The sequence below is a fragment of the Mustela putorius genome, unplaced genomic scaffold, assembly GCF_011764305.1.
Source record: "Mustela putorius furo isolate JIRA1106 unplaced genomic scaffold, ASM1176430v1.1 tig00000640_pilon_pilon_pilon, whole genome shotgun sequence".
Classification (NCBI taxonomy): Eukaryota; Metazoa; Chordata; class Mammalia; order Carnivora; family Mustelidae; genus Mustela; species Mustela putorius.
Window position 1 is genome coordinate 4,012,203 of NW_025421432.1, and position 72,089 is coordinate 4,084,291.

Consider the following 72,089-nt stretch of genomic DNA (forward strand, 5'->3'; position numbering starts at 1 on the left):
TTAGGGCTACACTCTAATGTGACAGCTCCTAGTTTTCCTTTGTGTGAAACCAGCTGGACAGATCTGAAACCTGGACAGCACAAGGCTCCAAGTCAGCCTTGAGAGTTAATCAATAAGAGCAGACAAGGCTGCCATGCCTGGCTGATCAGCGAAGGGCATCACAGCATGGGAAAGGGAAGCAAAGTCCCACAGTCTGCTCATCCATCTAGTGCACACCAGGAAGCTCTTCTGCCAGAAACATTTCCCTCTTTTCTCTGAAAAGATCAGAGCTGACTGACTCATCTTTCTTTAATGATATCACATAGGAAATACTTTTTTTTCTATTAAAAGACAAAGACTCATTCGCAGATAAATTACTTTTCACTCTGATGACCGGAACAGTGTTATAAAGACAGATTCAGAATTTTCAGACTATTGTCAGATAATGATCAGCATTATTTTTATTCAGAAATAGGACCGTTTAATGCCAAAAAATATTTCCTCCCCATTACAAGAACTTCCTTTGTGTCCTTGACGTCAAGTCCCTGAAATTACGTAATTATAATAACGAAATATTTGTGTCTTAATCATTTACAGCTATTGAGTTCCCGTGAGACAAACTACTTGTGAAATTCCAAGTACTTTTTCATCTAAATAGTGGCAAAATCTCTCCACTAGAGCTTGTCAGCACTATATGCATTACAAAGTTTACTTCTGTGATAAGAATAAAAAAAAAAAAAAGTGATGCTTCTATCACTCCCATTCTGGAGGTGTTTTGCTTACTCTGCCTAAAAATAGAGAAACAGTCTTAAAAGTCTTATCTGGAAAAGTTAGAAATGCAAAAACTTCAAAAACTTCAAAAAATTCAAGTTTAGGATGTGGACTACTATATTTTCTAAAACCATACAGAAGATAAATTAACCACAGAGTGATGGCAAAAAGTATGTGCTGTTTTGCTATTGTAATTCATCTGTAAAACTCAAGAGGGAGGCAGCTTCATCTACTTGTTTTGGTTGGGGTTTGTTTGAATATAAATATTTTATGAAGAGGTGGGAAACAATGAAAAGTGGAAGGGTTTTGGATGAGAAAGTGCTATTTTTAATGGATGTGAGTTACAAGCTAAAAAGTGAAAATAAAATAGATAATACATTCCATATCATGATAAAGTGTGCATTATGTAAGTAATTAGATTTATTTTATTAAACCTAAGTCTCAGATTCCGTTTATCAGTGACCTCACGTGGCTAAAGTAATGGGGAGTAGACCGTCTTTTCTGGAATGGCTGATTGGTTAGCTGTTTGGTTGTCCTCATTGATACAGTGCTACTTCAGACAGTAACCCGGAAAAAAGGATTGAGGCAATTCAATCTCATAGGATTATAAAAGGCTGAACTGAATGGCTGATTCTACCTAACACTGTATTTTAAAACTATATAATGAATAAACTTTGATTTGATTAGTTAAGCCGAGAGACTGGGCCATCCAGGTTCCCTCTTTTGCTCAGAGAGGGCATCTGTTTTGTTCAGTTCTGTCAGACATTGACTTAACTGACCCTAAGTGATCTCAGATTGATCCTTTTAATATTTATTCAAATTAAAGCAGAGTTTTAAAATGAAGGGGGGGAAGACGACATAATCCTGACAAGAGAGAGATACCACCGCTCTAGGGAAAATGAATCTAGACTAGGCATCTGCCCGCATGAATTCTGTTGACCTGGTCTGTGAGGTGGGTAGAAGCCAGTAATGAGCAGATCAGGTGAACACATGGCCGCCATGCTTAAAAATGCTTTACTCAATCTTTACAAATTGGTGTACACTAGAGTATTGTGTTCTGCCTTTTTGCTTTTCATAAGCGTCCCCTTAAAGAACAGTAAAATGACATATTTTTGCAACTCTTTGAAAGGCTTTTTCTAAAGAAAATTGTATTCTCAGAAATATAAATGCCACTCTCTTCTAAAATCTTTATCTTCCTTACTATGTGACGTAAGAATATATTCTGAAAAGGCCACGGGGCGGGGTAGGGGCGGGGAGGGAGAGTAGCTGGGCTACCACCACTAATCTCCAGGGCCTGGTTCCTTGTACTTACATGGCACCACAGTTCTCATTGCATGGGTCCTACAGGGCATGGTTTTTGCTGTTCATGGTGTTTTTATTTTTGTTGCTATTGGTGGTTGTGGTGGTGGTCTGGGTGTGTATCTGAAGATGGCTCTGGGAATGAAAGGGGTGTTAAAGCAAGAGCAGAACCGAGAGGTCATTGACTTTAGGACAAGATAACATCCCAGTCTTATTACCTCCACATGATAGGCATTCCACAGGCAATGTTTTAGGTGGGAACATATGTCTGAATAAGCAGACAATCAGCCAATTTTGAAGTCAGTCATTTGATGAAAAACAACATATGAAATAATTTGCTTCAGTGCTAGTTATGAAAGTAATATGTTATACTCGGTAATGACTAGCTTATGGAAAGTGTTATCATAAATATTTCCAGTAGTTTTTTAGAGTTTTATGGGGGTTTTTTGGTCAAAATTTTATAGCTTAAAAAATTTGCAACTAAAATTTATGGGAAAACCCATATAATTGGTATTATTTTATTCATATTTAATCGACACAGATATGGGTCTTTTGGGGGGAGTGTTCAGGAAGCAGTGACCTGAATAGTCTCAAAAGGAGAAAGACATTTCACTCTTCAAAGCATTTTTTAAATTATGATGTCCAACTTCTATCCACCTAAATTATTTTTCTCCCCGGTTATCACAATTGCAGCATCTTCATTTTCATTCTGCTTGATTGAAGACAATTAGAGTTCATATTTACTTGTCCTTCTTTTCATCTCCTTCATACCCACGGTTCCTAACCAATAATGCACATTAGAATAAGTTAAAAAAAAAAAAAAAAGTCACGTCCTGCATCCAATCCCAAAAGAATTCACATTTACTAGGTTGGAAATACGTCTCTAAAAAGGTCACAAGAAACTCTAAAGCATAATTACAGTTAAGAAACACTGCATTTTGATCTAAAACGTTCTGGATCACTTGTCCATCTGAAGATGCATAATGAAAGTAACTCTTTCCTTTCGAAAATGCACATACACATAAACACATGGAAATGAAAAAAACGCTTTCATAAAATCATATCCTAAGACTTGCCCGAAACTAAGTTGCCCGAAACTACTAGACTCCCACCTTATGATTCGAATACCTAACAGTAAGTACTTCTCCCCTTACTTTTTTACCCACTGTGAACACTCTGTTAGCCCTATTGTCACACTCCCCAGCCGCCTTTCCATTTGAAGGTAGACAACATCTGACTACGTTACATCCAGGTACAATTTAGGCCAGAGTTTACAAAAGTAGTGGAAAGTAACACAAAAACAGGGATAGCTCATGTGCACTACTGTTTACTGATTAAATACTACACTGCCTGGGAAAGGGAAGAGGGGTCTCCCTAACAAAGAGGAGAATAAGGTAAAAATGAATGGTTCACACTAATTACAATAGCACCTTGGCTTAGTACTAAGAATAGGGTAAATTCTTGGTGGAGAGATACTCAAAGAAAAGGGAGCAAACGAGTAAATGAATGAAGAGCTGAAGAACTAAGTAAGCAGAAAGGAGAGAGGACCTTATTCTTTTCACTGTCTCATCTCATTGGCCATGTAAGGGCATTAGAAACAATTTGGCTTCTCTTCCATCACACAGGATTCCTGCATGCTTCACATTACTGTGTGCACAGAAGGAAGGAGGTCCGTTTACCAGTGGAAGGCAGGTATCCCATCTGTAGATTAAGAGCCCATGGTGAGAAGGAGCCAAGAGAGATAGTGCTATTTGACAGTCTTTAGACATGATTAGCTAAAGGCCAGCAGGTAAAGTAAGTATTGGCTACAGACTTTTTCATATTGGGGAAACTTATAAAAAATAGTGCTTCAACACAAAAATATTATTCTTTCAACTTCTGAAATAATGAGGCAGACCTATGTGCCTTCACATGAAACAATGTCCAGGATACAGAGATAAGTTAGATCCAGAAGACAGAACACAGAATGCCGTTATTTGTGTGATGCGTATACACAGAACATTGCCAAAAGGATACATAAGATACTGGTAATGGTGGTTGCCTTTAAGGATGGAATTGGGTGGCTAGGAGAAATATTGGGAGGGAAATTCACTCTACGCCAAATTGTTATAATTTCTGAGCTTTGTGAAATGTACACACATTGCCTATCAATGAATATTTTTTAATCTTAAATGATACAAAATATAATATTAATATGTAAAAACAAAACCAAAAGTTTTAGTCACCAGTGTAATTATATTTTAAATGCTGTGATGTAGTCTGATAACATATGTCTCTAGCAGACCAAACATATTTGGCCAAAAATACATTAATGGATATGGTGTGTGTACTACCTTCCCTATTTTGCTGTTGTATTCATTGTGATTTTTTAAATGTGATGAATATAGCAGTAGGACAGTTATAAATCAAAGTCCTTTACTGAGATGGGAGTCAGTTGGAGTTCTGCTTCATCCACTTTCATGGATGCCAACAGTTTCATAAAAAAGAAATCATCATAATTTCTTACACTTACTGACTCCACAAGCAGTCAACTGTACACATGGTCTCCTAGGAGACTACTTTTTCAAGAACTATGAGACTACGTTAGAACACCATTCAATCATAGTACTTTACTTCCCTTTTATCTCTGAAGTGGTGGTAACTCTATTAATCAATCTATTAATCCCTCTTGGAATGCAATGATTAATTATTACACAATGCCTAAGTGCTGGCTGAAATGCAAGATAATCCAACTCAGGTGATACAAGAAAAATCAGTGTGGAAAACAAACATCATTTTTAACTTCATTTATTTGTAGCTTAAAATGTAATGCCATACAATCTTAACAATCACTTAAAAAAGGATTTATATTTGCATAAAACAGAAGCAAAACAGAAAGATATGAAATAAAATGCCATCTTGCTTCAAGTTTTCAAATCAGTACTTAGAGTACTAATATACATCTATATACATTGCAAGTATATATAAATATACTATGAGTAATCTTGAAACCACAATAAATATCAAGTAGGTTTTTAGGCACATGGCATAGGAAAATGCAGAATCTGCATAATTCTTGAGAGTGCTGAGTGACTCATTCTTAGATCATTTTCACACATATATTTTACACAAAATATACAACCATCGCACACATGATCCCCAGTCACCTTCAAATCTAAACTGTCATCCAGCATTAGTGCCTTCTTATTCTTTGATACTATTGCTCTATACAGCTATTACATAAGAAAATATTTTGCAGTTTTCTTCAGTTAATTGCCTAAGAAGGTCTCAATGCTACCAAAATAAGTACAGCCTATCTACACAATATATTCACGGAAGTGTGCTTAGAGGCACCAACTTACAGAACTGTTCATTGTAATACTGGGAGTTACCCTCAAGGCAAACGTAAATTTTAAATTATGCCACTTTTGAATTGCCAATATTATTAAACCAGAAATTATTAGAAACTGAGGTAACGCCTGTTTTTTTTTTCTTTTGAGATAGAAATGCTTGAAAAAACACCAGAAGTATTTTTAAAAATTCTGACAAGTCTGGACCTCAGTCACTATAAGCTCTGTCTGCAACTCTCTGCGCAAATGTAAACCGAAGAATCCGAAGGAATGCTCTAGTTGAATGTACATGTACTTAGGATTAAAGATCACAGCCAAGGAACACCTGAGATCGCCCTCTGATAAGTGAAGCCTAATGCTTCTCTTAGTAGAGCCAATGTTCATTGATAAAAATGAACCAAATAGAGCCCACTGATAGTTTCCTCCCAGCTACAAGTCAGATTCTGGCATATCCGGCATATCTGCCATCAAGTACCCTATTCCATAGCGTCCATTGGGAGCGGTATCCAGAGTAGGTGATCCACTCTGTTTTCGGTAAATATTTTTACCAAAATTTGGAGATGACATCTCGCTGGGTATCTTCCCATGAATGAGGCTTGCATCATCTCCCTCTAAGTTTACAGGCTCTTTCAGGACCCTTCCTCTCTTATAGGTCACAGATGCTAAATTACCAGAACTATTGTCTATTAGGTTGCAGTGACGAATGACAAAGACGGCTGGGACGGGGAGAATTGCCAGGACCATCAGCAAGATACAGACAACTAGTCCCCATGTTGGATAGCTCAGAAATTCTTCAGATGCCTGTGAAAGCCAAAAAAAAAAAAAAAAAAATCATTATTGACGATCTTGCTCTGTAAGTACATGAAAAAAAATTATATTTGTCTCAGGTCTATAAGCAAAGAGTCTTGTGATATGCTCTGACCAACAGAACGCTGCAGATCAACTTTAAAGGTGAGGAAGGCCTTGTGAGTTCTGCCTCTATTCTGTGGGATGTTGCCCTGAGTCCATTATGCTACGAAGAAGCCAAAAATGAAAGATTACATAGAGAGTGACTGGCCCTCTAAGTTCAGTCAACTGTAGGAGTTAGCTCAGGTAAAGCCTAGAGAAGAATGACCCAGTTCACCTGCAGAACGCTGAGAAAAATAAGTGAGCACTGCTCTCAGTCATTAAATTACATGGGCCGCACTGTCTTTCTAAAATCTGAAAATCTAACTCTCGAAGCACACCTCGTCCCAAGGGCTATAGTAAGGGTTAACAGGCTTGTTAATGCCCCAGTCGTGAATTTAGTTGTTATATAGAGTTATTGACCATAGAACAGTTAAAGGTCAGAGATATCTCTGAAAAATAAGCATTCTGGAAGAATGGGGCGGCTGGATGATGGGACATTGGGGAGGGTATGTGCAATGGTGAATGCTGTGAATTGTGTGAGACTGGTGAATCATAGAGCTGTACCCCGGAACAAATAATACATGGTATGTTAATAAAAATAAGCAATTTTTTAAAAATATAAGCATTCTGATTTTATAACAATATGTATCTTTATTATGAGGTAGCATAATTTAATTTTTGCATCTTGAAAACAAATTGAAATGGTCATTGCTAATATATTTCCTTCAATATTTATTTCAGTTATGCCTTCATGGCTAATGCACATGTTCTTGTTACATAGTATCTAGGATATGATTTCATAAGTTTTTTTTTTTATATGACATGGCTTTTTTTAATTAATTTATTTATTTTCAGCATAACAGTATTCATTATTTTTTCACCACATCCAGTGCTCCATGCAATCCGTGTCCTCTATAATACCCACCACCTGGCTCCCCCAACCTCCCACCCCCCCGCCACTTCAAACCCCTCAGATTGTTTTTCAGAGTCCATAGTCTCTCATGATTCACCCTTCCAATTTACCCCAACTCCCTTCTCCTCTGTAATACCCCTTGTCCTCCATGATATTTGTTATGCTCCACAAATAAGCGAAACCATATGATAATTGACTCTCTCTGCTTGAATGATTTCATAAATTTATATAGGAAAAATATTGCTGGTGTTTTGTGCAATATATTTTCTAGGGTCAAAGGCCCCATAATTATTGGTTCATCTATGGTGACATAAACACAGCTACTTTGGTGAGAACCAAGTCCATGTTTCTCACGTATTAAAAAAAATCTTCAATCTGTAACAAATCATGCATGTCTGGGGCCAAACAAAATATAAATCTCAAAATCCTTGCATTAAAAACAACACCATTCATTAAGCAGCAAAATAAAGTGTGAAGAAAGCAAAAGACAAAAACCCCTAAAATAATATTTACATATATTTTTTCATCTAACTTCCTTATTTTCTATTTTACCTTATCTTCAATCCATGCATTATAGCCAGGAGGACTTAATCCCATATTCACAATGCTGGCTATTAGCAATGATAATAGCATTAGAGGAGAAATATATTTCCACATATAGTAGTAATATCTATTGGGAGCAAAGCCCAGCATATCTTTCAGGTCTTCCACAAATCTAAATAAAAAGAAAGCACTTAATTATGCCTCGAGTCAATTTTTCTATACCTTAAAAATGTGCATTATATCAACAGTTTGACAAGGGTTTAGCTAAGATACCCTATGACATTGTATACAGAATCAAAAAATCATATTGGGAGACGACTTAAAAACTAAGAACACTTAATAAGTAAAATGTAAACAGTTAAGTACTGTGAATTTTGTTTGGTGAAAGCCCTCTTAAACCAACTGCTGAAGGGTGTCTTGGGTGGCTCAGTGGTTGAAGCTCCTGCTTTCAGCTCAGGTCATGATCCCAGAGTCCCAGGATTGAGTCCTGCATTGGGCTCCCTGATCAGCAGGGGGTCTTGCTTCTCCCTCTGCCCCTTTCCCACCTCTCTGCACCTATGCTCTCTCTCACACAAAAAATAAAATCTTTAAACCAATTTCTGAAAAGCCTCCCACTGATGACTTTCTACTCTATAAACACAATATTCACAATACATTAAAAATTCCTTATGTCGGGGCGCCTGGGTGGCTCAATCATTGGGCGTTTGATCATGATCCCAGGGTCCCAGGATCAAGCCCTGCGTCGGGCTCCCTGCTTGGTGGGAAGCCTGCTTCTCCGTCTCCCACTCCCCTTGCTTGTGTTGCCCCTCTTGCTATGTCTCTCTCTGTCAAATAAATAAATAAAATCTTTTTTAAAAATTCCTTGTCTTTTTTTTTTTTACTTAGCAATAATTACTTCAAGTCATCCAGTATCCAATCAGTGGTTACATAATGTAAACTTTCACTCCTTGTCATCTTCTGTTTGAACTGAAAGAAGGTCCACACACTGCTGCTGACTGATGTATTTCTCAAACTCCTTGTTCATCTCTACGTTCCTCTCACATGTCTTTTTTGTTTCTTCCAATTTTTTTGCTCAGTCAGCTGGAAACTTTATACTATAGGAATCCCACAGTCTGGATTTTGCTATTACATCCACACAGTGCTGCTTCACAAGCGCATCTGATCCTCCTACTTCCTGTAGATTAGTACTTAGACTAGTAACCATTAGGCTTATGTTGCTGTTTTAAGTAAGGTTATTACGGTGTTATTTACATGAAATAAAGTTCACCCTTTCAGGTATATTACGTTAACACTGACAAGGCGTAGTCATTACATAGTGGTCTATATCCCTCATTGTTTGTCTAGAGATAATCACCGCCCACCCACCAGTGCTTGCCCCAATGTTCCAGTAGAACATTGTAAAGACAGTTCTCTAGCAGAGACTTCAAAGAGAGCTCATAGTAACTATATTTCCTAATTTCTTGTATGTTCATAATTGTCTGTCTCTGGCCACTATACTTGAACGTGAGAGTTGCTGGTTGAAAAGTTGAGAGTTGTAAATATTTCTAACTACCCTAATATTGTTAACACAAAGTTTGTTGACTATCAGAGTGTTCTCTCATAAATAATTTTGTTTTGTTAGTTAGCTTGAATGGCCTTTTTTCTTTTTTCTTTTTTCTTTTTTGTCTTGAAGTAAGAGCCTAGACTACATCCTGGTGCTGGCTTTTGTCTATTTTTCAAAGTGTATCATGTGCCCTTTCATCATTCAGGTTGTCACTTATTTCAGGCAAGTTTTTCAATTACAGCACTTAGTATTGCTCTGGCCACCGTTTTTAGAGAACTTCATTGTTGTACACACGTGGAGTCATCTTTAACTCCTGTTCCTATTCCTTTTCTTAGCTCCTTTGTTATTTCTCCTCCTTTTTTAACATACTATTCCAGAGAGAGAGAGAGAGAGAGAGAGTGAGAGAGTGTGAGCAAGGGGGAGTGGGAGAAGCAGACTCCCTGCTGAGCAGGAAGCCTGAGGTGGGACTTGATCCCAGGACTCTGGGCTCACAACCTGAGTCTAAGGCAGACGCCCAACAACTGAGCCACCCACATGGCCCTAGTATTTCTTCTCGATTAGAAAAAGTATTTTTTGATTAAAAAAATTATTCCTCCTTTCTAGCTTCTAATTCTTGTGGAACTAGCCATTGTGCTTATTGTTGTTGTGTTTTTAATCTGATCATCATTTCTGAATATTATTATTCACATTCTTATTCACATTTCCTGAGTTCTGTCACCTGTTTTCAAATCTTCCTTTTCTCCAATTCTCATATTTCTTGATTTTTAAACAACTGATATATGCTATTCTTTTTCTTCTTGAAAAATATATTTCAACTCATTTTTTGAAATATGGTTAGTTTTCCATCTATTTTGCTTGTGTGCTTTTGTTGTCTGCAGGGATCTATTCTGCTCCTTTCCTTTTTTCAAGAAAATTTTTTCTTAAGATTTGACCACATTCAAGGAAAATAAATTTTCTTGTATTTTTAGACACTAAGATATACACTAAAAAATGGCAGAGCACTTTTTTGGCATTTTCAAAAAAAAGATTTCTATCATGGAAGGTTATTGTTAGGCTCGTAGGCAATGTATGCAGAGTACATTACCTCACATACAGTAGGAATTTAATAGGTGCACAGATAGTAGGAATTTAATAGATATCAGTTTAATAACTACCATTAGTAGTAGTATCACTTCTGCTGTTGTTAACTGTTATTATTTAGGGACATTAACTATTAAAAAGAGATAATTTGTACTATGACTATTGTAAATTACAAACTGTATAAATGGAAATCTAAATTACGACCTTATTGATCCACAGATCAGTCCAGTAACAATATCAAATTCCAACACAGTGAAAGTTAGGGGCAGGGATATCTTGGTAGAGTATAGAGATACCTTATTTTGAAATTAAGGTCTAAATTACAATCCTGGCTCTATAACTAATACACTTGTTCTCCTGTACAACCAAGGCCAATTTTCCACCTATAATATGGATGATATTAGTTACCACAGGGTATTTTTATGAGGATTCAGATTTAATGTACGTCAAACAGCTATTACTTCTATTGCCATATAGTACATGATTATTAAAAGTAAGTCTCCTTCCCCTTCCTTGCCTGGAGCTTTTGACACTAATAAAAACATTCATCAATCTTGTCACGAAGCTCATTCAATACCAGTAATATTCTCTATGTTGTTTAAGAGAACTCTGGTCTCCATGCAACACATTCCTCCTTCACACAGACCTCTAATAAGCTTGCCAATCTTATTGCCTTAGTCCATATGTTAACTAAAGACAACAATTTTTTCAAATATTGTACAAAATCTCCAGTAAAATTTTTCTTCTGAGATGACTCTAATGCCTCATTTTAATATATATATACTCATTTTAAAGTATATATACTTTCCAACATTAGAGGTTTAGGCATCTAGTTGTTCAAGTAATGACTCCACGTGAACATGAAGTTTGTGCATACTAAATGCCATACATGCCTCAGAGCAGAATAGATCATTTCCCAAAACTGACCTGCTATATAGGACGTTATATAGCATAATAAAATAAGGCATTATGTATCATAATAAAATAAAATTCCTCCCATAAAAGAGATTAGCAAAGTAATTAAGAAGGCAGGCTTTAAAGTTAAGCAGAGACAGCTATGAATCCCAGGTGTGCCTCTGCCCAGGGGATGAGCAAGTGACATGGGGTGTCTCATAAACCTGAGAAATGTGAAATATGGACAATAATAATAACACAATTTAACAAGGTTCTTGGAGCATAGCTATTACTCACTAGATCTTGGAAATTACTATTTGATAACTAGAATTAAATAAAACTTCAGAATCCTAGATTATATTGCCATCTGCACAATTCTATCTAATCCACCTAATAGGGGAATATACTTTATTAGAAAGGATTGAACAAAGAAGAGCATACAAAAGATTTGATTTTGTTGCAAAGATTGTTTCCCTCCAGTCATTTACCCCTCCTCTTCTAAATGAAAAAGATATTGACAATTGGTCTTCCCAATATAGAGATGAAAAATGAATGCCTAAAAGCAAATATACTTACTTATCTATGCCATAAACAAAGGATACAGCAATATTCTCCAAAATAACTACAATTAGCAGAGGCAGTGTAGCAGAATAATCATCAAACATGGTAACGAAGTAATTTCCAGAGCGTTGCACAAATATCAGGCCGATACAAAATGCCAGAAGACAACAAATAACTGTACAAAAGAAATAGATGAAAAATTAAGTTTTTATTCAGTCCAGTCTTTTAAATTTAATTATGAGTTATTACATGCAATCATTGTGGTCTTCACTTTTATAACTTGTCAATGTTAAAAGCAGGCAACACCTTTCTTGATACTATGCAATATAATACATTGGGAGTTTCCCGGATTTAGCCCCGTATTTAATATGAATCCATTGTAAGAGAGTGACCTTTGACCAGCTACTATTACTGTAAGAGCTTAAAGAGATTTCTGGGATACATATAATATTCCCATATTTATGTCCGACTCTGTTCTCTCACATACTTTAGTAGAGAAGCTTTTAAAAATAAAAGATGAGGGGTGTCTGGGTGGCTTAGTTGTTGGGCGTCTGCCTTCAGCTCAGGTCATGATCCCAGGGTTCTGGGATTGAGCCCCATTATTGGGGTCCTTGTTTAGAGGGAAGCCTGCTTTGTCCTCCCCCACTCCCCCTGCTTGTGTTCCCTCTCTCATCGTGTCTCTCTCTGTCAAATAAATAAGTAAATTTTTAAAAATAAATAAATAAATAATACAAAATGACTATGTTCTATTTCTCGGCCACCTTTAAGCAGAGATGTAAAAGAAGCAGAGCAGGTACTGGCTGTTTGGGAGGGGAGAAAACAGACATCCTGGGGTTCAATCACATGGCGGTTCCCTAATAGTCTCCATAAGCATGGGTTAAGTGAAGTTATCACCTCCATCTCTTAAGCACAATGCTAGTAGTATGAGTCGCATCATACATAAATGGATGTTATACATAAACATACAAGGTAGAGAAGGAAAAGTAACAGTTACTTGGAGTCTGTCACATGTGGAAATATTTAAATGCTTGTCCCAGTATATTGCACGCGAAGTCTCAGAGCTTGAACCATAGGCCTGTGTCACATTCACTCTCGCCTACTTACACTGTGGTTCATGGCGAACATGAAGAAAGCATACTCTAGGTAGTATAGATAGTAAGAAATTGGCTGGAGAGTAAAGGTTGTTAAGTAACGTATCTAAGTCGTACTGTACTATCAGAGAAGACGAAAGCGCATCTGGCCAGGGTGATGGAGGAACGTTTCATCACAGCGAAGTATGACTTTTTAAGTATAGGTGTGATCCCAGAAGATAGGTAATGGGAAAAGAGAGGACATTCCCCTTTGCTCTGACCAAACAGGATCTCCAGGGTTCACCAAATACTACCTTGTGTGTTTATTCCCACTATGCTGTCGCTCTTCCCTTACTTTTGCAAGCCCTCTTATTATAGGAGGGTTTAGATACGGGGCACAGACGAGGAAAGCAGCGAAGATGTTGTGTAGTACGCACATCAGGTGGGATACTGGTAGCTTTGAATTCAATAGGAACTTCAGAAGTGGAGACTGCCTTTTTGGGGAGAAGATGAGGAAGTTTCTCACTTATGTCCAGCTGAGTAGAGGATATTAAGACATAAGTATTCAACAAACTGCTGAAATTGTTTTACACATACATGCACAAACTTAGCAGAGTGGTAATTTAAAAAGATACGTAATTTGAAGGTTATTTACACAGAAGTAATTTATTACTAAATCTTTCAGAGCTAAAAACAGAGCATTGAGGAACTATATACTACTGCCCGGCATTCAATATCATAAAGATATAGATACAGTATAGAAATATTTCCCAATTTTTTTTTTTTTTTTTTTTGCATCATTACCAACACTATGCCTGCACTCTGGTCTGGCTGGCTTTCTTAACAGTTCCCTTTATCTCTGCTTATATATGTTAAACTAAAGCTATTACTAAAGCTCTCCTCTGACCTCTGCAAGACTCTTCCCCTTTCCAATTCAACTGCCATCCCGTTCACTGAGAGTTTCATCACATATTCAGATGACCCTCAAAGCGCCTTAATTCCTGTAACATGTTAAATCGCTACTATGTCATCTATCAGTATAGTACATGGTGTAAGTCTTATATACCACATTTGGTTTTGTTATCAGTACTATTATTTTTGGAGACAAGGCTCTCCTATATCTCTCTCTCTTTTATAATTTCTCTTATATCCTTCAAATGCAAGGGTGGTGCAGTACAAAATGGGAACTTCATTTTTTTTTTTTAAAGGTTTTATTTATTTGACAGTAAGACAGAAAGAGAGAGAGAGCACAAGCAGGAGGAGCGGCAGACTATGGGAGAGGAAGATGTAGGCTCCCCTGCAGAGCAGGGAGCCCAAAGTGGGGCTTGATCCCAGAACGGTGGGATCATGGCCCAAGCTAAAGGCAGTCACCCAACCAACTGAGCCACACAGAAGCCCCCAAAACTGGTACTTTAATAATTGCTTCCAGATTGGACTTACAGTAACTGTAAATATGGATTATTTTATTTTATTTCCTACTTACAGATACTAACTACTAGTAGGCTACAAGAGCTATTTTATATGAGAACTGAACTTGGGTTTATCAATTTCAATGATGCACTTTTTGGAAAAGGAATATTGGATCTGAACTTTTAAAAATAATTACTTGTTTCATTTACAAAATTAGATATGAACATTCTGTGACTTCATTCTATTCATAATAGATTCACGATAGTGACATTACTATTAATAAAAAGTAATATAAGTAATCACCAAAAAATAATATAGTATATAGTATACATTGAGTCTATCACTTGCATTGTATGTAACATACAAATAAAATAAATAATAGTAATACATATTAATAACTGGGGATTAACAAAACACTTTCCACTTCCATCTGTGACCTCTCACCAAGAGAAAATGGCCCGTATCAGTTCAATGAGAAGTCAAATACCTAGAAACTCACCAGTAAGAATTTCTTTCCTCACTTTGAAAGTGTCCACAACAGGCGTGATGATGCCTTCAATGGTTCCAAACATGCTGCCAAGCCCTAGATTTACCAGCATGAGGAAGAACATCACTGACCAGAAGGGGGAGGCAGGGAAATGCGTCATGGCTTCCGTAAAGGCAATGAAAGCTAAACCAGTCCCTTGAACAGCCTGTAAATTATACAAAACAGCAACATTAGTACTGAGCAATATTAAGGGATGGCTATATATATCAGTCACAGAGGGGAGGGAATACTCAGAACAATGCTTGGCAGTTACTGGAAATAGATAGGCTGATATCATGCTGTCTCCTGAGAAACTACCTCTAAAGAAAGGTTGATTGTGTTATTTCATAAACACAACAGATAGACCAGAACTTAAAAAGGAAGAAAAACAAAAACTTTAAAGGTTAAGTTACTAAGTAATTTTTTCTTTGCTGAACTCAAAATTTTTATGATAGCTCCATCCATAACTTCCTGCATGTGAGTCTTTATGTTTTGTCTTATGTATGGTGTACGCTATCTTACTGCAAGGGATCAATGGACAATTTCTCCATTATATTTCCCTTTTTGGCAATAGAGCAAAAGGGTAACAACCAATACAGTAACAATTATTAATGTTCACCTGTTTCATGGTTATTAAAATAAATTAAATTAAAATACAATTTTTTTGGCTAAACAAAAGGAGTTAATCGTGACTCATCAAACATAAATATTAAAATGGCTAAATATCAGTTATGTGTCCAAATAGTTGTGCAATATATAAATGATAGTCATAATCTAAATTTTGTATTAAAGATCAGACTAGGGACACCTGGGTGGCTTAGTCAGTTAAGCAGCTACCTTTGGCTCAGGTCATGATCCCAGCATCCTGGGATCGAGTACCATACCAGGCTCTTTGCTCGGCAAGGAGCCTGCTTCTCCCTCTGCCTCTGCTTGCCATTCTGCCTGCCTGTCCACTAGCTCACTCGCTCTCTCTCTCTCTGACAAATAAATAAATAGATAAATCTTTAAAAAAAAAAAAAATCAGACCAGAAAAAGTATCAGACTAACTTCATTTTCTATGACAAAAATCAATTTATATTCATATTTTACATTTTTGCAGCTGAATCAGGAAGAAGGCTTTTTAAAGTAAAGCAAATATTTATAATTTAAGTACATTCTTTTGATTTCTCTCATGTTTTCCTCTTTACTTGTTTGTTTTGTTCCTTAAATTCACCACGTTAACTAACTGGAATTAAAATAAAAACTTTAAAAGTATGTTCTCTGAAATGAAAAATGTGAATTTTGAAACAGCATAATCTTCTGCCGGCATTTGAAAGGTCATTTTCCTAAAAGAAGTCTTCTGGATTATGCATATTTTACCCGAGTGATAATTACTGTATTGCTTAAACAGAGGCTACTCACTTTATTTAACTCATCCTCGATTTGACAGGAATTGAGATGAAGAGCAGGAAATTCTTCTTCTTTCACTTTTTGAATAATGTCATAAACTAAATGATAATCTTCTGCAGTAACGGATGAAAGGTTGATATGATGAGGAATAATATCCTTACTAATATTGCCCATTTTCAAAAATTTTACGATCATTTTGGAATTTCTAAAAAAACAGAACAACATAATGAATGAACATCAACGGGTCCGGGGAAGGGGGTCATACTTTTTATATAATTATACCATCAAAAGCTAGAGGAAATTAATATCCATACTCTGCTATGCATTTCTCATTTATGACATTTGCTTTAAAGCCCAGAACTGCAAACACCACCAATGTTGCCAGGACGGATGTAAAAAAATTAATGAAGGACACCAGAACAGCATCAAAGTGGCAGTTGTTGTCTCTTTTGTTGTAGCTTGAAAAGGCGATGACGCCACCAAATCCCAGACCTAAGGCAAAGAACACCTGAGTAGCAGCTTCTCTCCAGACCTTGGGTTCCAGCATCATTTCAAGCTGTTTAAAATTAAACATAATAGAAGTCAGCTGCAAAATAGTACTTCAGAAAAATCTACACGGAATTAGTTCTACTATCTAAATATATCATAATGATATTTACGCATCCAAAGTTTATTTAAACTGGGGGAATAATCTGTTCTTAGTAAAAATAACAAAGTTTTCACTTAGTAGTGAGACAAGAAATATGAGTAAGAAAAACTAAAGACAATCAGGTAGATGGAGATTTTATTCAAATGGAGACTTTCTACTTCTATAGGAATTTTTAAGTTATCTTTAAAATAAATCAAAAGGACTATTTTGAAATTAACTATCTTCAAATCATTTCCTATTTAAGTCTTTGTTTTCTTTCCAAAGCAAAATAAGTTAATTACCAATAAAATCTCATTATTTACCTAACACCCTAAGTTTTGTGTTTTCTGGGGGTAGTCTAATAGTCAAGGCAGCTAATAAGCAGATTATAAGCTTGGGAGAGTTAACTATGTCCTTCTCATATTCATGTATGTATTAGGCATCCCTTTCAATAGTTTTCTGAAAGCTTTTTCTTTGAAAACTGAAGCACTTCCACTACATCATCTCTAAGACCCTTTTGGAGTCAAACGTCTACAGTTCTGAACCTGTGCTGAACATATATTTCAAGGAACTCTGCTTTACTTCTTGGACAATTATCACTGTACATAATCCAATTTTTTAAATGGAACAATTAATATTAGCCATATCTGACACAGATGTCAATAAACAGGTTTGATTTGAGTAACTAAAGTGTTTAAATTGGTATTTTATCTCTTTTTACTATTGCAACGAGATTGCCCTCATGGGGGGCAATGTCAAATGTGGCTAAGAAGATGAGTTCCACAGTTTCAGATCCTGAGTCTGCCATTTAATACCTGTAAATGGTATAATCTCGAATAAGGGGCAGCTCTCCCGGAGTTTCAGCTTCTTCAAATGAAGATGGGCACTCCCAAGCCATATGGCACTCTATCGCATTCTCTACCACACTCTAAGTGTTCAATAATTGTTGATGTATATGGACTGTACTGGTAGGAACACTGATAACCACTTTGCACGGATTATTTCATTTAATCTTCAAAACAATCAATGAAATTTGTTGCTACCATTATCTGAATCTTGAAAAGGTTAAGTAACCTGCTTAAAGTTACATAGTAGTTCTGGGGTAGAGAGTTCAAAACAATCAATGAAATTTGTTGCTACCATTATCTGAATCTTGAAAAGGTTAAGTAACCTGCTTAAAGTTACATAATAGTTTGGTGGACTCCAAAATGCACATTTTCTCAAATGTTAGGATTTTTTTTTGTTCAAATATAGTTACTAGGATTTAATTATTTCTGTTACTAGTTACTAGGATATATTGCCCAATTTCAGTTCAATTTATCAATTTTAGTGACTATTACTGAAATTGAATATAATACAATATTATATAATATTGTAATAGTGTTATTATAGGCAGACATCAAACATAATCACACCTTTATTTATAATTTCTTAAAATTTAACTGAAATATGCATACTGTTTGTTGCTCTTTGCTACATTACCATTCTATCATTAAAACTGATTTCAAATACTCAACTATCTATCTCTACTTTAACCACTAGATGGCAGACAACACCCATTTACTAAAGACATTATTCCACTTCCAATTTGGGAACTAAATCTCCATTCGCTGTTTTTGGGGATAGTTTGTGTGTTTTACTTCCCCCTTGGACAAACAATGTAAATTAAAAAGTAATTGATAACTTATCGTTATTATGACCTAACACAGAATTTTATCTATAGTCCATGAAAAGTGAGCTGAGAAACGAATTAACTTTAATAATGATTCCTAGTCCCAGGTTAAAATGTCAATAATGCCATTGTTTTAAATATGGGGCCATGTAAAAGTGTCATATTAAAGTAGCTGAATCCTAAGATAGCTATTTAAATCAAATATTTAGAATTATGTCACAAGCAATTGCCAAATTTTTTTTTTTTTTTTTTAATTTGATAGGGAGAGAGTGATCACAAGTAGGCAGAGAGGCAGGCAGAGAAAGAGAGGGAGAAACAGGCTCTTTGCTGAGCAGAGAGCCCGATGCAGGGCTAGATCCCAGGACCCTGGTATCATGACCTGAGCCGAAGGCAGAGGCTTTAACCCACTGAGCCACCCAGGCACCCCAGCAATTGCCAACTTATATAAGGTGATATTCCAGAAGTTCATATCAAAGCTGGTTGTTTTAAAATCAGCAATCTTTTAGATATTACAATATAAATATTTTTCAACCATAAATATGGCCCATTTGAAGCCAATTTAAATTCTAATGCAGCTATATAGTCTATATATCTTAACTAGCTATTCACAGAGGAGTTGCAACAACTCTAAATGCTAACCAGGACTTTCGAATTAGTCAAGAAAATCAGATACCAGTGGCAGCATTTTTGCTACTAGAGAATGAACACTCAGCTGAAACCTGATACCCAAAGAACACAGCCTCTTTTACATAGTATCCAGGCAGCTGCCAGGAGTGACAGAGAATTCCAGGAAAACTAATTTCTGCCCAAATCCCACAGCATGATGCTGGCTGCACATTCACCCTTCAGGTAACTTCCAGTTTCTGAACTAATTTTTGAAACCTGATCTTTATAACTCCATGTCTGCCTATAATAGTGTTAGTGGACTAATGAGGTGTTAACTTCATGTCAGGGAGTAACTAAATGTATCTATACCTCAAAACTTGTTGTTGTTTCCTGCCAAATCACTATACCAAGACCAGAAGGACGGATTAATAATCAGGTTCAAGGTGCCCAGCATTGAGTTCAGCTCTAAGAAGGATGAGAGAACATAAACTCTGAACCTTTTGTGGAGCCTAATGAGAACTTTCCTGAAATGTATATGCATTTACAAAGATTACAAAACTTCCCAAACTCGCCACTGTAATTATTATTCTAGGAGGCACAAAACCTCAAAACAAGAACATGGATATTCTCTGAGACAGGATTTAGAGTACAGAAGCCTGGGTTCATGGCTCTTAGGCCTTCTGTCAACCTTCTAAGACATTAAACAAATTAATATGTTCATTATATTTCTCTGGTAAGATCTTATTATCGTTTTTTCCAAAGGGGTCAATTACTAAAAGTTAAGAGCCACTGACATTGAGAAGGAAGTGGAGGAAAGATGGAAAAGTCCTGGGGCGCCTGGGTGGCTCAGTCAGTTAAGTGTCCAACTCTTGATTTGGGCTCAAGTCATGATCTCAGGGTTGTGGGACGAAGCATCACCACAGACTCCCTGCTCAGCACTGAGTAGGCTTGTCCCTCACCCTCTGTTACCCCCACCCCTGGCTCATGTTCTCTCACTCCCTCTCAAATAAATTAAATAAATAAATATATATAAAAATCTTTTTTAAAAAGATGGAAAAGTCCTAAAATTTATCAATGTAAAAAAATCAGAAATTAATTTACTATATAAGGAATTTTTAAAGTTCACATAGTGACTGTCACTCTAGAACTAAAACGGTGACATTTAAAATTGGAAATGGATGGATATAATTATGGATATTTAAAAGCCCTGGTTTTTCTAGGCTGGTTAACATAACAGCTATAATTTAAGAGGCCAGTATACATATGTTAGAACGATTATGCTTTAAATCTAACTGTGGGAACATGTGAACAGTAAACAATGCTTTTATGATCATAAGCCTTAAACAGAAATGCAGTACATACCTTAGGGGTAAACATGTGGCGGATGCCATCAACTGAACCATTTAAAAGGAGTGCTCTGATTAGGAAGCATATAAGTACCACATATGGGAACAGAGAACTAAAGTACATGATCTACAAAGAAAAAAAAAAAAGTAAATATCAGTGAGACACACTAACGACTGTATTCCTTTCGGTAGTTAAGATTATATTTTATTCTATATTTTGACAGTCTCTGTTTTCATAGCATGACTAATAGTACTATTAATACGTTGTATGTCCAGCATATTAGAGTGGCTTATTTGTCTCAATGGAATGTGATTTATTTAAGATCCTATTTAAGATATAATGAGAAATAGGGAACCTCTATTACTAACACTGCTTTAAAATAGTCCACAGGTATGATGTAACTTGAACAGTGTCCTTTTCTTATAGTTCACAAGACAAGCAAAATTTAAGAGAAATAATGGCTACTTTCTCCCTAATTCGTACTTTGATTTTAGGTAACAGCAACAGCAAAAAAAAAAGAGTCCTTTTTTTTTTTCATTAATCAAAATTCCATTGTAATTCTGTAAAGCTTCTGGAGTAGAGAGCGGGCCCCTGTTAAGACTCCTAAGACTCTGAATAATTAACAATGTCAAGGTTTAACTTCCTGCTTCACAAGTGTTCACACTCAAAGTTACGCGAATGTTTATCGTAGAAAAGCAGTTGTCCTGACCAGATATTTACTGCTTCCTTGACATCTCAGCATGGAAGGCTAACAGGTCTCTACAACTTTTCAGGTCCAGAAAAAGAACTTCTGACTTTCCCCCAAAGATGTCCCCACCCGTCTCCGTGTCAGCAAATGGGGTGACCATCCATCTAGGTGTTAAAGTCAAACATCCAGACGTAGTCCTGCCCTACTGGTAATACTCTCTGAGTTTCCAGGCTACCACTCAGGTTATCTTACTCCTGAGTCATGCACTCCAGGGATCTTTAACACAATTGCAATAAAATGTGAATTGCTCTCTCTTAAGCTGCAAAGCCTCTCTAAAATTAGAGTGCCTCCCCTTCCGCCCCACCACCCCTTCCCCCAACTGAGCTCTGCCCCTAGGGCCTTGCCAGTGGCCTCAGACTCAGCTCTGCTGCTTCAGGACCCAGCAGGGCTGCACCCTAGGTCTGAGGCTCTCATCTCCTGGTCTGTAGGACTTGCTCTCCTGCTATTTGTGTCTCACCTTCATCACCAGTGAACTGAAACACGGGGGTCAATGGAATTAACAGCAAAAATACAAATCTTCTAGGTATTAACATAAAATTTCAAAAAATTTCTTTGATGAAATAAGGAAAGATTATGAGTGACTTTAGCTTTCACTATAAAACAGTCTTTATGTTCTTTCTTTTCATTTAAACAATTATTATTTAACTCCCTAAAATGACATGGTCCTTGTAGCTTGTCCACAGACATTTCTAGGGGAGCCTGAGGCAGGCACCATACACAGGAGTGGTGATTAGCAGAAGCAGGAGGGGCTCTATCTAGCATACTAACTTTGCCAGAAGACTGAATGCCTCTGATCATAGCCAAGCAAACCACAACCCAGGCAGCCAGCAAGCAGACGGTCATCTTCCAGTTTAAGCCTCCACTTTCAGAAATGGAACTGGAAATATTCAGGGCTTCCCTGTACCAGTAATAGGTGGTGGCAGAACTTTTTTCACATTCCGGCTCGACAACTGTAGAAAGAAAGATATTACAATCATTTCAGAGGAAGAGTAATGGCATTTTTCTTCTCCCCAGTAAGCCTGTAAATCAGTCCTTAGCATTTCCTAGGAAAGTACTATTAGTCTAGAGATGCATTTAAATTCACAGTAAAAACTCAATTGAGCAAAGTTGTGAAAAATCCACAGACATGTATTCTTGCTGGTGGTTTTTATTACACATTTCTGAAATAGGAAATGTGTAAGCTTTTTTTTTTTTAATCAGAGTAAGTGAAGCACATCAGGTTTATAGCCCCGTCCATGCCCAGAATTATTTGACTGACTTCCTGTGACAGAGTTGTCAAGTATGTAGCTGCTGGTCATTACGTGACTCATGAAATGAAGCTAGTCTAAAGTGGTATGTGCTGTAAATACAAACTGCGAAGAAAATTTCAGAGACTTAGTCCAAGAAAAATAATGTAAATGAGTACATCGATAATTTTTATATTAACTATTTATTGAAATGTTAATATTTTAAGAAAAACATTTCCCCTACTTCTTACTTGTTTCAATGTGGCTACTAGTAAATTTTAGACTATATATGTGAGTTGCATTCCAAATTTACCGGACATCACTACTATAGGGAATTGTCATTTATTTAAAATGATTTTTAAGGATTTAAAAATAAATGATGGGAAAACTATGAAACAATGGAACTAAAGGCATAAAAACAATTACTTCAATCCAAATTCTTTTTGTCCTATTTTCTACATTATTTTTATTTATTTATCTCCTCTATGATTACTTGCAGGTCTTTAAAAAAAAAAGAAAAAGAAAAGAAAAAACTTGTGTTACTGAAATATAGTTGACATAGAATGTTATATTCATTTTAGGTGTACAATATAGTGATTCCACAGCTCTGTACGTGACGTTATACTCACCACAATAAGTATAGTTACAACCTGTCACCATACACTTATTGCAGTATTACCATCTTCCTTATGCTGTGCTTTGCATCTCCATGACTTACTTATTTTATAACTGAAAGTTATATTTATTTTAACCAAAATTTAAGGCATCAAGAAAGATGTACAAAATAAAAACTGTCAAAATTAGCAACTGAAGGGTTATGATATTTGACCCTAATGTCACACGGCATGATAAAATAACTTAGGAAGAGCTAGTAAAAATTAGATGGTGGCATCAGTCTTCACTCTAAGTATGCCAATCCTAAAAGTGAGAGAAGCTTGTTATGACAATTTTGGAACGATTTTTCGACCTTGTTTTTTTTTCCCACCTTATTTTTAAAAAAGAGAAAAAAAAAAAACCTCAAAATCTCATCAGCAACTTTATGATCGTTCTATACCGAAACACTACAAGATACAGGTCTTACAAGTGTGTGAAGCATTTTTCACCAAAGGACATTGATCCCAAGGAAGAGGTTGCTGAAAAGACTGAGAAAAATAAAACAGACTCCAGCCAATGATGACATTGTAGTAGAGAGCCACAAAAAAGCACACCTGCAAAACAAAATAGTGAGATGACATTACACCTCCCATGCCCCTTCCTTTGGAACAAAAATGAAATGCATAAAACCCCATTTAACCTATTAAAAATCCTCCTCATTTCACTTTTATTTGGGACACCTTATTTTTTCTAAATAGATGTCCATGTTAGATCTTAAGAACATGCATTATCAAGATGAACTGTGTTAGTATTTACAGCTTGGTTAGTGTATTAGCACAAATTCCAATGGTGTTTTTTAAAAACCTGATTAAAGAGTTGAATGGAAATATACACTCAAAAGGTTTCATTTAAATGCAAACTACACAATTATAAACCCTGTAAAAGTTATATGGCATGTACCATACTAGGAAACTTACTACACAACTTGCAAATCCGATGCCACCCAGTTTAGGGCTTATATAATTCCACACACCAATGCTTCCTCGCCGAATTCTTTGACCCACAGAGAGTTCCAGGAAAAAAAGGGGAATACCTATTACCAGTAGCAGTATTAAATATGGCAAAAGATATGCACCTACAGAGACAAGAACAAATAAAATAGATGACATTTTCAACAGTCACAGTAGAGAATACACTAATTTTGAATATTTCATAAAATATTTGAACTTCTATATAGTATAATTACAAAAGACTCTAAAGAAAATGCAACTTCACCATTTTAACCTTTCTAGTATTTGAAACCTGAATGTGACTGCTACATAGAGTTTCTTTTAATAAATAACTATAATAAAAATGAAAATATAGGGGAGCCTGGGTGGTTCAGTGGGTTAAAGCCTCTGCCTTCAGCTCAGGTCATGATCCCAAGGTCCTAGGATCGAGCCCCACATGAGACCCTCTGCTCAGTGGAGAGCCTCATTCTCTTCCTCTCTCTCTGCCTGCCTCTCTGCCTACTTGTGATCTCTGTCAAATTAATAAATAAATTTTTTTTTAAAAAAGTGAAAATATAAAGTTTTAATTTCATTTTATTGAAAGGGTAAAACAACTTCATATTCCATTTTAAAAAAACTGATTCCTTAAAATTAATTATTTTCTCAGGTAGGTTCCACAAATTCCTGGAATTCTTACTCACACAATGCTCATGAAGTCATTTATTAAATATTATTCAAACTCAACTAAACATGCATTCCAAACTAGATAAATTAGAATGAATGAGATTTTATAGTATTAAAGTTTACTTTTTCCCGTAAATAACAATAGGGGAGGAAAAAATGGCTGCCTAGATTGAAAAAGAAAAAAAAAAAAAAGGAAAAGAAAAAGAATTTCTACCTCAGACAAATGTAATTTTTTTCCTATATATACTTCATTTAAAAAGTAAGTTTCAGGGGCGTCTGGGTAGCTCAGTGGGTTAAAGCCTCTGCCTTCAGCTCAGGTCATGATCTCAGGGTCCTGGGATCGAGCCCCACATTGGGCTCTCTGCTCTGCAGGGAGCCTGCTTCTCCCTCTCTCTCTGCCCGCCTCTCTGCCTACTTGTCTGTCAAATAAATAAATAAAATCTAAAAAAATAAATAATAAGTTTCAGAATTTTTTTTTTTTTTTTAAAGAGAGAGATAGAGAGCATGTTTGCATTCTGAGGGTGCTGAGGGGTTGGGAGAGCAGAGGGAGAAGAGAGTCTTAAGCAGAATCCATGCCCAGTGTGGAGCCTGTCACATGGCTGGATCTCACAACCCTGAGATCATGACCTGAGCCACAATCAAGAGTCAGAAGCTTAACAGACCAAGCTACCCAGGCACCCCAAAAGGAATTTTTTTTAATTTTTGAAAATTCTGTGAAGGCGCAGTGAGGCTGAATGAGACACTAAATATTTAATAACTATTGTAAAATACATGTGCAAATATATATATATATCCATGTAGTAAGGTTTCCATACTTAAGAAAATTATCTTATAGCCAAATCTCAAATTAAGACATATGACTAATGATTTTAAAGTGGTTTGACAATGTTAATATTAGGCTCTCTTAACTGATAAAGTTAAATGTGAAATGTATCAATTCCTACATAAGAATACATATGCAAATTGTTCATTAAGTAACCACTAAAATGGACTTCCTACATTCAGATTTCTTATCTGGAGCTTTGTCCAACCAGGGATTGTCAAGTCAGTCATGCAACTGATGGGTGTCAATGCCCTTTTCAAATAAGAGGCCATTATTGTATTTTCCTATTTTATTTTATTTTTTAAAGATTTTATTTACTTATTTGATGAAGAAAACCATATCAAGAGAGGGAACACAGGCAGGGGGAGTGCTCCCGCTGAGCAGAGAGCCTGAAGTGGGGCTCCATCCCAGGATCTCAGGATTATGACCTGAGCTAAAGGCAGATGTCCAGTGACTGAGCCACCCGGGTGCCCCTATTTTTCCATTTTAAAAAAGTGTTTAATGGTATTGAATAGATTTTGGAAGCTATTCAAATTTTTCTGGTAGCTATTATGTTAAAGAAGTAAACTTTTCTTTTTTCAAGGTATTTATCTCCGTTTCTCTATATAGCTCTGAAATAATGACCACATAACAATAATTTCCCTAATATAGTGGTCCACAGAAAATCTCTACTTTCTTATGACTGATTTGTAGTCCTTTGGACTTGAATTGATTCTACAGATGGGTATGTAATGTAAAGCATGGATGCATGAACTCATAAAACAGAATGATAAAATACCTAACTCTAAAAAGATTAGGAACGTTGGTGCTAATGATCTGAAAATGTTTCCCAAAGGACTGAAAGTGCATACATGCACCTAATCCTAGAACGTGAATGAATTTACGTATGTGTGAATAACTAGAGACAGAATGAATTAAAACGGGATTCACTGGGAATCTTTCCTCAGTTATATGTGCATGGCATGCTGTTAGATGCTTAGCTTTCTCTTCTAACTCAAATTACTGTTAGCCCCCATATTAAAAATAGTCATAATTAAATAATTAAACTAACTAAATAAAAACATCATAACTGAGATATAACTGAGCATTTACTATCTGCCACTCATATTTCTAAGGATGTTACATGTATTTACAAGAATCCAGTGGGGTAAGTACCATTATTATCACTTTACAGGTGTGGGAACTAAACCGGAAGAAGTAAGTTAACTTGTAAAAGGTCACATGGTCAGTGTTGGGAAGAGCCAGGCTTTAAGGCCAAATTGAATTCAAAACTTGGGCTGGTGGCTTCTATATTACACTACTTATTATTAAGTTTAACCATTGTACTTTTAAGTTTAATATCTTCAGACAAATCAACTCATGCTTGGTCTATCACTTCTTTTTTGTTTTGTTTTGTTTTGTTTTTTTACTTTATTTAAGAAAGAGAGAGAGAGAGTGTGAGAGCCGGGGGGAGGGGTAGAGGGAGACGCAGACCATGCTGAGGAGGGATCCCGAGGTGGGACTCGATCCTAGGACCCTGGGATCATGACCTGAGCTGAAGGCAGACACCCAACTGACTGAACCACCCAGGCACCTGGGTCTACCACTTTTTAGTTGTATTACTCATGAAGTGCCTCAAGTGACAAATGAGATTCAAGTTAGTCTGAGGCTATTTGACTAAACAGCCAGAAAACACTACTCAAATACCTGGAAGGCTCAATGCTAAACTGCATGTTGGGTACAGACTTTTGTTCCCTGACACTATTTTGAAACAATAAATTCCACTGGCATCTTATAACATCACTGTCTAGTATTTGTGATTAAAAGGGAGGAAACAATAGTAGGAAGAACATTTTGACTCTACATATGAAAATGAGGAAGAGCAATTTTTGTTAAAGACTAATTCCTAAATATGAAATCCTTTGAGTTATCCCTAGACAAAAATGGTATTAAATGGAAGGCGAGGTGACTTCAGCCAAGACAGTCTTCTTCCTTAACAGTCTGGCCAGTAAGGCTCATGAGGTAAAAGGCTTAAAAATCAGAATTCATCTTCTGCTAGTCTTGGCAAATGGGCTGGCCCCTGAGAAACAAAAAGCAGGGTAGTATGTAGCTGCTTATAGCTGATTTGATAAATAATTCATATGTAGTGTTAATGACTAGCAAGGAGCTTCCAGCGTAGGTGGAGGGATGCGTAGTGTATCACAGACTTCCTGCATTGATTTTTACCTCTCAAATGATTCATCAAACAGGCAACTTTTTCCAAACCTGCTGTTTTGTGCCTAACTAAATAAACTAAACAAGATCTTTAACATATTTTGTCATCAGAAGACCTCAATTTTTTATCTCATACTCTAAAAAGAATTTTCACGTATGATTATACTTATTTCATTTGATTTGTACATCAGATATAAAACCATATCTTTGGCCAGTCAACAAAACTATCACAAACTAGAATCAAATACCAAAATATTCTTTCTACCCTTTGTGTGCTGAAATGCAGTTAATATAATACTTAATTTTTGACCACATTTATTTTAATAGTTTCCAATAAAACTATTATTTTAAGAGTTTCCATTTAATAGTTTCCTATATATAGGCAACAAAGTTCAACCCAAATGTTAGTTAACATTACTTGACTTTGGTGTACTATAGAGCCTGTGTCCTACCTGAACAATCCATTCCTTTGTAGATGCTTTTTTTCTGATATTTAAGATAATTTTTGCTAAATAACCGTTACTGGTTATATGCAAAAATCCAAAAAACTAGAATGCTATGTTAATGGGAGATATTTTTGTTAAAAAATTAAGGGTGGGGGGTGCCTGGGTGGCTCAGTGGGTTAAGCATCTGTCTTTGGCACAGGTCGTAATCCCAGTTCTGGGATGGAGCCTCCGCGTGGATTTGGGCTCCCTGCTCTGTGGGGAGTCTGTTTCTCCCTCTCTCTCAGCCCCACCCCCCTCGTTCTCTCCTGCTTTTTCTCTCACCCTCAAATAAATAAAATCTTTAAAACAAATGAAATTAAGGATGCTAACTTCTTTGAAGTTTTCTTTGAAACTAAGCATTGTCCCCAAATACTGCAGCATTAGAAATAAAATATATATTATATATAAGGATGAAGAATGTCTGCCATTACATTAATTATCTGGTTAAATCCCTTCTCCTGGGATCTACAAAGTTCTGGTCAGCACTTCAACACCACAATTATTCTAAATTATATGCAATTTTGTTTTTGAAAAGTGAAATAATTTAAAATTCAGAGTTAATAAATTATGGAGAGAACACTCTTTCTGACTTATTTCACCAGTACTGTCTTATACCGGAAACGTTGGGGTTTTTGCCAAAGAGAATAACTGACAGGCACAAGGGATGCCTCTAACATTTTTGTTAGAAAGGTCAGTAATTTAGCAATGTTTAATAGCATCCACAGAAAAAAATCTGAGAATGTATTCCCCTCAAGCAATCTTTGAGTATTCATAACAAGCCATCTGCTCCTACGGAAACCGAATCTGAAAACAGAATTGAGCCCACTTCCAACAAAGGAATCTCCCTGGCTTTACAGTGGAATCCGTGGCTTCTGAAATAATGAGGCTGCAGAAACAACACGAGCGATTCAAGACAGTCAATTGCAATTTATTCAGCAATGTATCACTCTTAACAACAGAAACCAAAAACAAAAACAAAAACAACCCCAAAACTTACCGCCTCCATTCTTCTGACATAGGTATGGGAATCGCCACACATTTCCTAAACCTACAGAAAATCCAACTTGGGCCAAGATGTACTGTAGCTTACTGTTCCAAGCTGGCCTTTCATCCTCGACTTCGGACTCTTCTTCAGCATCTATATCTTTCTCTTCTTGAACATCAACAATTAGTTCACTCTTCTTAAAAGCATCATCAGCTGAGTCTTCATTGGAAAGAAGGTCTTTAACAGACTCAATAACTTCATCGTCTAATTCTCTTTTTACCACCTTGCTATTCTTCGGCATTGGAAAGTCTGGGTAGAACAATTTTTGTTTTAAATTTCCTGATGGTAAATGTGTTAATTCTTTTTTGAAATATGTTAATTGATATGAATAAAAGATGGAGAGGAGTATCAAATAAATCCTTGGCTCAAGGTGACAGAGTCTTAATGGTTCCTGGATCCCTGTATGTCCAATATCTTATGGGTACCTGTAAAATTTTAAGTTGAAAAACAATAATATTTAATAAGGAAAAACACTTAAAATACTGAAAACTCTTTATTATAAATTTTTATGACAAAAACTCTTTCTACAGAGTATAACAACATCTGATCGTCCTTTGCCCTTCAGAAGTGTAAACAGTATGAAGTACACATGTGCTTCAGACACACTTTCTTTTAACTATGTCTTCCTTCTTGCACAAGTCTAATTTGATCTCAGGTATATTCTAATGCCTAACAGATGCTATTTGTTAGTAATTAAAATTTTCTGACTTTTTTTTTTTCTTAATTCTTCCTTTTTACTTCTGACTGCAACATATCCCGCATTTTATTCCTTCTAGAATTTTATATACAATTGCATGCCATCCTGTAAATCTGTCTTATGCAGAATCTCTTCTGTCCACATATTCATCATTCACTCACTTGATATTATTTGTAAGATGGATAAAATTCAGAGATATAAACAGTAATGCATCATATGTGATCAGCTTTAAAAGAGCTTATCTCTACTGGAGAGAAAGGCACTCCCCAAATAACTACACCACATTACATAATTTATATGACCCAACATCATTAGAATGCGAGAGATCAGGAAGGGTGGATAAAAGCAGCATTACTGTTGGGCAGGGATGGAGTGGGCCCCACCAAACATAAATACCAAAACCAGAAGCAGGACTGTTATTATTTGTGTTATTCTCTCACATGACCCTGAAAAACCCACTGCCACCACTTTGGCATTTTTCCCTTTCTTTATATCTTTGTATGTTATATCTCATATCCTTTTCTCTGTTCAAATACAGACCAAGTAAGGTATGTATAGGGTATGTCTACAAACCAGTGACATTGTCTATTTTAAAAAGTGTTAAAACATATGAATTTTTCTCTTCAAAGCTGGCTTGGGTGCTTTAGAAATAATATCCTAAGAATTCTGTCACTTATTGCTAGAAAAAAATAGAATTCTTTGATAGAACTGTGTTAGATTTATTTTCAAAGTCAGAGAAATAGCCCATCATACTTTAATTCACAATCTTAATGAACAAGACAGGGTGCTGATTAACTCAATGCAAAAGAAAAAAGGAATTCATTAACTTGACCATGTAGCTTATTTGCTGCTGTTAGGCTTGGAGGTGTTTAGTTGTTTCCGAACTAAAATACATACCCTAAGAGCAAACCTTCATTTTGGATTTGGTGAAGATTAAGAGGTAGGCTGTAAAGGAAATTCTGAAAAAACAGCACTGCAAAATTTTTAAATAATAGACCCATCTCTAGAATAATGTAACAACTTCTCACAGTGACTACTGTGAATAGATCACCAAGTTTTTGATGTGGAAATAGTTTCAAGAGGTTAGGGATTATGTCTGTTTAGTTTGCTTTCTTTTCCCTGAGAGCTCGGTAAATATTAGTTGAGTAAATGAGTAAATACAACCATTGAAAGACTGAAATAAGCTAACTTACCAAATAATTTTTACTGTAAGAAAACAATCTGGCATATAGGAAACTGTAATTTGTGAGACATGAATTATGTAAAGATCCACACTTATTCAATTATCTAAAGATAAACTGTTGGCACAGTAATTTAACTGATACATAGATAAGAGCATTGGCTTTAATCTGACAAACTTGGAGCTGAGTCCTAGTTCTTCTATTTATCAGTTGCATAACTTCTGGTAGTTAAGTTATATCATTCTAAACCTTAGTTTCCTCAATAAGCTAAGGTTATTAGGTATTCTTTTTGCTTTTTCCATACAAATAGAAAGGTAAGGAATGTATCAAAGTTTAGAAATGCTTTTACAGTAAAAATACCCACCATTTCATAAAGAAAAAAATTAAAAGACGGTTACTCATGAGCCTCCCACAAATCATCTCATAAACTACAGTATTTCTTCTATAAATGTCTAGTCTTTGCAGAAAAAAAAACAAAAAAACACCCAAACAAAAAAAAAAAAATTGAAATGAAAAATAACAACTGTGGACACTGCAGAATGTTTTATTACATTTTTAATGAATAATCATACAATTGTACGTATAATATCTTTTGGCAAATTTTACATTTAAAAGTTCCTTTCTTAAAAAAAAAAAAAAAGTTCCTTTCTATCAGACTGGGGTGCCTGGATAGCACAGCTGATTAAGTGTCCAACTCTTGGTTTCAGCTCAGGTCGTGATCTCAGGGTCATAAGATCAAGCCCCATGTGGGGCTCTGAGCTCTAGGCACAGAGTCTGCTTAAAACTCCCTCTAGCCCTCCCCGCCCCACCCTGCACTCATGCTCTCTCTCTCTCAAATCAATAAATAAATCCTAAAAAAAAAAAAAAAAAAAACACACACACAACTTTCTACCAAATTATCCAGATTTTGTATTTTCCACAAAAAAGTCCCAAATGTAAACAAAATTTAAATACAATGGTACAAATGCCTGAAATATACCTAGTATATAAAACATATCTATATATACATATTATATAATGTAATAATCCTAGGTAACATTTATAAAATGAAACATATTTAAAAAGATGGCTAAATATCTTGTTGCATTTATTTAGAGCTGTCTTCTTAACTAGGCCATAAACTCTGTCTGGAAAAGGACTTTATTTCACTCATTTCACATTTTCAAGGTTTAAAGTTGTTGTCATATGAATGAACCCCAAAAGTAGGACAGAATAATATTGTATGATATCTACAAGTATTCTGCACTATTACCTGTTTGGTTGTTTGGGGATTTTTTTTTTATCCTAGGTCCCTATAACTTACTGAGTCAGAGACCTTCTTTTCAGAGGCCGCATAAAGCCAAAAGTAAAGTAACTTGTAAAAAGTTAGTATACAAGACAACAGTTTGGAAACCCAATTAATTTCACATCTTCAAGACCCAACTTTTCTAAAATATAACATTTTTTTTTATGATGCCAAAAGCTTTCTTGAAGGACTTAGTTCATAAAAGTAGACTATACGATAAATAGCAAGGTTGACCACTGCCAAAAACATATTAATCATTGCTACATTTGAGAAAAGAAGAAATGAAGCAGAAATGTCCAGAAAACAAGCGGGGTGGAAGGTCATACAACATCAGTACTCTACAGGTCACAGGCAGTAGGATAATCAGTTTCAAGTTAACTGCACGGCCAAGTTAGCACACACCATCCCTGCAACAGAAGTTAAGCTATCATCCACTGCACTTCATCTGCACCTAGGAGTTGCATCAGCAGTCGACATCATGACCTGGAAAGGGCCTCCTGTCTACCCCTGAGCAACAGACAGTCAAGATCAAGGGTCAAAAAATTATTACTCATGGGTTAAATACAACCTATTATGTGATTTTATAAATAGAATTCCATTGGAACATAGCCATGCCCACACATTTGCATATTTCTATAGCTAATTTTGTGCTGCAACAGCAGAGTCACTTTGTACAAACTGCAAAGCCTAAAATATTTACTGACTGTATTGAAAAAAATTTGACAACCAATGTTCCAGAGAATATATCTGAACAGAAGATGTGGAGTTCCTCAGATCACTTCATCGAGGCTCCATTTTCATGGCACTAATTTCTTTATCAAACAGTATGACAAGATAAAACTCTCCTCATTTAATGATAATTACTAAGAATGACAAGGTTCTATAGAACCAGGGAGATGGGAGTGGTTATAGCTGAAAAGGGAAGAAACAGAAGCAAAAGACAAATGTAGAAAATAGCTTTAGAGTTTCAAACAGGTTACTTATTTAAGAAAACTCAGATACAGGTGCCTGAGTGGCTCAGTGGGTTAAAGCCTCTGCCTTCGGTTCAGGTCATGATCCCAGAGTCTTGGGAGCCCCATATCAGGCTATCTGCTCAGCAGGGAGTCTGCGTCCCTTCCTCTCTCTCTGCCTGCCTCTCTGTCTACTTGTGATCTCTGTCAAATAAATAAATAAAATCTTAAAAAAAAAAGAAAGAAAAAACTCAGATACAATAAAATCAAGATTTTTTTTAAAAAGTGTCCCTTTAAAATAAAACTCAAAGAAAAGATGTAAAAGATGATTGGGAAGAAAAAAGTTAGGTGGATATATACAGAATACAGATAATAAATGGGAAAATTCAGTATAGGAATAAAAGGCACATTAGAAACAAAGTCTGCTACAAGTACATCCATAGACATAGAGAACAGACTTCAGGAAACTTCTCAAAAAGAATGAAAAGAGTCAAATATCTTAAAGGAATTCAGAGAAAAAGCTAATGGAAATAGAAGTCAGATAAAGGTGATCCAACAAACTTAGAATTGGATTTTATAAATCCATTGAGAAACTAAATTTATATCTATACTTTTGGCTTTATGCAGCCTCTGAAAGGAAAGGAAGATAATAGAATTAATATGACACAAAATTCTGAAAGATAAATTAACAGAAGTTTTGCCTAGATTCATATTTTCAAATAATAATAATACAGAAGGGTGAATACTGAAAAATACTGGGCTAAATATTCTTAGGGATTTCAAGCAGAAGTAGAAAGGGGAAATAAAAGGACTTCTCAGGATGTTTAATAACCTCCAAAAAAAACTAGAAGGAAAAAATACTCGATCTCCATTTTTTTTTTTTTTAATTTTACTTACATATTTGACAGAGAGAGACACAGCAAGAGCAAGAACAGAAGCAGGGGGAGTGGAAGAGGAAGAATAAGGTTTCACGCTGAGCTGGGATCCTGATGTGAGGCTCTATCCCAGGGTCCTGGGATCATGATCTGAGCTGAAGGCAGATGCTTAATGACTGAGCCACCCAGGTGCCCCCTCACTCTCCAATTTTTATACTCACTTATTTTGTATTCCAATTATAAATGCCACAGGCAAATAATCTTGTCTGTGAGAAATCCGACAATCCCTTTGAGGAGGGAGAGGAACAGGTTACATGATCGGGAAATGTGGCTAACCAAGAGAGAGAACAAAGTACAGACGTCAGTAAGAGAGAAGTCATGTTAAAGGATAAAAGTGAACATTAATTTAAACAGGAAATAAGCTTTAAAATCTAAATGAATTATGTTTAAGGGGAAAAATATAAGTCAAAAAAGGAAATAACTAACAATCAGGAATTGAAATGGGAGAAGATAGAAATAAAAGTATGAGAATATCCTCATCTTTCATATGAGGAAGCAATTTAGGATACTGTCTAAATATAAAACTCATAGTCAAAAAGGGGATAATGACCCCAACCTCTTCACGTTTTCATATAATCTTTCTTACTTACTTTTTATGAGATCTTATAGAAATTTATATTTATTGCTGGGAAGAGACATGTATTAATGCCACACACTCTATCTAGTTTCTAGAAACAGACTGAGTTCGAATCCTAGCTTGCTCTATCACTTATGGTTTTATGACCTTGGCTAAGTTACTTTGTTATCTAATAATAAAGTGCTTAGATAAATGCCAAAACATTGACAGAACTCAATATATGCCTTCTTTTGTTATTTATAATTATTATCACTCTTATAGTTGTACACTTACAACTGGTTTATTGCAAATTATTAAGGATAATGTAGGTCTAGAGCCAATGTTATATGTTTAAATTGTTTTAACATCACTTTTTTCCTAATGCTAATTTTCTTTTGCTGCATAACAATTTACCTCAAAACTTAGTGGCTTAACAAACAAATGTTTTATTTGCTTATGATTCTGTGGGTTTGCAATTTGAACTAGGCTTAGGCGATCAGTTGTTTTGCTGGTCTTGACTCAAGTCCCTTCTTCCCTACAGTCATCTGTCAACTCAGCTGGGTAAGGATGGGCTAGGATGGTCTTACATTCTGGCAGGAGGCAGCCTACCAGCCAGAGCACTTTTATTCTCCCATATGTAGTCTCTGCAAATGCTAGCTTCAACTTGTTGACATTATAAGCTCAAGAGTTCCAACCCTACCCAAAGGAAGTAAGCCCAAGATGCAAATGCTAGTAAAGCCTCAGTGTAACATTTGCTAATGTTTCAGTGGCCAAAGCAAGTCACAGCTAAGTCCAGACTGATTTGAGTGGGTAAACTCTACCTTTTGATGGTAGAAGCAACAAAGTCAAATTGCAAAAGGTGTACATAGAGAGAAAAGAAAAATACAGCCAATATTTTGAAATTTTGAAAATATTTTTTGAAAATAATCTTCTACACTTGTCCAGTTAGAATTCCCCTCTCTGGATTCTGAATCTTGGGGACAGGAACAAAGAGATCGAAAGGTTGGCATCTCACTCAATTCCAAAGGCATTATGCCCAGGCTGTAACTACTACTGTAGTCATGGATTCTGGTTCTTAGTTTTAAGAACTGTTTTCATTCTTGCCCTTTCCATCTCATTGCCAAGCACCCCATTGTTCTTTTGAGCCTCTGAGCCTTGCCAATATTTCTTCTTTTTTTTTAATTTTATCTTATTTTTTATTTTATTTTATTTTTCCTCTCAGCCAGCATCAGTTTCTACAGCTTTCAAACAAAGCACCCTAAATTATACAGCTATTATAAATTTACAACAATTGGTGTCCTTACACTCATTTACTGTGTAAGGACTTATATAAAAAATGTTGGGAACATTACCTTACTTAATTTAGACTTATATTTACATTTTTCTCATTCTCCCATTTTTGTATTGCTTTAATTATCTTCATATGCAACTTTTCAGAAAAAAATCTATTTTAAAGCACTTGAAACTAGATTCAAAACATTTTTAAATCAACATAATAAATTTCTAACTCAGTGTTTCTCAATCCTAACCATTTTTAATGGTCTTTTTCTTTTTTGAGACATTTTCCTTGCCTTTCCACATAAATTTTGTTGTCAGCTTAATTTCTTTTTTTAATTCTTAATTTTTTAAATTTTATTTATTTGCAAGAGAAAAAGAGAGAGAGAGTGTGTAAGCATGAGCAGGGGGAGGGGCAGAGGGAGAAGCAGACTGCCCACTGAATGGGTAGCCCCATGTGGGGCTTGATCCCAGGATCCCAGGATCATGACTTAAGCTGAAGGCAGATGCTTAACCAACAGTGTCCCTAATTTGTTCATTTCTACCCCCAAAAAACCCAGGCCTGTTAGAATTTTAACTGGGATTACATTGGTTCTATAATCCCATTTGGGGAACACTGACATCTTCAAATTTTGAGCTTTCCGTTCTGTGAACTTGGTATCTTCTTTAAACTATCTGTGGGCAAAGTTGATTTTTAATACAAGCTTCCCATCCTGCAATAGTGCTAATTCAAGTTGATGTTGTTTTAGGACACACAGTATGTCAAAGGTAAATAAAGATAGTTTAAGATTTCTCTAATTGTTTATCTTTAATTTCTTTTTCTTGACTTACCACACTGGCTTGGACATCTACTAAAATTTTGAACAGAAGTGTTAATTAAGAACAGACATCTTAATCTATGCTGCAGTGCTAATGGGAAAGTATTCAATATTTTACTGAGGACAATGTTAATTATGGGGTTTTTTTCATAGATGCATTTTGTCAGTTTAGGAAAGTTTCTTTTTATTCCTAGTTCAGTGAGGGTCTTTTTTTTTTTTTAATCCTGATTAACTGTTGAATTTTAACACATGATTTCCTACTGCCTACCTTTATTAAGATAATCATGTAGCTTCTTTTTTTTTTTAAGATTTTATTTATTTATTTGACAGATTAAGAGAGAGAGCACAAGCAAGGGGAGCAGCAGAGGGAGAGGGAAAAGCCGGTTCCCCGCTGAGCAAGGAGCCCAATGCAGGACTCGATCCCAGGACCCTGGGATCAGAACCAGAGCTGAAAGCAGTGGCTTAACCATCTGAGCCACCCAGGTACCCCATTAATCATGTAACTTCTTAATCTACACTGGTTTTGTATCTTAGACCAATCTTTCATTATGAGATAAACATCACTGGTCAAGATGTATTACCTTTTTAATATATTACTAAAATCAATTTGCTAGTGTTTTGGTAAGGATTTTTTCAACTATATTCATAGGAATATGGGCATATAATTTTTTTCTTGTATTTCACTTCTCTGGTTGTGGTAGACTCATAAATATAATTTTTAAATGGTCTCTCGTTTATTTTCTGAGAAAATACATGTAGAATTAGTTTTATTTCTTCCTTAAATGTTTGGCAGCATTCACCAATAAAGCCATCTGGACCTGGAGTTTTCTTTCAGAGAATACGTTTAATTAAAAATTCAATTTATTACAAACATTCAATTTGTTTCATTGATATATAGCTACTGAGACTTTCTCTTACTTATGTTAGTTTTGGTAAGCTGTTTTTTTCAAGGAATTTATCCATTTCATTTAAATTGTCAAATTTGTAGAAAGTGATTAGTAATATTCTGTAGGGCTTTTTTTTTAATCATGTTAGGATTTGTAGTCATACCACATTTTTTATTCCTGATACTGACAATAGGTGTTTTCTCTGCCTTTGTCTTTGTCTTGCTAATATTTTCACTATGTAACTAACTCAAAATATTATGCAATTCTTACTCTTTCAAGACATTTTAGCTCTTAAACTATTGTTACAACCTCTTCTGAAACTGTATTAAATTCTAATTAACATTTCCAGTGAAAATATGCAAAGACCTAAAATAACAGGTAGGCACTTGCATCTCAGAGACATGTCTGCACTGGGTAATTACTGGCACTTGCCAAAAGTTTAATATTTTATAATAAAGAACTAGAACAGGAAATTACCTCCTTAACCCGGACAATTACAAATTTTACTGATAAAATTTTCTTTAAATATTAACTAATTATGAACAGTGAATCTGAACTTCATTGTGGATTCAAATGAAATACATTTTTCTAATTCTTATATATAAGGTAAAAAGTAAAGGCTATCTGAATAACAACAAAATGTTAAACCATATTGCAACACCCAAGAAAAAAATGACATATCTTGAGAAGTTTTTAGTTATGGAATAATTCCAAGAGGAAAAAGATAAGGGATTCTATAACACCCTGCAATAATGATCTTGACAAATAGCACAAAAAACCCACAATATAGAGTTCAGCCTAAACATTTCTTCTGCAAATTATATCCCCTTTACATAAAAATGTTTTCACTGTGATAAAAAAATAACAAAAATCACAGAGCCAATCAAAGGAGAGAAACATTTTTGGGGATGCCTGGGTGGCTCAGTGGGTTAAATCCTCTGCCTTTGACTCAGGTCATGATCCCAGGGTCCTGGGATCAAGCCCCGCATTGGGCTCTCTGCTCAGCGGGGAGCCTGCTTCCTCCTCTCCCTCTCTGCCTGCCTGTCTGCCTACTTATGATCTCTGTCTGTCAAATAAATAAATAAATAATCTTTAAAAAATTTTTTTTAAAAAGGAGAGAAACATTTTTTTTTACAAATGACAACAAAGTCACAACTTATACTTTTATGTATTTTGCCCAAAAAGGTGGACTACAACATACTTATGAGGATGGCTAAAACTAAAAACAAACTTTAAAAAGTAAAGACACCAAAAGTTGGTGAGGATGCAAAGACACTAGATCAATCATATATTGCTGATAGAAATATCCAGGACAGCCAGTCTAAAAAAACAGCTGGCAGTTCATTTTAGCACTAATAATCGAGTTAGCACATAGACCACCAATTTGCACTCTTAGACATATACCCCAGAAAAATAAAGACTTATTTTCAAGCTGGAACTTGCACATAAATGTTCACATCAATTTTACTTACAATAGCCCTCCAACTAAATGTCCTTCAGTGGGTGAATGATGAAACAACTAGTGGTAGTTTATATCCATACTGTGATTTATCAGCACTAGAAAAGAATTACTGACACATGCAATAACTTGGATGAACCTCAAGGAAATGATGCTGCGTGGGGAAAAAAGCCAATTTCAAAAGGATACACATTGCATAATTCCATTTATATAACATTCGTGAAATAAAAAAATGATGGAGATGAACCACAGAACAATGGTTGCTAGGAGCGAGGATAGGGAAAGGCAGGTGGGTGTGCTAAAAAGGACAAGGGAATCTTGTGAGATGGTACAGGTCAGTATCTTCATTATGGTGAAGGGTTACAGGAAGCTACACATTTGATAAAACTACAAAGAACTACACACATACACACACACACGGAGAGAAAACGACTGCATAATCTGAAAAAAACTATGGATTACACCAATAGCAATATGCTGGTATTGATATTGTATTGATACTCTACGCAAAATTGTAAAATGAGAGAAGCTAGGTGAAGGCTGAACAGGACCTCCCTTTGTACATTCCTAAGACCTGTAATTATCTGAACATCATAAAGTAATTTCCATAAAGTGAAATGTATCTTTTGCTGACTTCTATGAACCACGGACAGATTTTAAGTCTTAATAAAGCATTTCAATAAGTCTTTTAAACATTTTAAAAACAGACAAAAATTATTTTAAATACTTAAAATTCTGCTAATACATTGAGAACACTTCAGATTTAGATGCTGTATTCATTTCCTAAGAATTCTGTAACAAATTGCCTCAAATTTAGTAGCTTCAAGTGGCATAAATGAATTCTTTCAAGGCTCTGGAAACCAGAGATATAAAAGATACAAAATAACTTTTAATAAACCAAAATCAAGGTGTGGGCAGGTCCCACCCTCAGGAGGACCAAGGGGACAGTTTGTTCCTTGCTTTTTCTAGCTTCTGGAGGCCGCCAGCATTCCCTTACTAATAGCCACATCCTTCCCATCTCCACCTCCACACTCACATTGCTGCCTCCTCCTCTCTGGGTGTCTGATCTCCCTTTGACTCTTTCATATAAGGACACTGTGATGGCATATAGGTACCATCTGAATATACCAGGATAATCTCTTCATTAGAGGATTATGTCTACCAAGACTCTTTTTCCAAACAAGATAACATTTACAAGTACCAAGAACTAGTAGGTAGAAACATTTTAGGAGCTACTTTAGCAGACTAGAGGCACATAATATTATATTGCATTTGTTTATTTTTTTTTAAAGATTTTACTTATTTATTTGACAGAGAGAGATCACAAGTAGGCAGAGAGGCAGGCAGAGAGAGAGAGGGGAGGAAGCAGGCTCCCTGCCGAGCAGAGAGCCCGATGCGGGACTCGATCCCAGGACCCTGAGATCATGACCCGAGCCGAAGGCAGCGGCCTAACCCACTGAGCCACCCAGGCGCCCCATATTGCATTTGTTTATATATTTGTATTATCACGTCAGGAAAAATGAAATTCGAAACAATTAACATGTTTAACAATTCCACCCAATGAGGTACATGTCTGCTACTCCTCCCATTAGGAAGTGGAATCTATTTCCTCTTCTCTTAATTCTGGGCTGTACTTGAGCTTGAATTTGAATTATGGGAGTATGGGACACTGCCTTGACCAGTAGATGGCAGAAGTGACACTGCAAGTTCCAAGGTTAGGCCTCAAGAAGCCTGGCAAGTTCCTGCTTTCACTCTTCTGGAATCCAGACACTATACATAAAAGTCCATCTGCCCTGCTGGAAAAAGAGAGAGCGCCTTATTGACTGAAGCCCTAGGCACAAGAACAAAGGCACTGACATTCTAGTGCCAGTCCAGCTGCTAACACATACTAACTGGAACAGATGAGGTATCTAGCTGAGCCCAGCCAACATGAAGAATAATAAGAAATAATAATTTATTATTGTTTTAAATCATTACAATATCAGAAAGGCAACAGAGGGTAAAGGGGCTCAATAAACCATTGTTTTGAACCTACTGAAAAAAACACAGTGGCAGGGAGGATTTGGTACACAGTAATAGATAACTGAAACATTTGCCAAAAGGGATACAAATTGAATATTCATTGAATTTAACTGTAAGTCTTTACTGAAATTTAAAGTATCATCCAAGGAATTGTGCATAATAAGGCTAGACCTGTGTAAAAATTGTGTAGTTTAGATTTTTAAATCCATGCAGTGATTCTTCTTCTAGCCATAAGGTAAATACTAACTTTGAGAGACACATTTAGTTATTCTTTTTTAAAGCTCCATGTGGTCAGTCTTATATTTAAGGCATTTGTATATCAGAAATGCAACAGGGACTATCACAACAAAACCTACAGACATCAAAATGATCATACAGACAAACAGCAAAACATTCTACACACATAAATTACCAACTTAGATAAAATGGACAAGTTCCTCGAAAACACAAACTACCTCAACTTACCCCAAATCAGATCATGTAATAGCTCTATATCTGTCAAGTAAGTTAAATGAATATTATTTAAAATTCTCACAAAAGAAATCTCTAGGCTTAGCCAGTTCCACTAGGGAATCCTATTAAACATTTAAAGAAGAATTAACACCAGCTCTGCATAACCTCTTCTAGGCAATAGAAGATAATGTGGCTCTGCACATTCATTTTCTTAAGCTAATATTACTCTGATACTCTGAAGCAGTACTAGGAAGAAAAACAATACAAAAATTATAAACCTATATTCCTCATAAATACAGACACAAAATTCCTCAAAACAGTATCAGAAAAGAGAACTCAGCAAAATATAATAAGAATTATATACCATGACCAAATGGGCTTTATTCTAGGTATACAAAGCTGGTTCAGTATTCAAAATCAATAATGTAATATACCATAACAGGCTAAGGGGAAAAAAATCATGACTATATTGATTGTTATAGAAAAGACATTTTGACAAAATTCAATATCCATTTGTAATTTAAATATGTTCCCAAAAAACCCAACCAGGAATAAAAGGAAACCTTCTCAATTTTACAAAAATCATCTGCAAAAAACATACAGTTGGTATACTTACCAATGAAAGACTGAAGACTGTGTTATCTTTGCAGAAGGATAGATACACAGATCAATAGACAGAAGAGAGTACTCATAAATAGACCCACAAAAATACACCCAACTGATTTTTGACAAAGATACAAATGTAATTTCAATGGAGAAAGAAGAACAGACCTTTTGACAAATGGTTCTGGAATAACTGGATATTTCTAGGCAAAAATACAACCTCAACCTAAATCTCACATCTTATACAACAGTTAACTCAAACTGGATCATGGACTTACATGTAAGGCATAAAACTATAAAACTTCCAAAAATAAACCATTGGAGACAATCTTTGAGATCCAGAGCAAGTTCTTAGCTACAACATCAAAAGCAAAATTTAGTAAACTGAACTTCAAAATTAAAAACTTTTGCTTTGTGAAAGAACCTATTAAGAGGATAAAAGAATAAGCTAAAGACTGGAAGAAAAACATTTGTAGACCACGAATCTGGGGAAAGGCAGGTATTTAGGATCTATAAAAACTCATAAAACTCAACAATTAAAAATAATTTTAAGATGAATAAAAAATAAACTGGGACATTTCACTGAATATGATGTCTGGATGGCCAATGAGCACATGAAATAAAGTTCAACATTATTAGCCATTAAGGAAATGCTAATTAAAACTACAAAGAGACGTCACTGCATACCTCTCAAAGTGGTTAAAACATAGTGACAACAAAACTCTGGCAAGGACAGAGAGAAACCTGATTGATTATTCACACATTGCTGGTGATAATGCAAAAAGGTACAGTAGTCTGGAAAACTAAACATCCATCTACCATATAACCTAGCAATTATACTCCTGGGCATTTATCCTGGAGAAATGAGAATTTATGTTCCATAAAACCTGAAAATGAGTATCCATAGCAGCGTTATTCATAATAACCCTAAACTGGAAATGACCCAGGTGTCATTCAGTGGGTGAATAGTTAAACCAACTTTGGTAAATCCATACCATGGAGTAGTACTCAAAAATAAAAATAAACATACTACTGATATACCAACTAACTTGGATGAATTTGTAGACAATTATGCTGAGTGGAAAAAGCCAATTACAAAACGTTGCATACTATAAGATTCCATTTTGGTAACATTCTTGAAATGCAAAATAATAAGTATGAAGAGCAGAGTGACATGGTTATAGTTCTAAAGAGCAAGACAGGGATCCTTACAGTGACACAGGAACTCTTCTGTAACTTGACTTTATCAATGTCAATACTCTGATTATGAAGCTGTCATACAGTTTTGCAAGATGTTACATTATCAGGAAACCGTATGATGAGCACACAGAAGCTCCCTGTGTTATTTCTTAACGACTACATGTGAATCTATAGCCATCCCAAAATAGATTTTTTTTTTTAAAACCCCAGTCAACTCACTAAAAAATTTATTGTAGTTTTATGCTGGTGAAACTGGCTAAATTTAGTGAATCCAGTAAATCTCATCTGCTGCACTAATATAATTTTATTACTAAGATTGTTGAAAGCAGAAGCTTTCTTGTAAATTCAGGAACAATGGAAATCTTGGAGCCAAAATACCCATTGACTTTTATAACTTATTCACTGTACAGCATCTGATGCCTGGATACTCCCAAGGATATTTGCTTCCCAAGGATATTGTCTTCACTTTAGAATATATTTTAATGTATACTTTGAATAAATAGTACAGTAATAGAGTATTAAAAGGCATAGAGTGAAAAGTATCTTTCCACTCTGTCCCTCAGCATATCAATCAGTCCCACCCCTACTTCCCTGTAAGTCACCAAAGTCCTCCACTGGAATCGGTGTATGTAAATTCAAGCTATTATGTGTTTTCTCCCCACCGTGCTGTGTGTTTTTGCCCCACCCACCCAACCTGTTTTTTTTTCCACAACTGTCACTACATGCATAATTCCGCTTCTTGGTTTTTCACTTCAAAAGCCTTCAAAAGCTTTCGTTCTCAATATAATTGTTTGGTTTTTGTTTTGCTTTTTGTTTGTTCTGTTTTGTCTTAATTGTATGACAGACCATAGTATGAGTATATATTTAGATCATTTCTGATAATCTGCCTCAATTAGTCCAAGCAACTTGACTCTGTATATCTGGCATTTGCAGATCTGTAGAATAAATTCCTAGAAGTGGAACTACCTGATCAAAGGTTATATGCTTCTAGAATTTTGGTAAATACTGCCAAGTGACACTTTATAAACGTTGTCCCAACTTGTACTACAACAAGCCATATATGAGAGTGCCTGTTTCCCTCTGTCCTCTTCAATATAGTGAGTAATGTTTTGATCTTTGCCAATCTGATAGGTGAAAAGGGTCCCAGTATAAGCATTTGATTTAAAGATAACAATCAATGAATCCTTTGTGAAAGGATACCTTAGTGCATTAATCACAAGGAAATAAAGTGACCTTCAAGACTGAAAACAGTCTTCTATATCAAGCGACATTGTGTATTTAAAACTGTCTTGTAGGGCGCCTGGGTGGTTCAGTGGGTTAAGCCGCTGCCCTCTGCTCAGGTCATGATCTCAGGGTCCTGGGATTGAGTCCCACATCAGGCTCTCCGATCAGCAGGGAGTCTGCTTCCCTTCCTCTCTCTCTGCCTGCCTCTCTGCCTACTTGTGATCTCTCTCTGTCAAATAAATAAATAAAATCTTTAAAAAAAAATAAAAATAAAAATAAAACTGTCTTGTAGCCCAGTGTCTAGGGCTTATTGACAGAGAAATATGAGAAAATCATAATTGGTCAAAGTAAATATTTAAGTAGATAAATTCATAAAAATTTTACTTAATACATTCAGAAGAGTAGTTAGGGCTTATTTTAAGTTATAAGGGAAATTGGAAAAAAATATAAAGATTCCTCCTGCCATGTTTTTGTGCAAAGACTATGCCCATGGAATTTTGTTCAGAAACTATTTTAATATTACTCTGCATAGGGGTGGGTGGCTCAGATATTTAAAGGTCTGCCCTCAACTCAGGTCATGACCATGGGGTCCTGATATCCAGTCCCTGCTCAGCGGGGAGCCTGCTTCTCCCTCTCCCCACCCTCCACTCATTTTATCTCTATCTCTCAAATAAATAAAATCTTAAAAAAAATTACTCTGCATAGAACATATAAACATATCCTATCATGCCTATGTATGTAATAACAGTAAAATTTTCAGAGCTTTTAATAACCAGCAAGGTCTCTTTCAGGTCTATCATTCTAAGTCAATGATATTTTTACTACCTAAGTAATAACCCCAGAGTTCAAAAGAATGCAAATTTTTTACCTATTCATACACCAGCTTTATTTTATGACAGGACAGCATATTTTCTAACATGCACACAGCAAAACCTGAACTCTGATCACTGAGTAAATTAATGATTATAAACATAAAGTGGAATGCCTGAGTGGCTCAGTGGGTTAAAGCCTCTGCCTTCGGCTCAAGTCATGATTTCAGGGTCCTGGGATTGAGCCCCATATCGGGCTCTCTGCTCAGCGGAGAGCCTGCTTCCTCCTCTCTCCCTGCCTGCCTCTCTGACTACTTGTAATCTCCATCAAATAAATAAATAAAAATCTTAAAAAAAAAATAACCGAAGTTTAGGTTTTAGAAGTTATTCTAACTTATTTTACTTATTAAGTTAATAACTGACAAGTAAGGCATTTCATTTGATTATTGGTATCTCAAATAGCTATTAGCCAATTAAATTTTTCTACTATTTGCTATGGCTTGAATGTTTGTGACCACCACTCCAAATTCATATGTTAAAATTCAAACCCTAAGATGGTATTAGGAGAGGGGCCTTCTGGAGTAATAACAGTAACTCCAGGAAGCTAACTAGCCCCTCCCAGTATGTGAGGACACATTGAAAGGCACCATCTAACATCTAAGAATCAGGAAGCAGGCTTTCACCAGACAACAAATCTTCTTGTATGTTGAATTTTCTCAGCCTCCAAAATACTGAGAAATAAATTTTCTTTTGTTTATAAAGCACCCAATTTATGGTATTTTGCTACAGCAGCTTGAACAGAGCAAGAAAGTACTTCTTATTTACGTTATTATTTGGATGACAGAGCAATTACTTTCTAGAAACATGTACAAATATCTTTCTTGATGCAATTAAAATATTATATCTTGAGTTAGCATATATTGGGAGTATAAAATAATTCTTGAATCAAGAATACCGCATGCAATCAGAAAAAAAAAAAAAAACCTTGTCAACATACAGAGATTATTATCCTTTCAAAATAGTGTTAATTCCTGCTTTCCTGTAAAAAAGAACGCATTAAAGTGTTTTTCTTGGCAGGAAATGGTCAATGAATTCAGTAATATATTTTACTCTCATAAATCAACGTGGATCATTGATCATGTGGATACAGAGGGTACGCACACAAAAATAAAAATATGACTCTGATGAGAATGCTCTGAATTTAATCAGATAAAAACTCTTCAAGGACAATTCAGTCCGTCATCAAGTACTTATTAAGAACCTATTACACAAGTCAAACCTAGGCGCCAAAGAAGTAAGGAGGTTTGTATCTCAGCCTCGTTCTTGTGGACATGAAGCTGGGTGGGGTAAGATGCTCTAGGAGGTTGCTTGGTCAAAGAATACTTCAATACTAGCAAACACATTGCTCTCGGTATCCCGGGAAAGCCAGCAGGCCATGACAGGTATAAAACAGCTTTAAAAACTAGGTGATGAGGCGCTTAAACCCAGTGCATATTCTTCAGTCCTCCCGTGTTTCTGGGTAGTGAACCACACAAATGGTGCAGACCAAGTAAGGCTGCGTCTACCTTTAAGACCTGGAAGAGCAAGGCCAGACCGGGAGAAACGGACGCAGCCTCATTTGCATAAGCACCCAAACACTGCTGACGTCGCCGCGCCCGAGTGCGGACCCCGCCCCGTCTTACTCCAGCCTTTCCCTCGGAAGGAAGAAGATGGAAAGAGGGGAGAGAGCGAGACACGAGAGAGCGCGAGCCTAGGGGCGTCCCTCTCCAACGCGCGGCCAACGCCGCTCCTGGTCTTAACCGAAAAGAATTCCCGCTCCCGCGGCCTCTGCGACTGGGTGGGTCACACCTGTCCCCGGGATGTCTCAGCCGGGCGTTTCGATTCGTTCGTATTTATAAGGCTGGGATGCCTGCGTGTTATGATGTGAAAGCCTCTCCCTTTATTCAGAATCATCCGCTGCCCAGGCCCCGCACAGACAAGCCGAGTGAATGGTGCAGAAAACGATCTGAGTTTCCAATGCCTCCCATCCTCTCCTTAAAATTCCCCGCATCACCCTCTCACCGGCACACTCTCCTATTCCTGGATGCGCAGGAACACACAGGTTGTGCTTTCCTCCGTAGCCACGTGCCTCGTGCGCGGAAAGGCCCACTTACGGACCTTTTATCGCAGAGTTCCTCGGGCAAAAGGGAACGGGGGTCACGTGAAAACACACAGCCTCCGGTAGTCGCCCTCGGCAGTGGCAAAAGCGACGAGAAGCGAATGAGGAATGAGACTGGCTCCTCTCCCCGCCCCACCGCCCACCCGCGCGGGGGATCGGCTTCCAACTCACCTAGAACCTCGGAAGCGCCTCGCTCCGTCCCGACCCTACCAACTTTCCTCTCGGACTCGCCCCAGTCGGACCCCACCCGTCCAGCCAGCCCTGACTTGACTTGGAAATGACTAGTCTCTCGGGGATGCTGTAGGCGAGTTCCACGACGAGAAGGAAGGATGGCGGCACGTTTCGACCCATGTGCTTCCCCCTACCCGCCACCTACCCCCCCATTGTGCACAGGTGCAGGACCCAGCCTGGAGGGTCGCCCGCCCGGCCCAAGTTCACCCTCAGAAGCTTCGGAGCTGCCCCCCTCCCCTCATCCCAGGACCCAGCCTGAGTCCTTCCCGGGATGCATCCATCAAGTCCGCTCGCGTTCCCGTCCCCCCGGCTCCAGGGTGGCTAACGGTGAGCCCCGCCCTACCTAAAACCGTGCCCTTAGCAGCAGGAACGTGTCAGTAGCGTTCGCGTGTCTCCACCGGGCACCTCTTGGTTCTTCCACGTCCCAACAGGAGCAGCAGTGGCCAAAGGTGGCTGCGACGGAGGCCGCGGAGGAGCTGTTCAGAGAGCAGCAGCTGCTTGCCAAGGGCGGGCCCTGGGGCTGGGCAAGAGGGGGTCGCAGCCCTGCGAGCTGCCTGCGAGGGACTCCCGAGCGCCTGTGTGTCGGCCAGGGAAAGAGCACGAGATCCAGGCGCGCGGGTGCGTGCGCGCGGGTGTGTGTGTGAGGGTGTGAGCGAGGGTGTGACGGAGGCGCCCACGTGCCCGGCCCGCCCGCGCTGCGGCCGCCGACCGGCTGCGGGGGAGAGGGGGAGGCTGCGGGCGCCGCGGGGGAAGGGAGCCAGGTCGCCCGGCTGCGCGCCGCACCTCCCTGCCCCACCGCTCCTTGACGCAGAGGCCGCTGCGGCTGCCCAGCCGCGTCCTCCCTGCGCTTCGGGATGGGCCCGCCGGGGCGGTGTGGACCGGGCAAGTCCGCTCCGAAGCAAAAACCAAACGGCTACCCCTGACATCCCAGCCTCCTTGAACCCACCCGGCGCAGAGGACAGGCACCAGTGGCCCGCCCGGCGCCTTTGTCTCGGCGAGGATAACAAAACGGTCTTGCCTCGCACCCCCTAATACTCTCCGAGAGTCCGTGACGGGACAAGAAGTGGGGGGGTGACCCCAAGAACCCTTTTCCCTAGCTGTCTCTCAAGCCGGCCATTTACATCTCTTGCAAAAGAAAAGCCATCTGGGCATTTGCTTCTCTGCCGAACGTTGGCCTGATAGCGTTCAGGGATTCCGGCCGGGTTAAGAAAGGCTGCTTTAGGGAGCTGGTCCTCACCCTATGCGGGTCCCTTAGCGTCGGACTCCTCCCCAAGGGGTCTCAGTACAACACAAATTCTTGCAGCAATCAAGACATGCCCATAATTAAGCCACGTGGAGAATCCCTAACATCTACATCACTGAACACAAAGCTAAGCCTTCTTTTGAGAAAATGGCTGAATCTTCCCCTAAACAGGGCATGTGCTCTGGAGATTAGATTTGATGTCCTTGAAACTTTCTTTTCGAAATTCAAAAGAAATGCAAAATAAGCCTAAAACACAGTATAGCAGAAAGGTTCCGGGATTTGATGAAGGGCATTTTTCACTTCCAGACGATTAATGTTAAATACCTCAGTGCACTTTGGGTCCCTCCAACAATCCCTCAGATTTTGACGGTTTGTATCCAATTAAGATTGAATTAAATAACAAGGCCATTGCAGACAGGTTTTTCATGCAGTGAAAAATCTCCTGGAAAGAAATCACAAGACCTAAATTTCAGGTCAGAACATTGCAACTAATCCTTAGCTTTTAACGCAGTCAAGAGAGTTTTTCTCAGTCTCTTCCAATCTCACCTTTAAAATATATATATATTTAAATTAAATGAGATTTGATTCCCTGGATGCCCCTCCCCTGCCATGAGTAAATAAATACTCTGACAGATGGGGGTGGGGGGGGAGGAACAGTTCCAATAAACCTCTTACAGAACATTGTGTATAATTTGGTTTTTTACTTCACATACTGGTAACAGGCAAATATTTATGTTCAAATATATCATTTTTATGTACTGAAAGTGATATACAGTAGAAATAATACCAATAACAACTGAGAAGAATTTAAGAAAATAAAACTATGTCTTCCATAATCAGGATTAGGTTTATCTGTGGGAAACAAAGTTTTCTGTATGCACACAAGAATGGTTTATAGCAGTACGAAGAAGGCCTACTTGTCTAGAAGTATTCCCTCCTCACACTCGTTCACTGACATTTGACACCTACCTCAAATACATGTACAAAGCTACAAATCACAAAATATTTATGGAGTGATACCCTCAAAAATTACTAATACTAATTCATGTCTTGAAGCCAATGAGAAGAAATAAGAAAAAAACGGCTATTGAGTTTCCCACTAAGTACCTAGAGCTTTAAAATAGCTCGTTTAATCTCAATTAATTAATGAAGTGATTTTAGAGATTAGATATAGGTGATATTCAAAAAATTTTGCAAAAAGCTGCATAGCTGGTTCATGACAGAATGGAGATTTTAACCCAGATCTGCCTCACTTCAGAGTTCATGTATTTTATTTTTATATTTTTGAAGATTTCATTTATTTGAGAGAGAGAGAAAGCACAGATGGAGAAGCAGACTCCCTACTGAGGTGAGATTCCTGATGCAGGGCTCCATCCCAGGGCCCCAGAATCATGACCTGAGCCCAAAGAAGATGCTAACTGGCTGAGTCACCCAGGTGCCCCAGAATTCATGTTTTTTAATGCTATCTTGTAAATCTTTAGTGAATAAATTTTAACAGGAAGAAAATGTAGAACAAACACAAGGGCTAGTCACCTTTGGAAATAAGAAGGGGAGTTGGGGAGTGGGGCACGTGGAAAGATCCAAAAAGGAGAACCTAGAAACTCTAGTCATAGAGGTAAAAAAAGTATCTATTTTTAATTTTAACAATAAAGACCTTTCAATCTAATGTCCCATTGCTAATATCTTTTAACCAATAATTATTAAGTGCTTTATCACACAGGGAAAATGATCACATGGTGCTGGTGTAGCAGAAGGGAAAGTGTAGGACTAAGACGATTTCAACCTACAAGTAAAGGAAGGCTCGTCTTTTTGGCCACACTATTTAATATTAGCAAGTATTGATTCGAAGTTAGGTATGTGCCTTGGCAATGTGTAGAATAATTTAAATGCCTTATTTTCCCTAGTTCTTATACCAACTCTCTATACAATAATTACAGTTATTAGCCACACATTGCAGAAAAAGATGAAACTGTAGTTGTCGTGTTTATAGTAAGGAGGCATGTTAGATACTGTAAATAAATACCTACCTCTATCTAAATACTTTTCTGAATTTGATATGTACTTTTAAGCACCTAATCCTTCAAAATGACAATATTGTGCAAAAATTCCCAAAAATATAGCACCAGAGTTCAGAAATGCAATGCAAAAATACACACACACACACACAAAAAAAGATTTAAAAGTCACAGTACTAAAGGAAAATGTTTAAATCAATTCACACCATGAGATTATGTTAGTTCATTCTCTTATTTGTTAGACATGTAGTATATTGTGGAAAATCTTTTTTTTCTGATAAATATTTTATTATATTATTCTCCATACTAAAGGGTATTTGATATACAGTTTCAAAATTTTTATGACACCAAAGACTGTACAAACCCAAAATACCTAGTGAATATATATTCAACCTACATCTTCTTGATTTTTCAAGGGGTGAGAGGTAGAAGCAAGGCAAATAACTTTATTATTTGATCTCTCCATAGGTAGAGGATGGGTTAACTGAATTCACAAATGTCAAAGCAATCAAATCAATTGTTATGGTTTAAATTCAAAATGTTGTTTCAACAGTTTCAACTATTATTTGAGGAAAACAGGACAAATTCAAGGTTCTTTTTCTTTGATTTTTGTGAAAATAAAATGCTTGGAGGTTTTCTCCGACATCTGTAGTAACTCTATACATCTTCATTTATTTTTCTCTTTCTAAACTTAATGGCTTTGGGGCTCTGTCCTTGGTCCTTAGGTTGTTTGGTGGGGTTTTTTTTTTTTTTTTTTTCCCTCTTCATACTCTCTTAGGTGATTTCATTCTATGTTTTCTTTCATGTTTGATTTAAATAATGGTGATGTTAAAAATATTCAATTTTCTCTAACTAATAACTGTAATTGTACTGACCAAAGGAAATTGAGCATAGAGAGGACCAGCATCCTAGGAAGGGAGCCAGAGTGAATAAAGTAGCAGAAAGGAGACAATTGGGGACTAAGGCACAGCTATTTTTCCAGCAGTACAAAAATATTTCAATATTCCATCCACTGGTTTAGCTGAACAATGTGTGGTAACTAAAAACTGTTCTTCATATTAAAGTGTGTTTTTGGTATATGCTATTTCTGATATTTTAAAAAAAAATTACTAATTTACTGAGTTTTTAAATCATGAACTCTTTCATTCAACAAATATTAATTGGGTACTTATTGTATAACAAGCACAGTCCTAGGTGTCTTGAAATATATCAGCAAACAAAATAGACAAATATCCCTAACCTTGTCGAATTTATAAGCCAGTGGAGTGGGAAAGGGAAGACAAAAATTTATATTAAACGTAAGTAAATCATGCAATATGTTTAAAAGAGCTAAGTGCTATAAAATTTTAAAACAAGATAAAGTAGGCTAAAGAGGTTAGAAGATTCAGGGGAAGGAAGGTACACTTCAATTTTAAAATTGAATTGTCAGGATAAGCCTCTGAGATTTTATTGGAACAGTGACTTAAAGCACTTTGAGAAGTTAGACTTGCAGATGTTCCAAGTAGAGAAGTCAGTAAAAGACCCAAACAGGAGTTTACAGGACATGTCTGAGGAAGAGAGGAGACCCAGATACAGCAAATTCTTGCCTTACACTTGCCTTACACTATAAAGGCAAGTTTAAAAACTTTAATTTCTTTTATAAAATTTACAGTCATCATTTTTTTGGTGTTCACACCTGCTTTTTTATTCCTGGAATAAATCCCACTTGACAATGATATACTATTATTTTTTATTTAAATTGATGGATCCAACTTTTCCATATTTCATTTAAAGTTTTTTTCTATATACAAAAATGAAATTATTTGGTTTTTGTTTATGTTCCCCTTATGATATTTTTTTAAATCAGGGCTATTCTAGCATTGTAAAGTGAGATCCAAAGTTCACACTCTCTCAAATACTTTTTTTTTTTTTAGATTTTATTTATTTATTTATTTATTTATTTGACAGATCGAGAGAGAGAGAGAAATCACAAGTAGGCAGAGAGGCAGGTAGAGAGAGAGGGAAGCAGGCTCCCCAGCCAAACAAGAAGCCTAATGAAGGGCTTGATCCCAGGACCCTGAGATCATGATTCGAGCCGAAGACAGAGTCTTAACCCACTGAGCCACCCACCCTCTCTCAAGTACTCTTACATAAGATAAAAATTGTTCATTACTTGCCTGGGAAACTGAAGAAAGTAGGAAGAAGATGTTACATAGAGATACTTTATTAATAATTGAATCTATTATTATTATTTTACTTATTAATTTTTTATTATGAATTGAATTTTTTATTGGTCTATTTAATTATTTTTAATTGAGTAAATTTTGATAATCCTTTTTAAAAAAATTGTTCATTTCATCTATTTTTTTAGAGTGTTGCAATATATTTGTTAGTACTTTCTTAGTTTATGAGACTGATGCGCTACCTACTACGCTAAGAGGGCGGCTTACTTTCTTAGTTTAAATCCTAGACTACGCTTGTAGAAACATGCACTTGTAGATAATGCTGCTTATTTTGACCGCATCTCTCTCTTTTCTATCAGTCTTGCTGAATATTTGTCTATTAGTCTGTCCAAAGGATCAACTTTTGATATTGTTAGTAATGTATTTTTGCTTTTTTGTGAGTTTCTTTTCTCATGTTATTTATACATTTTTCTAGTTATCTTTTCTACCTTTTGGATTTGAACAACTGTTATTATATTCCTTCAACATTATAATTTTCTCCCCGAGTACAACATTAGTTATAAACTATAAATTAATTAAGTGATCCTTTTAAATAATTTCAATTCTTAGTTACATAATTTATAAGCACATTTTTTCATTTTATTTTTACTGTTGATCTTTTATGTTGACCTTGTAGTGAGGTAACTTGATCTTTGTAATATGAGTTCCTTTGGAAGTTTTGAGATCTTTTGTGGTCCAGTATTTGTTCATGTTTTAAAAAATAATTTATGTTGAAGTCAAAAGAGTATATATGTTTTATTTATTAAATAAAGCTCATTAATTATGAATTTTAAATCTTCCAATATGTAGCATAAACTTTGATGTCCACATGGTTATATAATCCTACTCCAACCTGATTTTTATTATTATTATTATTTTTTAATTTACTTGACAGAGATCACAAGTAGGCAGAGAAGCCGGGCGGGTGGGGATGGGGGTTGGTCAGAGGTAGGCTCCCTGCTGAGCAGAGAGCCCGATGTGGGCTCAATCCCAGGACCCTAGGATCATGACCTGAGCTGAAGGCAGAGGCTTTAACCCACTGAGCCACCCAGGTACCCCTCCAACTAGAATTTTAAAAAACTGTGTGTTTTGTTTGTTTTTGTTTGGCTATTCTGGGTCACGTTTTTATATCTGAACCAAGTAACATAGCTCAGGAAATGAGATTCATAGTTTCATAATGATCACATTGAGTAGAAGAAACTTCTCCCAATGAAAGTAGACACTATTAACAGAAAAGGGGCATGAATGAAAAAAACATTATAAATAGCTAAAAATATGGGCCAGTGGAAGAACCCCTACAAAGCATCATATGAATATACCTTCTACAGGCAGTGTAAGTACATTGGATTTTAGAAACTGGATGTTGGAAGAGGTCATCAAGAGGATGTGCCTGCTGATAGATAATCAGAGACTCCTTATTCCCAACCCTTTCCTTGGAATGTATGTTCTTCCTACTGCTTCCATAACTGGAAACATTTCAAGAAAGCAACCTTGAGAGAGTATGTGTTGTTGAGACCATTTGGACCATAAATGTGACTGAACCCCACTAAGACTCTATAGAAACTTGTAAGATTCTGGTGAGCAAGAGCAGAGATTTACTCATCTTCAAGCAGCCTAAAACAAACCTCGTAGGTATATTTCCTTGCTTTTTACACATTCCACCAATCAATCTGGCATGGTCTGTCTCTTTCTTGGGTCTCTCCTTGCTCTCTGTGTATGGGGCCTAGTTTCAGATTTCACCTGGGGAGCTCCTCAGGTTTCAAAACAACAATTGGTGAGCCAGCCAGGGTCTGACATATGGGCCACCCACCCTCCACCACCACAGAGAGGTCGATGGGTAACCCCAGACTTCCCCCACAATACCTCTCTCCCAAGTTGCAGGAAGGGTAAGTAAGTAAAGTTGCATTGTAACAGTCTTCTAGAAAGAATTGTCTCAGCCTTCCTATGGCAACTTTTTAAAGATAATAAAATGATTATGACAATCTCTGTTGTATGAGGAATTCCAAAACAAACACAGGCAAAATTACTCACTAGAAGAGAATGGGAGATAAAGAGGGAAAGCTTCTAGTGAGAAAAGGGATACATCATTCATGGGCAACTAAGTAAGGAGGAAAAACAATTGAAATCTAGATCAAACCAAATATTTTAAATGTGTAACCCCTACAACTTGAGTTCCTACTTCTTAGAGTTCTCAGACTCAGTTTTATCACTATTCTCTAGTCTCTTTCCTAGTGTTAGAGAGACCATCAGAAACTCTTTTACCAGTTGCAAGGGTTTCATGGAGCCTTTCTATTTTTTATTTATTTATTTTTTTCAAAATATTTTTATTTATTTATTTGACAGACAGGGATTACAGTAGGCAGAGAGGCCGACAGAGAGAGAGAGAGAGGGAAGGAGCAGGCTCCCTGCAGAGCAGAGAGCCCAACTCGGGGCTCCATCCCAGGACCCTGGGACTATGACCTGAGCTGAAGGCAGAAGCTTTAACCCACTGAGCCACCCAGGTGCCCCTCATGGAGCCTTTTTAAACATGAACAAATTCCAGACTTCCTTCCTTAAGGCTCTGTTCCCTTAGATCCACTCTGGAATGAACATTTTTATTAGTCTTGTTTTGGTCAGCAGAGCAGAGCTGTTATGAATGTACAAGAATAAGAAATTAATACAGGAAATGGAAGTTTAAAAATGTGGAAGGAATTGGGGCAGGGCAGTGAAGGTCTAGATCACTATAGCCAGAGAATCAGAGGAACGTTCACCAACAATTCAGCCTGAAGCTATGTAGCCGGAGATATCCAAGATCACAAGGAATTCCAAAAGGCCACTGTGTCTGGCCCCGTGACCTTGTGAGAGTGGTGACTTCCACTTCACTTCTGTTTTCCAAATTACCCATGTGTTCCTTTTATTGGCAAACCCTCAGAGTCTTCGAAGAAGGGGATTCTTAGAAGTGCAGTGCCCCCCTTAGAGGGAAGAAATGAAAGTGTCAGACTGACAACAGGCAATCTACCGTCTAACACTTCTGCCATGAGCGAGGTGTGTGTGTGTGTGTGTGTGAGAGAGAGAGAGAGAGATCTTCAGTGTTATTGTGGCTGTGCTGGCTTTACAAAATGAAATGAGAAGATTTTGTTTTACTAAACTGTTGAATAGTGTGTATATATCTTCTTGGAAGTATTTCTTCTTTAAAGATTGAAATGAATTAGCTTGTAAAACCATCTGGGCCTAGTAATCTTGTAGAGGTAATTCATGTTTTTTCCAAAGCTTCTAAAAAATCTGCCTATTTAGGTTTTCTTCTTCCTTTTTAGTCATTTTGGAAAAAAAAAAAACAAAACTTTTTTTTTCAGAGCCTATTCTTTATCTCAACCAAATGTCAAACCTAGAATTGGGCACAATATCATATTAAACTTTAAAAATATGTTTCTTAGCTATGCGTGTATTAGTCAACCTTGCTGTACAACTAACTACCCAAGAACTACAGCTGCTACAATGAGCATTTTTTACTCATATGACATTCAACAACTACAGTTAGCTCAGTTTTCATTTCTCTAAAGCTTCATATAAATGAAATCATACAGTAGTCTATCTTATTAAGTCTTCCTTCATTCAGAATAATACTTTAAAATTCATCCATGTTATGGAAGTACTTCATTCCTTTTTATTACCGAGTATTATTCTTTTGTATGAATATAAATACACAATATTTATCGATACTCCTACTGATGGGTACCTGGGCTATTTCCAGTTTGGGCTATAAATATTCTTTCATATTTCTTTTCATTGGTATATATTCTCATTTTTCTTGGGTAAATTCCTAGGAATAAACTTTCTGTGCCATGTAGCAGACATATGTTTAGTTTTATAGAAAACAATAATATTTTCGAAAGGAAATTTACTTCCAAGTATGTATTCTTAATTATGTAATAGAGTTGAAATGAAACTTGCAAGAAAAATGAGACTTTTCCAGATAGGAAATTTAGGGGGAAATACTTCAGATTAAGAGAATAGTATTAGTGGGGCACCTGGGTGGCTCAGTGGGTTATAGCCTCTGCCTTTGGCTCAGGTCATGATCCCTGGGTCCTAGGATCGAGCCCCGCATCAGGCTCTCGGCTCAGCAGGGAACCTGCTTCCTCCTCTCTCTCTGCCTGCTTCTCTGCCTACTTGTGATCTCTGTCTGTCAAATAAATAAATAAAATCTTTAAAAAAAATAGTATTAGCAAAAGCACATGGTTGTGAGAATGAAGTTTATTCATGCGAGGGAAATGAAATACAGGTCTGCTACAGTTAAGAGATAAGACTGCAAAGGTAATTAAGTCATGTCTTGGTGATCTGCTTGATCATAGTGCTAAAGATTTGTGGCTTAAGACAGAAAGAAATGGGAAATCTTGAGTTTTTTGTGGAAAGCATAATTATTTTCATTCATTCATTCTCTACAGTAAACATTTTCTGAATGCTAAGCATATTCAAGCATCACAATGATGGTCACGGTGTTTTTTGTTTTGTTCTTTAAAGATTTTATTTACTTATTGGACAGAGAGAGACACAGTAAGAGAGGGAACACAAGCAGGGGGAGCAGGAGAGGGAGAAGCAGGCTTCCTGCCCAGCAAGGAGCCCAATGCGGGGCTCCATCCAGGGTCCTGGGATGACCTGAGCCAAAGGCAGATGCTTAATGACTGAGCCACCCAGATGCCTCCTGTTTGCAGCGTTTTAAGAAGTGCTAAAGTCGGAGATAGCGCAATGTCAGGACAGGGAAGAACATCTCTGAGAAATACTGAAAAGAACAATTCCAAAGGTTTCTGTGGTTAGTTAGATACAGTTTCCTGAATGGGGAGTAAGGGCTTCCTATTGGCCACAACTTGAATAATCAGTAAATTGATATTGAGCTTCACCACAATAGAGAACTTAAAAGACAATCGAGTTAAGGCTAAGAAGCTGAAAGCAGAATGTTTTTTGAAGACATAGCTTCCATGAAACACAGTAGTTCTGCTACAGTACTAAGTATCTTATAATAAAAGTTCTAACTTTAACAGAGCTTAAATATTCTAGGTTTTTACATTAAAAAAAAAAAAAACCCTGCAAACTACTCTGTAATAAACAGAGGGTAATTTTAATTCTAAGTTGGTATGCTATAGTCCAATTACATTTATAAGTTCTGTCAAATAATTTCTTAGAATAATTTCCTTTGTTGTAGGAAATAAAGCCAAGAAGATCATATTTCCTTTGAAAATAACAATATCCAGGGATTAAAAAATTGATTTCAGGGCTTTTTAAATTAAATAATGCATAAGTATTGGTGCTCTTTTGGACTCAAGCCAAACTAATTTGCAGAACTTAAAAGTGAAGAGAGATATAATAGCATATCTTTCAAGAAACAGCAGTGTGCAATCATATTTAATAATAGGTTTGTCTAATGTTATGCCTATAAGAATTTGGGGATATGTGTAAAACATGAGTGAGTCAGAAGAGAATCTATAGTCTAATAAAAACTCTAAGCAATTTTTTCTCTTCTATTATTTCCACACACCCTTACCCTCATGTTTAATCTCCTAGTTATTTGCCCATACTTCTCCTGTGAGTAATACTTGAAAATTATATTTCCCACCCAGCCAGGTAGATTCTTAAACTAAATTCTTCCCTCTACCCCCCCGCATCTTTAGATTCTCTCTGCATTTGATAATGCCAGGGACCCCCAGTTGACAATCCCTCCTGACCTATCTGCACAGATCTGTCAATTTCTGATTATGAAAGGAAGGAAAATAGTCACAATTCAAAATAATAGCATATTTATGTAACAGAAGTAAGTGAGAGGGACTGGGCCAATTCAATGGAAAGATAGTACTGATTCAAAAATAAGTGAGGAGTACTGAATAAGTCACTTATTGCTGCAATAATGCTGCAAAAACAAGTCATTCTCAAACTCAGTGGCTTAAAAATACAATTATTAACCTCATCACACATCTATGGGGTAGTTGGGAATTACCTTATGTAGACTGACTTGGATCTATTGGTTCTAAATTATTTTTTTAAGGTTTTATTTATCTATTGGAGAGAGAATGAGAGCATGAGAGGGGAGAAGGCCCGATGGAGATGCAGACTCCCCAGGGAGCCAGGATCCCAAGATGGGACTTGATCTCTGGACTCTGGGACTAAGACCTGAGCCAAAGGGAGTCACCTAACCAACTGAGCCTCCCAAGCGCTGGGTTCTAAGCTTCATTCAAGGCTTCTTCACATGTCTCTCACACATCTCAGACCATTAATATCCAAGGCATGTTTTTCTAATGGCAAAAGCCAGGAGTGCCAAAAAGGTCCAATAAAAAGTTGATGCCTCATAGAGCCAGAATTAGAACTGGCACACTATCAAAACTTCCCACTTTCTAACAGCCAAAGCAAGTCACTTGGTCAAGCTCCATTTAATGGGACAGGGAAGTCTATTTCTCCCATAAGGTGAAGGAAAGGACTGAATATTATCAACAATACTCTAATACAACCCAAGCATGTAAGTAATCTAAGCTATCTTCTGTAGCTAGATTTCTCTCTTTTGTTCCACAACTATATATTTCCCTATCCAGCTGTCCCGTAGGTAGCTCAACTTTGCAGTCCCTGAAGATCCCAATCTTGCCCAATGGCATGTTTTAAAGACCTTCCATTTTTAGGTGCAGTCTCACCCAGCTCTTGAGTCAGCATAATGAAGAAAGCAGTTGTTTAGCATTCCATTCCTATTCAGTCTTGATGGAGAAAATATCTATCATTGTGCCTAGGTGAAGACCTACAGGCTTACTGAGCATTGACCTCTTTTTCTCTAAAAAAGGTTTGCAGGTGTGCAGTAAAACTGTGTAGGTGACTGATGTCAGCCTTCTGTGACCATCTCAAGTGACCTCAAGGAGATATCGAAAACAGGAAGAGCCGGAAAATCAGTTCAGTGGAGGCATGCAAGCAATGCTTTTGAACGATCAGATATGATGAAACATAACGTATTAAGATGACCCTTGGGTCTCTCACATGTCTATGTGGAAATAAGTAAACTTTAATTTTTACAACTGAACGAATTGTTCTTGTGACACCCAAATCTTTGGGGAACTTCTTTGCAAGTACATACACTTCTTTTCCCTTTTTATGGCCACAATCCCTGACAGCTAACAAGTTTCAGAGCAGTTCTTCGGAGTCATGTCAGACTGTCTCTGGACTATACTCCTTAGTAAAACAACAAGTGAAGCATTTATTAACCTACTTTGAGGTTGGCTTTCTATTAGTCGTTGCAGGGAGGTGGGTGGCTTTTAAACTTTGACTCTGTATCAATTTTCTTAAGCACCAAGAAGGAGGTAACAACAATTTGTCCTAAAGAATGTAGTGTGTGGAGGGAGGCCTGGGTGGCTGAGTTGGTTAAGCAGCTGCCTTCGGCTCAGGTAATGACCCCAGCGCCCTGGGATGGAGTCCCATATCGGGCTCCTTGCTCGGTAGGGAGCCTGCTTCTTCCTCTGCCTCTGCCTGCTTCTCTGTCTGCCTGTGCTCACTCGCTCTCTCTCCCTCTATCTCTGACAAATAAATAAATAAAATAAAATCTTAAAAAAAAAAAAAAAGAATGTAGTGTGTGGGGGAGCTTGGGCACGGGGGTGCCTGGGTGGCTCAGTGGGTTAAAGCCTCTGCCTTCGGCCCAAGTCATGACCCCAGAATCCTGGGATTGAGCCCCACATCGGGCTCTCTGCTCAGCAGGGAGCCTGCTTCCCCTCCTCTCTCTGCCTGCCTCTCTGCCTACCTGTGATCTCTCTCTGTCGAATAAATAAATAAAAATCTAAAAAAAAAAAAAGAATGTATTGTGTGGTATTGAAAATTTAACTATATTAATTCAAATTCCAATCCATGATCATGGAATAACTTTTCATTTATTTATTCTTCTTAATTTCTTTCATCAATAGTTTTCAATTGTACAGATTGTCCAATTCCTTGGTTAAATTTACTCTTAAGTTTTTGTCTTGTTTTATTTTGTTTGATGATGTTGTAAATGGGCTTGTTTTCTTAATTTCTTTTTGGAATATTTGTTCTTAGAGTATATAAACACAACTAATTTTTGTATGTTAATTTTATATCCCACAACTTTACTGAATTCATTTATTAATTTTATTAATTTCAATACTTTTTTTGGAGGAATCTTCAGGATTTTCTTTATATAAGATCATTTCATTTAAAAATAGAGACTACTTCTTCCTTTCCTATTTGGATGCCTTTTCATTCTTTCTTTCTTTTTTTTTTTTTTGGTCTAATTGCTCGGACCTGAATTTCCAGTACTCTGTTGACCGGAAGTGCTAATAGAAAGGATCTTTATCTTGTTCCTGATCTTAGAGGAAAAGCTTTCAGCTTCTTACCAGTGAGTATGATGTTAGCTATTTGTCTGCCTTATATGGCCTTTATTATGCTAAGATACATTCCTTCTACACTTAATTTGTTGAGAGTTTTTGCCATGAATTTTTGTCAAGTGCTTTTTGTGCATGTATTGAGATAATGATATGATATTTTTATCCTTCACTTTCTTAATGTAGTTTATCGCCTCTATTGATTTGCATTTGCTGAAACCTTTTTGCATCCCAAGGATAAATCACTGTTGATTATGGTATATGATCCTTTTAATGTGCTATTGGATTTAGTTTGCTAGTATTTTGTTGAGGCTTTTTGCATCTATGTTCGTAGGGCAAACTGATATCAATACAGCGAAAAAAAGATAAAAATACACTTTTCTATACACCAAAATGACATATACAAACCTGAAAATTGTTAATACAATGACAAGGAAAGATATCTTTTTCATTCATTTAATTGTTAAAAATATATTAAGAATCTAGCTTGTTCCAGGCAGTCTTCTAAATTCTAGATTTCAGAGGCTGAGAAACTAGCACTGGACAAAATTTGGATCTTCAAATTGAGAACATGTGGAAAAACAAATGATAGTGTCATTCAGAAAATACTTATTTGTTTTGGTTTTGAACTCTAACACACTTTGATCTGTAGCAAGCTATATATTATTCCATACCCAAATTTACCAAGTCAAGGTGCAGATTTTAAAAAATAATACCTACCAAAAATACCAGTCAAACCCATGCTCTTTTTTAAAAGCTCACCTTTGAATATTAGGAATTCATGTAATTATTTAAATTGATGAAATGGTAATGAATTGATAAAATGATAAAAACAGAATTTAGAATATTGGTGTTTCACATTATGCTCAGTACATTTTTGAAGGGCCTAGGATACTGAATCCTAGATCATTTTTTAATTTTTTTTAAGATTTTATTTATCCAGAGAGAGAGCAAGAAAGAGAGACTGCATAAAAGCAGGGAGAACGGCAGGCAGAGAGAGAAGCAGACTCTCTGCAGAGCAAGGAGCCCAATGCGGTACAGGAACCCAGGATCCTGGGAATCACACCTGAGCCAAAGGCAGACACTTGACCAACTGAGTGACCCAGGTGTCCCAAACCTTCGATAAATCTGTATCCTTGAATTTTTAGAGTCAAAAGTTATCACTGATTACTTTAGATTAGCACTGAATTCAAGGTACAACCAGTTGTGTTTTAAAGAAACATGTATACTGTTTAGATAAAATATAAATAGAACAAATTATACATGTATAAAATATAAATAGAACAATGAACTTTATTCCCTGTTCTGTGGAAAAGTTTCAGTACATTTTCCCCCTCATGTCTGAGGACACTGCTATAGTCCAGGGTCTTAAACTGGGAAAGTAGGTCCATGTGCACAAAAATACAGTCAAGAGAAGAAAAGTCCATGAGTTGTATTTCTCTTTATTCTCAAAAGAATGGTCATTTCATGGGATAATAATAAAGAAACTTGTACTTTGTTAATAACTGGATACATTTAATAGTTGCTTAGTTTGTGGTTTGAAAAATGTTGGCACATGCAATTAATAAGAATAATTAGCTGCAGGTTCAAAAGTAGCATGTTTATTTTGTAGTACTGTGCCTTTCTAAAGAAATGATTGAAATAAATATACTGCTTTTAAAGTGGTAGTGCAATCTAGTCATAAAGAAATGGGGCCATCCATTATCTCCATGGAGTACACTCTGGTTTCTAAAAGTGCAATTTGGGGACACTTAAGCCTCTGCCTTCGAATCCAGTCCCACATTGGGTTCCCCGCTCAGCAGGGAGCCTCCTTCTCCCTCTGCCTGTCCATCCTCCTGCTTTACTCTCCCTGAAGTAAGTCTTCTCCCATTTGCCAGTGATCCTTTGTAGTTAGGATATTGTTAAAGCTGGACCTCAAACAAAAAGGGCTTCTTGATGGTTTCATCCCTCATAGTCTTTTATCCTAGAAGCCACCTCTACTGACAATACAATTGCAAACAAAGGTTTTCACCAAGCATGCAAGAGCTCTCCTGGTAAAAACCACCTCAAAGCTCACTATGGGACTTCCAAGACTTATGACAGGACGGTGATATAAAATAAGCAAAACATTATGCTTGCTCAGCAGGAATCTAAATGATACATCCTACGCACTGGATGCATTCAGCCAAGAACTAAATGAAGTTAGAGAAGAACTTCCCGAAAGCTGCGCCACTATCGACTGTCTACTATTGCTATACTATGTGGGGCGTAAGCAATTTCCTCACATGTATTGTTTTAACATTACAGTTAACTCCTGCAAGGTGTCCCAATTCATAGGGTACATTTGTGATCAATCAAAGAAGATCAAGGGATCCACTGATCTATTTGTCAAAATTGGTAATTGAGGATCTTATCTAAGGGATGTGATCATAATTTGGGGCCTAATATTTGTTTTATGTTCATGCTTTTGCATGTGCTGATGCATGTACCGTTTGCTGCTATTATGACCCTCCAAAGCCATACCACAAGCCCCTGGACCAACCCCTGCCTAGATTCTAACTGCCATACAGCCCACAACCCCATGTCAGCAGGAAGCAGCCAGAGCTGTCATCACCCCATTACCTCTTGGCAGTTAGGGTTACTGTTCCAGGGGGAGGAATGAGGAAGGGCTAGGCAGGGAAGATAGGTAAGGGCGATGTGATCAAGCTCACAGAAATCCCCAGAATGTGGAGGTGTGGGGAAACCAGAGCTAAGGAGACAAATCAGACCACCTTAACCTTGGCAGGTGGGGGGGTCATGTGGGGTGGGTGTCTTTATGATAATCACCTGTGACCAACAAAGAATAACCAGACCCTAAAAAGGAAGTAAGCCATTGAAGGTGTTATCAGTAGAGATGTTAAAAGGATTTAAGTTCCTTGGGGGCTTTCTATAAAAGACCAACCCTAAAGGCCCTCCTTGGCAACTCTATCATGACTCCTCTCACATTTGAGAGCTCTTTCTGTACCTTCTCTTAACAAACTTCTTTCACTTTACTCACAGAAAAATAAATAGATAAATAAATAAATACATAAAGAAAGTGGTAATGCAAGACTATGCTAACCTCACTATCTTTAATTAATAAAAATGTATTATTTCATAATAATATTAAGTTAAAACAAAAGGTAAAATGTACCTTTAATATATCACACCTTTAAAACCTAGAGTTCTGGCAGAAAAAATTTTTCCCTTTCATAGAAATGTTTATTAAAATTAGAGACTGAATGAAAAGCAAGCTAAATAAATAGATTTGGTGAAGTGTTTTACCATTAAAAAATTTACTCAAAATTTTTAAAATTTTAATTTTGTATTTAAAAATTGATTAGGAAGATTACTAATCTACATAAAAACTGGCTCATTATCATACCAGCTGCTGAAAAATTTGTGAAACAAGTTTCATATTGCCAAGCAGAACTGCAGGCTGTCTTAGATATAAAAATATCTGCAGGCATGAAAGATGTTCTAAGCAATTAGAGTAGAAGTACAGATCCAAATTTCTGATGATTTCTCTTATGGATAGTTTTCATTCTCAGTGAAAATGAGAAGTTATAAGGAAAGGTTACCTGAAAAATGTGCACATCTTGCAACTAAATTTACCTGTTCTTAAATGAAAGTATTATTATAGACAAAGGATCATATAAACGTAATATAAAAATCATATAAGCTTTATGAATTGGCTTGCTACCAGGTGTAAATGTGCATTAAATCCTTTTCAGGATAAACTGGAATCAATGGGTGTTTCATATTTTATTTTCAAGTCTTTATATGCCTTATTTCTGAGGGAATTAAGAATTTTGAAACATCTCCATGTGGCTCCACTTGAATTGTTTCCCCACTAGAGAGTAAAATAGTAAAAAAGGAAAGCATCTTTATCTACATAACTACATAATAATTTTTTTTTGCTTTCAAATCTTCACACACACACACACACACACACACCACATAAAAATGCTACTAAAATAGCTTTGTGATTTGCATAATATTTTATCCATTCTGTGAAGGCTACTAAAGGTGACTTTTTAGAAGAAAAAAATTACAAAATTGTCCAATGAACTCAGATTTTGAAAGAGCAGACGCTTCAAGAGTATTTTTAAACTGAACTACTTGTGTTACAGGAAGTTCTACAAAGACTTGTCATTAATCACTTTGTCCCGTGCCCTAAATGTCTCCAATCTATCATTTATAGTTACTGATATGTTTTTTTTTTTAACAAGAAAAACTCTGATTTCAATCACATTGAAATTTAAACATGAATGTAAAACTATATTTAGGTTGAGCTTATATAGGTAAAGTGTTATCACAACAATGCAAGCAAGATGCTTTGCTTCCCTATTAGACATATTATGTCAAATGTATTTTCTGTATAAGTCCTTGTATTCTTCAAATTCCTAGCTTTGTTACCTTCACTAATTTTATGGGCTTTAGACCAAAATAACAAAAAAGAAAAATGAGGTTTACACAATTAAATTAATTTTCATCTTATAAATCCAAATTATACTTTGTGTCGACCTTTTTTTCTTTTAGGACAACATGTATTCTCCTAGACCCAGGTTAAAATATGTATTGCCCTATAAAAACAGGATACATATTTTCAATGTGTTGTCAGTTTTGAAAACAATATTATATTATTTGTCTTATTATGTAGCTTACATTATAGAGGTTATTGGACATTTCCTCTTCATTTTGTACTAAAGAGTAATATAACTTTAAAAACAATAAATGCCAAAGATAATTACATTTATTGGACTAATTTTCATATCTTTGTGAAATATCCAAGCATATTGTATTAACTTTTACCAGGAATATCTCATTAACATAAATATACATGTCTTTAATGGGGAAAATTTGGACTTAATCTAGTATTTTACTCTTTCCTTCTTTTTTTTCATGCTTACCTTTCACTGGTAGTGTATTTCTCTTGTTTGCATATTTGTGTCAAGAATACAAAGAATTTTGGGGCACCTGGATGGCTCAGTGGGTTAAAGCCTCTGCCTTCCGCTCAGGTCATGATCCCAGTGTTCTGGGATTGAGCTGCGCGTCGGGCTCTCTGCTCTACAGAGAGCCTGCTTCCTCCTCTCTCTGTCTGCCTCCCTGCCTGCTTGTGATCTCTCTCTCTATCAAATAAATAAATACAAATTTAAAAAAAAAAAGGAATACAAAGAATTTTTTTAAAAGATTGTATTTATTTATTTGACAGAGAGAGATCACAGGTAGGCAGAGAGGTAGGCAGAGAGTAAGAGAGAGAGGGAAGCAGGCTCCCTGCTGAGCAGAAAGCCCGATGCGGGACTCAATCCCTGGACCCTGAGATCATGAACTGAGCTGAAGGCAGTGGCTTAACCCACTGAACCACCCAGGCACCCAAAGAATTTTTTTTAAAGACTTTATTCATTTATTTGACAGACAGAGATCACAAGTAGGCAGAGAGGCAAGCGGGGGTGGGGGGTGGGGGGTGGAGGGGTGGGGAGAAGGTTCCCTGCTGAGCAGGGAGCTGGATGTGGGGCTCTATCCCAGGACCCTGGGATCATGACCTGATCCGAAGGCAGAAGCTTTAACCCACTGAGCCACCCAGGTGCCCCAAGAATACAAGAATTTTAAATTCTGTCACCAGAAGAATATTATAATTGATGAAAAGATTAAGTGAATTAACCATTGTAATCACAATATTTTATTAAAATAATGAATATCTATTGCCATAAAACATATCCTTAGATCTCACATAATCATTTGTAATCACAGAAGACTTGATAAGCAAGAGAACTATACAAAACTGGAAATTTTCAGAAAGTTTTCTCAAAGCTTCATTTAAGAAACCTAATGAAAGACTATTTACTGAGTACTTTGAACAGTTAAGGCAGAGTGATACTTAAAATTTATATCATCCACTCATCAACTCACCATCCGCATGTGAGATAATGCAAATACACTTGAAAGAAACAGTAGATGCACAACATTTTGAAGGAATATTTTAGCATTACATGACCATTTTAGACTTTGATCTCTTGCCAAGTTTATACAAGAAAAAAAATAAACCAATTAAATCAAGTTAAAATAGTAATAAAGCTTCAAAATATTTCCAGAATCTGGCTACTTCTATCTCCTAGCCTTCCATCTTCCTGATGTGAACCACCATCTATCTCTCATCTATACAACTCCAATATCCTTCCAACTGATTGACCTAATCTTGCCCTGTCCCTCTACACTTCATTTCTAATAGCAGCCAAAATAATACCTTGAAATATAAGTCCTAGCCTGTCACTCCCATTCTTAACAATCTGCAGTGGCTCTCCATTTCATTCAGAGTAGAGTCAAATTCCGATAAAATGGAATTTTAGGTCTTCCATGATCTGCTCTCCATATCTGAACGCAATGCATGAGCTTATGAGCAATTCTCTTGCTCATTCCTTTTGCTTACTCAGGATCTGCCACGTTGGCTTCCTTCCTGTTCTCATACACCCTAGGCATGTTGAATTCTTAGCAGGGACTTTTTTATTTTTTATAATTTATTTTTTATTTATTTTCAGCATAACATTATTCATTATTTTTGCACCACAGCCAGTGCTCCATCCAATCCATGCCCTCCATAATACCCACCACCTGGTACCCCAACCTCCCAACCCCCCACCACTTCAAAACCCTCAGATTGTTTTTCAGAGTCCATAGTCTCTCATGGTTCACCTCCCCTTCCAAGTTTCCCCAACTCCCTTCTCGTTCTCCCCATGTCTTCCATGCTATCTGCTATGCTCCACAAATAAGTGAAACCATATGGTAATTGACTCTCTCTGCTTGACTTATTTCCCTCAGCATAATCTCCTCTAGTCCCTTCCATGTTGCTACAAAAGTTGGGTATTCATCCTTTCTGATGGAGGCATAATACTCCATAGTATATATGGACCACATCTTCCTTACCCATTCATCTGCTGAAGGGCATCTTTGTTCTTTCCACAGTTTGGTGACCATGGCCATTGCTTCTATAAACATTGGGGTATATCTGTATCTTTTCACTATATCTGTATCTTTGGGGTAAATACCCAGGAATGCAATGGCAGGGTCATAGGGAAGTTCTATTTTTAATTTCTTGAGGAAACTCCACACTGTTCTCCAAAGAGGCTGCACCAACTTGCATTCCCACCAACAGTGTAAGAGGGTTCCCCTTTCTCCACATCCTCTCCAACACATGTTGTCTCCTGTTTTGCTAATTTTGGCCATTCTAACTGGTGTAAGGTGATATCTCAATGTGGTTTTAATTTGAATCTCCCTGAGGGCTAGTGATGATGAACCATACACAAAGATAAACTCAAAATAGATAAAAGACCTCAACATGAGACAGGAATCCATCAGAATCCTAGAGGAGAACATAGGCAGTAATCTCTTCGATATCAACCACAGAAACTTCATGTCTCCAAAGGTAAAGGAAACAAAAGTGAAAATAAACTTTTGGGACTTCATCAAAATCAAAAGCTTCTGCACAGCAAAGGAAACAGTCAAGAAAACAAAGAGGCAACCCACGGAATGGGAGAAGATATTTGCAAATGACAGTACAGACAAAAGGTTGATAGCCAGGATCTATACAGAACTCCTCAAACTCAACACACACAAAACAGACAATCATATCAAAAAATGGGCAGAAGATATGAACAGACACTTCTCCAATGAAGACATACAAATGACTTAGCAGGGACTTTGCAGTGGCTGTTCCCTTTACTTGGGACACTTTCACTCCAAATATCTGCAAGCCAATGTTCTCATCTCCAGCTCTGTTCCAATATCTTCAATATGTTCAATATCCTCTTTTAGATTTCATCCTACCACTCAGCCATAGCACTCTCAAATCTCTCTACCCTGTTTTAATTATTCTTTTTCCATAGGATTTATTGTGTTCTAGTTAACTATAATTATTTCTTTGTTATGTTTATTGTGTTTTTCTTTAAGCTCATGAAGGTAAGATTCTTTATATTTGCAGCTGATAGATCTCAAGCACATAGAGCAATTAGGATTCACAGTGGGCACGTAATAAAAATGTGTGATGTAAATCAAAGACTACATAAACAGGAAGTGCTAGGGGTTTTTTTCCCCTATAAATGTCAATTTCTATTAAAATGGAAGCTACCTGTATTGTGTTTGGATTTTGTTTATTTTTTAAATTATTCTTTCATTTCCAATTATAAATTTCTTCTAGAAAGATTAAAACACTTTCACCAATGCATGTAAAAGAGCAAGAGATAATAGAAAAATTATTAATGGACTTCTCTTCATTATTATTGATCAAATATAGAAGTTCAAAGTTATAGTCTATTTTGCTATTTACTATTCAAAAAGAAATATCTCTTGTGATGCTACATTAGATAAATTATTAGTTTGATTTTTCAATAGACACAGATCAAAGGCTGGGCTTTGGACCACTTTCAGAGAGGAGACACCTTATGTAAGTTTATGGAAAGAAAAGACTCAGTAGTTTCTCCCCTTTGATGAAATCAGACCTCTGCATACCTGTTTTATTTTGATTCCCCATTCATTGGTGCTACCACTTCAGTATTTTCCTGTAAGAACATACATCATGGGTATATGCTTAAGGTTATAAACTAAATTATGCAAAACTCATCCTTATGTTAACTAAAGCTCTACTTTTTCCTCTGCTACCAAACAAACAAAAACCAACATATTGGAATGCCAGTGTAGTAAATAACTTTATATCTAATCTCAATTATTTTTATGAAAATATTTTTATTTGCAAATGTCATTTCTTTGTCTACCTGTATATACAAGGTAGAGATGTAGACTAGATGGCAAAGCAGCAGAGAGTTTTGAAACTGAATCAATAATAACTACTTGATCAAATTCCGAGCATGCTTTTCAAAGAACAAAGCTTGGTGTTGGATACAACTGCTGCATAAGGCAGCTGACTAGGTCTTTGACTGATTCATTGTTTTATTCGACATTACTGAATTTCATGACTCAATATATTGCTTAACATGGTAAATATAAGACATGGTCCTTGCTTAAAAAGAAAAAAAATATCACCTACTATCAGAAGAGGAAGAGATAAAAGCAAAATTAGAGTATAATATACTGATTTTGCAAATATAAGCAGAAGTTCCATAGAAGAATGAAAATTTCACCCCTCTGGAACCAAAGGCCCAATGTTCACTAAAGGTTAGCTTGACCGGTGCCATATTCTGAGCCTTTTATGATTTTAATTTTGTGATAACTTCTCTGCCTATAAATTACATAAAAATATGGCTTTGTAAACCAATCTTTCATTCTAATAACCATGTGCCATTTCTGCAACATACATCTAAGTACATCTCTGTGCTTAAAAATTTCCAATGTCTCTCCTTCTTCCAGTGCCTACAAGTTCTTTCCTAACTTAAGCTTTAGCCTTTACCTCTCATATACCTCCATCACATCCTGCTTTTCTAAAATCAGCCATCTCACCTTTCCAAGGACTGTGCTCCTTTTCGGTTCAACAACGTGGAAACCCTTATAGCTTTCTCTAAAACAAACAAACAAACAAACAAACAAAAACCCCATGCTTTTTCATGCTTCTGAATCTTTGCTTATGATGTTTTCCTTGCCTAGAATATAACCATAACCCCCCCCCCCAAACTCTGCTTATTTTTAAAAACTTTCTTATGTCTACATTTTATGAAGCCTTCTCTGAGGCCACAGAGTCACTCATTTCTAGATGAGAATTGCATTTAAAAGTGTTTATTTCACATTCATCATAACACATTTAAATGTTTACTGATTTCCCTTTGTCTCTACCTGGCTGGAGCACCTTGAGAATAGAAGATATAACATTCGTTTGTATTTTCTTTATCTCTCACAACATTGTTATATACTAGCTGATCTATATTATATAATATATAGTTATATATAACCACATATATATATTATGAATTAGTTAAAATAAGCACAATTTGGCCATCTCATAAGTTGTTGTTTGTGCCAACGGAAATGTTTTATAAGCATCTACATTTGCCATTTACCTCTTAAGAATAGCTAGTTTGCCAGAATCTCCCGACCTAAAGTAATTCATGATTTTATGTTAGATTCATAAAAAAACAAAACAAAACAAAACACATTAGTACATTAAAGTTGCTCTTCAAAACAGAAAGTATACCTTAGAGATTGTGAGTTCATTGTAACTAACTTATTTTTCAAGATTACAACCTTGAAATACATTGTAGCCAGCTAACTCTTATTATATCTTCATATGGAACCACTTTTCAAAACTATCAACATTTATCTGACTTTCCTTTACAATTCCAAGTCAGGAGACTATGTATCTTTGTTTCCAAGTGAAG

The 72,089-nt window shown here is 36.6% G+C and overlaps 1 protein-coding gene across 2 annotated transcripts; it reads right to left on the minus strand.

Annotated features, from left to right (window-relative positions):
• Window positions 1-4,822: 4,822 nt before the first annotated feature.
• Window positions 4,823-48,604, minus strand: SLC6A15 (solute carrier family 6 member 15). 2 transcript variants are annotated; one of them, XM_004748598.3, is made up of 12 exons: window positions 48,322-48,604; window positions 29,188-29,660; window positions 23,994-24,151; window positions 23,504-23,630; window positions 21,965-22,146; window positions 20,464-20,574; window positions 16,510-16,751; window positions 16,208-16,400; window positions 14,780-14,972; window positions 11,816-11,975; window positions 7,732-7,894; window positions 4,823-6,179 (listed from the first exon to the last, which is right to left on the minus strand). In XM_004748598.3, exons 2-12 carry the CDS (start codon window positions 29,474-29,476, stop codon window positions 5,808-5,810), a joined length of 2,190 nt encoding a protein of 729 aa, XP_004748655.1. In that variant the 5' UTR covers window positions 29,477-29,660; window positions 48,322-48,604; the 3' UTR covers window positions 4,823-5,807. The 2 variants fall into 2 exon arrangements, with proteins under 2 accessions (XP_004748655.1, XP_004748656.1); XM_004748599.3 differs by lacking the exon at window positions 48,322-48,604 and adding an exon at window positions 47,651-47,774.
• Between the last annotated feature and the right edge of the window lie 23,485 nt (window positions 48,605-72,089).

Coding starts and splice junctions, on each gene's coding strand:
- SLC6A15 (XM_004748598.3), bottom strand. CDS start 29,476: ATGCCGAAGAATAGCAAGGTGGTAAAAAGAGAATTAGACGATGAAGTT. Junction 24,152..29,187: donor ATGTCAGAAGAATGGAGGCG/GTAAGTTTTGGG, acceptor TTGTCTCTGTAG/GTGCATATCTTTTGCCATAT. Junction 11,976..14,779: donor GAGGAAAGAAATTCTTACTG/GTGAGTTTCTAG, acceptor TCTTTTGTACAG/TTATTTGTTGTCTTCTGGCA.